At 44.6% G+C, this 72,089-nt stretch overlaps 1 protein-coding gene and 2 long non-coding RNA genes across 5 annotated transcripts in view; all 3 read right to left on the minus strand.

Moving 5' to 3' along the window:
• Positions 1-2,947: 2,947 nt before the first annotated feature.
• Positions 2,948-14,111, minus strand: LOC149428646 (uncharacterized). The gene is made up of 3 exons (XR_016310700.1): positions 13,969-14,111; positions 9,176-9,298; positions 2,948-3,212 (listed from the first exon to the last, which is right to left on the minus strand). It is a non-coding gene; the product is annotated as an uncharacterized LOC149428646 (long non-coding RNA).
• A 6,772-nt stretch (positions 14,112-20,883) lies between these two features.
• On the minus strand, positions 20,884-58,976 carry LOC149428647 (uncharacterized). 3 transcript variants are annotated; one of them, XR_016310702.1, is made up of 3 exons: positions 58,819-58,909; positions 23,651-23,773; positions 20,884-21,148 (listed from the first exon to the last, which is right to left on the minus strand). It is a non-coding gene; the product is annotated as an uncharacterized LOC149428647 (long non-coding RNA). The 3 variants fall into 3 exon arrangements; XR_016310703.1 differs by lacking the exon at positions 58,819-58,909 and adding an exon at positions 27,654-27,774; XR_016310701.1 differs by lacking the exons at positions 20,884-21,148; positions 23,651-23,773 and adding exons at positions 49,561-49,825; positions 53,888-54,010 and having other exon boundaries at positions 58,819-58,976.
• A 7,804-nt stretch (positions 58,977-66,780) lies between these two features.
• Positions 66,781-72,089, minus strand: part of LOC149428648 (retinal cone rhodopsin-sensitive cGMP 3',5'-cyclic phosphodiesterase subunit gamma) — a 7,307-nt gene continuing 1,998 nt past the window's right edge. The window contains exons 2-3 of the mRNA XM_089667158.1: positions 71,826-71,866; positions 66,781-66,913 (exon numbers count right to left, since the gene is read on the minus strand). Of these exons, the coding sequence (XP_089523284.1) occupies positions 66,837-66,913; positions 71,826-71,866 (118 nt within the window). The 3' untranslated portion in view covers positions 66,781-66,836. The remainder of the gene's footprint in view (positions 66,914-71,825; positions 71,867-72,089) is intronic.

Here is a 72,089-nt window from a genome sequence, read left to right on the forward strand (position 1 = left end):
ACCTGGGTACCCAGGCATCCTGGGGTGCCTTAAGGTTTCTTCAGGGGTGCCTTGGCAAAATGTCCAAAAATTGCCCAAAACTTGTATACAAGCCGACAGGTGGAACAAGCCTGTCTTTTAAATACACAAAGCCCCAGTTTTTCATTGTACACCATTATAACCTTCTAGCCGCCGGCGTCCTGACAACCAATGACATCATCAGTTGATAAGGAGGATGTCAGCTGCCTGCACAGCATCCTTGTTTGCCCCTCCTCTGCCCCTCTCTGTCAGTGCTGGGGTCACATTAGCTCAGTGATGGAGAAAAACTGATGGAGGAGAGAAACATGGGAATACTAGTCAGTACCAGTGTGCAAAAGTGTATTTGTTTTGGAAGAATAAATCCCCTGTAATGTTGGGTGTCCTACATGTGTGGATGTTGCTGTGTATATACAACTATTGGAATCGTTTTCCACATTCTAGAATGGGGACCTCAGGACTGTCCATCATTTTAAAGGGTGCCTTGACTAAAAAAGGTTGAGAAACACAGAACTACAGTATATCTCCCCTAGTCAGGGCGGCCCAGGACCGTCTCTGAAGGGGTTGTGCTTTATGGTAACGATTGTTTCTGCAGCATATTACTTATTTATTGCCGTGTATTTCTCTTGTTGTTCACTTGTGGAAACAAATCTTCACAAAGTCCGTTTACAAACTTCTAGATAGTTCAGAACAACACAAGTAAGCTAGAAACAATGTGGAAATAATGATATTTTAAATTTTTTACCCAAAATTTTATATTTTTTTCTATGTGTGTGTTCAAATCTGTGTATTTTTTTAAATCACAGTCTCATTTTCATGACCTTCTTCCATCTGAAGTTCCTGGTTGATGCTGCCAGTCGGCTTTCTTCCTTGTTCTAAACTGACCACACAAAGTACAGAAGCTGATCTGTGTTAGGTGGTCAGTTTTCATCCTTTGGCTGCCATTCAGATGTACAGGACACCGTGCAGACAGATAGCATGCCTGGATTGGGAGTTTGTTCTGCCATCACACCCTGTCCAATCAAAGCCTGCCTCCGGCACACACACTCACTCAATCACAGCCTGTCATTGGTACACACCCCCTCTCAATCACTTCCTACCTTTGGCACACACACCCTCCTAATCACAGCCTACCTCTGGTACACACCCCCTCCTAATCAAAGCCTCTCTCTGGTACACACCCCCTACCAATCATGGCCTGCCTCTGGTACACACCCCCTCCCAATCACGGCCTGCCTCTGGCACACACCCCCTTCCAATCACAGTCTGCCCCTGGTACACACCCCCTTCCAATCACAGCCTGCCTCTGGCACACACACCCTTCCAATTACAGGCTGCCTCTGATACACACCCCCTCCCAATCACAGCATTCCTCTGGCACACACACCCTTCCAATCACAGCCTGCCTCCAGTACAACCCACCTTCCAATCACAGCCTGCCTACGGCACACACCCCCTTCCAATTTCAGCCTGCCTCTGGCACACACACCCTTCCAATCACAGCCTGCCTTTGATACACACCCCCTCCCAATCACAGCATTCCTCTGGCACACACACCCTTCCAATCACAGCCTGCCTCCGGTACACACCCCTCCCAATCACAGCCTGCCTCAAGTACACACCCCCTTCCAATCACAGCCTGCCTCCCGCACACACCCCCTTCCAATAACAGCCTGTCTTTAGTACACACCTCCTACCAATCATGGCCTGCCTATGGCACACTCCCCCTTATATTCACGGCCTGCTTCTAGCACACACCTCCTCCCAATCACAGCCTGCCTCCGGAACACACCCTCCCAATCACAGCCTGCCTCCGGCACACACCCCTCCCAATCACAGCCTGCCTCTGGCACACACCCCCTCCCAATCACAGCCATGCCTCTGACAGACACCCTCTCCCAATCATAGCCTTCCTCTGGCACGCACCCCCTCCCAATCACAGCCTGACACTGGCACACCTTCTTCCAGTCACAGTCTGCCTCTGGCACACACCTTCCAATCACAGCCTGCCTCCGGCACACACCCCCTCCCAATCACAGCTTGCCTCTGGCACACACCCCCTCCCAATCACAGTCTGCCTATTGCACATACCCCTCCCAATCACAGCCTACCTCTGACAAACACCCCCTTCTAGTCACAGCCTTACTCTGGCACACAACCCCTCCCAATCACAGCCTGACACTGGCACACCTTCTTCCAATCACAGTCTGCCTCTGGAACACACCCCTCCCAATCACAGCTTGCCTCTGGAACACACCCCTCCCAATCACAGCCTGACTCTAGCACACACACCCTCCTAATCATAGCCTGCCTTCGGCACACACCCCCTCCCAATCACAGCCTGACTCTAGCACACACACCCTCCCAATCACAGCCTTCCTCCGGCACACACCCCCTTCCAATCACAGCCTTCCTCCGGCACACACCCCCTTCCAATCACATCCTTCCTCCGGCACACACCCCCTTCCAATCACAGCCTTCCTCCGGCACACACCCCCTCCCAATCACAGCCTTCCTCCGGCACACACCCCCTCCCAATCACAGCCTGCCTCCGGCACACACCCCCTTCCAATCACAGCCTTCCTCCGGCACACACCCCCTCCCAATCACAACCTTCCTCCGGCACACACTCCTTCCCAATCACAGCCTGCCCCAAGCACACACCCCCTCCCAATCACAGCATGCCTCTGGCACACACCCCTTCCCAATCACAGCCTGCCTCTGGCACACACCCCCTTCCAATCACAGCCTGCCTCCAGCACACACCCCCTCCCAATCACGGCCTGCCTTTGGCACACACATTTTTTTATTTTCATTTATAATGGACTTTATGCAGATTTTATGTAAACAATTAGAAGATCATTCGCGGTTTACAAGATTGCAGATATCTGATAACATTATTGATTAGGACTACAACAGTCAGACTCTGACATATCACTGCGCAGGATTTGTATTGTGAAGGTGCTGAGCAGATCATAGAACATTGATGGAGATAGGAAGAGATTTATATATCAGGCAAGAAATGGAATGAATGAACACAGCATTGGCCCGGTGAGCTCCGCCTCCATCCCATCACTCTTCTTCTGGATCTCCGGCTCAGGCGTTACAGAGGTCCTCCGAGCAGCACAGCATGGTGGGATTGACTTTCTGCATAATCTGACAGCTGCTCTTTGTAGTGCACCCCCAGCCATTCTTAACTGAAACACAAGAGTTTCATATAAAGAATATTAGACTCTAATAAAAGGAAATGATTCAAGATCAGCGACAGAATGATTTGGTGAGTCAGGATTCAAAGTGGTTCTAAAGGCTCCAGGTGTGTTACCTTCATCCATTCTATGCAGGTAGGTAAAAAAACCTTCTGTGTGCTGCAGCCCCCCCCCCTAAACACTTATCTGAACCCCCTTTTGATCCAGCGCTGCCAGTGAGCCAATCAGCCAAGCCTCGGCTCTGTGTATGAATGGAATGTGAATGGACGTGTGCCTGCCCGAGGGCCACCATAGCAAGCTGTTTGCTATGGGGGCACCAGACAGGAGGGAGTGGCCAGGAGCGCTGTAGGAGGGACCTGAGAAGAGGAGCGTAATGGACCCTGGTCTCCCGCGACTGGGTATCTCCATCAAGAAGCTGCTTCTCAGGCTCTGGAACACGAGACCAGTGAATCTGGCTGTTGTTACCCAAAGTTCCAGATGACATATTTGAAGTAATCCAGAAGGTAGAGTAGTTTATTTGAACACAGATACAAGATATATACACTCATGGGACAGTCCCCCTCCCTACATAATAACACAGGGTGGGGCCATCTACATTTATTAACAAGAGACACACAGGTATTCAAACTTCACACCAACAGACAGTCCCATCAGGAGGGAGGGCTGCTGGAGACACCCCCCACCAAGCCAATACACATAAATACATACATCCCATAATAGTTTGCTCCCAAGCCAGACAAACAATAGAACAATGGGATGCAGCCCCATAACACCAAACAATCCACAACCCCCCACCCCACCTATCTCCTAGACATGTCTACACAATATTAGGACAAATCACCCTGTACCCCTAACAGGCACAGGGTGACTTACACATAGGAGGGATATGGGGAGCTGAGACAGGGGTCTCCCCACCTCTCTAAAGTGAGCTGGGTTCCATGGGCCCCCACCCAAAGTGACTCCCATCACAAGGAGGATCCGGGCTGCTCTGTGCAGAATCATTACACAGAGATGGTATCTATGAACAAGACGTTAGTATCACTTTAGCGTACTATTTATCCCCTTGTCTTCCAAGGTATGTTTATAAACATCCTGGTATTCAAGGGGTTAAAGCGGTGGCTGTCAACTTGAAATTGTAGAGAGTCTCAAGTGTGGCCCCCAACACTTCCAAAGGGGAGGCACAATAGCAGTGTTTTCACACATCAACACCCAAAATTTGGGTCCTGCTGCACCCCCACCCCCAGCGATGGTGCAACAAAAACCCCTAACAATGGTGTCAGTGAACACAATATTAGCCTCCACTGGTGTCAGTACTAATAACCTGCTCACAATGGTGGTCACTGATCAAGAAATGTAACCCCCCTCCCCCCTGCATTGGTGCTCAAAGGTACCCCCCCATGCAACTAATGAGCTGGGAAGCTGAATCTATCAAGTCACTTCCAGGTTCACAGTTACTCCCCGGCTACTGCAGCCTATGAAGCAGTTAATCAGAGTGGCGATATGTAACATGTAGCGCAATCAATGTTTTTTTGCGTGTGCTCCCCATACATGTGCATTTATGTTCTAAATGTGTGTATGTGGGGGTTGGGGGGTTTCAAACATTTTTTGGGGGGTAGGATTTTAAGTGCTTTTTGTAGCTTTAATTGGTTACATTTTTTTTAAATCACATACGGGAAAAAAGTCCCCTATGTGATGACATTTTGTTGACGTGCTCTCTGTGACGAGACATCAGGGGGTCTAAAAGGCCCCGGATGTCTCATCTGCCCTCCTGTGAAGCTAATAGAGTGCAGATTGTGTTCCTTTAGCATCAACCCCGACCACACTGGCTGAGGAAAGTGACACCAAGACCTGGAGGTGACATTATTACACGTTGCTTCTGGGTCATTAGCAGGAAGAGGAGATCAGCGAAGGATGTTCTCTGATCTCCCTCCCCTCTACCTTTAGGAGCCCATCATGCTGGTTCTGGGTGCACAGATGGGTGCATGGAGCCTAGAAAACATGTCAGGGGCAGGAGTGGGGAAAGAACCAGCAGTTACAGGGGTGAGTGGAAGCAATCCAGCACCTGCAAAGCCACTGGGTCATTTCCATATGACTTCTGACAGTTGGCTTGTCAGATTTACACACAGCTGCAACTGCCAGGAGTGCGTGTAACCCCCCCCCCCCCGAACCCCATCGCCACCAATTTACTACATACAGTATGTCAGTGACAGAAAAAAGAGATTAAGTAAAACCTGTTTTAATGACATACCTTATGTTAGACCTGGTGATGTCATCACTGGGTCTCTGTATTTCATTATGCAATGAAGGGAGATTATGACCAGAGGGAGGGACCAGCAGGGTGCTGTATATAGCTTCCTGAAAACATCACAGCCCCCTGCCTCAGTACTCCTCCCAGGAGCCCTCAGTCCTGATATAAGCAGTGGGAGGATGTGACGGGAGTGACTTTTGGGGGTGGGGGGACCGCTTGGTCAGCTCATGTCCCCCTCATTATGTTTAACCCACCCTGTGCCTGTTAAGGGGTACAGGGTGTGAATGTGAATGTCCCAGTATTGTGTATAGTGTGTGTTCCTTTGTCCCTGCCATGTGCTCCCCCCATGGTGCTGTGTCTTCCTGTCCAGCCAACTATTATGGGATGTACTGTTTGTGTATTGGTATGGGGGTTGGTCAATGTCCTTTGCCACATGGTTGCATCCCATTGTTCTGTGTCTGGTTGGATGGGGAGGGGTGATGAGGTGTTTCCTGCCTATACTGTAGCCCTTCCCACTGAGAGGGTGGGCTGATGATGTATTTCCTGTTCCTGGTTGTGTTTCCCCGCCCTCTGTATAAAACATGTTGTTTGTGTAAAATAAAGAGTTGTTGGCTTCCTGTTTTAGTAAGAGCTGGGTGTTGTCTTTTTCCTGAGGGATTTTAAGGGTGTGGTCCGTGGATGGTGTTTGGACAGGGGAAGTTGTGTTATAATGGAAAAACTCAGTGCGGTCTGGGTTCCGGTTCCGTTACATTGGTGGCAAGCGGTGGGATTGTGCTTCCAGCTGTAAACACATCCAAACCACCACCGGGATTCAAGAGCAGGAAAAGACGTCAGTCACCCCAGTCACCCCAGGAGATATGGACCTGGCATCCGAGTTCCCAGGGCTACTACAGACTGTTCTTGCAACATACCCCAGGACTGTGTCTACGGATCAGTACCTGGAGCTCAGGCAGCGGATTTGGGAGGTGCTTTGGAGAGCAGCGGTCCAGGCTGCTGGTTTGGACAAAGGCAAGTGCTACCCAACACCAGGGGAACGGGCCAGGGACCATCGGAAGTCACGGATGCCATTCCTGGGAGAGCAACCCCAGGAGCAATGGTTGGCCGAGTTGGACAGGCTGGTCCAGCAGGAGATACAACTGGACAATAGATATCGGGCTCTGCAGTGGTACGCAGAGCAGGAATATTTAGGGGTGTCCACAGAGTGCTCTCCTGAGGGACTTGACTTTGGTGGGCCTGGATTGCTGTGGGAGAGCCTTACAGACCTTTTTGTGTTTGGCGATAGAGGAGAACCTACTCTGGAGGAGTTGCGGGAAGGCAGAGAGGCTATGTTCTGTCTCAGAGGGGTCTCAGAGCTTGAGCCAGATCTGCAATACCTGCTGATGAAAGAACTGCACCTGGAAAGGGCATACAGGCAGCTGCTAGGACATGTTCGGCAGCATGCCCAAGAGTCATCAGTGGAAATTCCAGAGACTGGGGATCTGATAGACCTCTCAGCTGAGGAGGAACCAGCAGTAAACCTGGCAACAGGGCCAAACAGTACTGAACTCTGCCCAGCACTGGTAATGTCTCCTGAGTTCCACGGACAGGAGATGGTGAGCCCCGATCCCCAAACCCCAGTTCCAGAGGCTGGGGATTTGATTGATTTTTTTTCTGAGGAGGAACCAGCCGGGGAGCCACCAGCTGCAGCGCTGACAACCGGACAGAGGGTCCAGGACCTCTGCCCCATGCCTGTGGTAGTTTCAGAGGCCCAGGGTGAGAAGGGAGAGGTGACTGTTGTCCTCTCTACCCCACAGTCAGCCAGAGTGGAGGAAACTGTTTTCCCTCCCAAGCCAGGATCTGTGCACCAGGGGGACCGTGACAGAGGAATGCCATCCCAGCAGCAGATCCACAGTCTGGGAGTGGAGGAAGGCAGCCTCCCTTCCCTACGGTTAGCCGGAGCAGATGTGGGGTCCCCAGCAGAAGTGCTGGCAACAGGGCAGAGCGCCGCTGGCCTCTGCCTAGCAACTACAGCCACCACCTGGATACCCCAGGGATGCTGGGTAGTCGGCCCAGATCCCCCACAGAAGGATGAAGGCGGCCCAGCCACCCTGTCTTCTCTCCAGCGGCTGAGAGGATTTCCGGGAGAAGGACCAGTCCGTACTTCTCCCCAGCGGCGGGTATGTTCTACGGGAGAGGCAGAGATTGGCTGGGTGAGTAACGCTTGGTGTGGGACAATTTGCATGGGGTACTGTGCGGGTGCTGGCATTGAGGGACTGGAGGTGCAGAGTAACTTCAGAGTACATCCGTCTGGGATCTACTCCTGTGTTACTCTCCTGCCGAAAGGGGAGATATGTGACGGGAGTGACTTTTGGGGGTGGGGGGACCGCTTGGTCAGCTCATGTCCCCCTCATTATGTTTAACCCACCCTGTGCCTGTTAAGGGGTACAGGGTGTGAATGTGAATGTCCCAGTATTGTGTATAGTGTGTGTTCCTTTGTCCCTGCCATGTGCTCCCCCCATGGTGCTGTGTCTTCCTGTCCAGCCAACTATTATGGGATGTACTGTTTGTGTATTGGTGTGGGGGTTGGTCAATGTCCTTTGCCACATGGTTGCATCCCATTGTTCTGTGTCTGGTTGGATGGGGAGGGGTGATGAGGTGTTTCCTGCCTATACTGTAGCCCTTCCCACTGAGAGGGTGGGCTGATGATGTATTTCCTGTTCCTGGTTGTGTTTCCCCGCCCTCTGTATAAAACATGTTGTTTGTGTAAAATAAAGAGTTGTTGGCTTCCTGTTTTAGTAAGAGCTGGGTGTTGTCTTTTTCCTGAGGGATTTTAAGGGTGTGGTCCGTGGATGGTGTTCGGACAGGGGAAGTTGTGTTATAACGGAAAAACTCAGTGCGGTCTGGGTTCCGGTTCCGTTACAGAGGAGTTATGCAAAAACCAAATTGCTTTAAAGTGCGGGTGTCAGTCTTTGGAGTGGGCATTCCTAGTCAGGCTGTATTTGCATAGTTAATGCCTCTATGTGATACTGAGCATCTATGATTGAAAGAACTCAAATCCAATGAACAAAAAGGGCGTGGTCATAAACAGTCAGGCTGGGGAGGAAAGTGCTAGATGATGCTGGATGTCTTCCAGCCAGGAAATGAGGCGAGTTCTGTCTGGCTTGCTGCAGCTTCTAATGCACATTGTGACAAGCTAGCAGTGTGCAGTGACATCAGAGGAAGCTGTTTCAGTCCAGGGGAGGAGCCGATACACCTGTACAAGACTGAAGGGGAGGAGCCGGTACACCTGTGCAAGACTGAAGGGGAGGAGCAGGTACACCTGTACAAGACTGAAGGGGAGGAGCTGGTACACCTGTACAAGACTGAAGCGGAGGAGCTGCTACACCTGTGCAAGACTGAAGGGGAGGAGCCTGAACACCTGTGCAAGACTAAAGGGGAGGATCCCGGAAACCTGTACAAGACTGAAGGGGAGGAGCCGGTACACCTGTGCAAGACTAAAGGGGAGGAGCCAGTACACCTGTGCAAGACTGAAGGGGAGGAGCCGGTAAACCTGTGCAAGACTAAAGGGGAGGAGCCAGTACACCTGTGCAAGACTGAAGGGGAGGAGCCGGTACACCTGTACAAGACTGGAGGGGAAGCCAGGGGTCACATTTAAAAATATTAGCTGCAGTGAGACTTTTAAATTCAAAGTAATAAGCTCAGGCCTAAAAATGTAGAAGACACTTACACATGAGAAAGCCTCCCGGTCCCGATCTGAAGCATTCGTCATCGTCTTTTGCACAGCTTCTCTCTAAAGATTCACATCCCCCTATTAAAGTACAGGAACTCTGCCAGCACTTCAGAGCCTCACCTAGAAGAATATAGAGAGAGATCAGCAGGACACACACAGGGAGCCTCCAACCTCTTCTACTTGGCTGACAACACGCTGCCTCTGATCCACTGAAATCCCAAGCCGTGTTGTCAGCCCTGCCTAGACTATAGAACACCTCCACCTAAAGTTATAGGGAGGAGTAAACTAGGAGGAGTTCTGAAGCCCAGAGGGAGAGAACTTGACAGAAGTGACAACACTGTTTTGGGTTTCAGCTCACAGGAAGTTCAAAGCTCAGTGGATTTCTGGCAGGACCAACAAGTGTATTTCTGTACTTTTGGCATTTTTAAAGAAACACGGGGGCTATATCTAGAAAATGTATGCTGAACTAATGTGACCCCCATCCACACAGCTCCACTGAGACTGCAGCTCACAGTGGGAGGACTTTCAGTAACAGACGTGTCAATCTAGAAAGCAGAGGGCGGGACTATGTGTTGCCAGGTGATGATTGACAAGCTACAGGCTCATGAGTCAGCAGTGACAATTCTGATAATTACACCCCCTGCAAAATCTTCTCCTCCCTCTGTAGTTCAAGAAAGCACAGCCTATGGTAGAGTGACAACTCTGCTCTGAGGTGGGAAAAACATTTGTGTTCTAGTGATCTCCAATATCACTAGAGGGGTCACCGGCAGGAGGAAGGGGGTCCCGATTCCTCTATATAGATCTTTATATCACTAGAGAGGTCACCGGCAGGAGGAAGGGGGTCCCGATTCCTCTATATAGATCTTTATATCACTAGAGGGGTCACCAGCAGGAGGAAGGAGGTCCTGATTCCTCTATATAGATCCTTATATCACTAGAGGGGTCACCGGCAGGAGGAAGGAGGTCCTGATTCCTCTATATAGATCCTTATATCACTAGAGGGGTCACTGGCAGGAGGAAGGAGGTCCTGATTCCTCTATATAGATCCTATCACTAGAGGGGTCACCGGCAGGAGGAAGGAGGTCCTGATTCCTCTATATAGATCCTTATATCACTAGAGGGGTCACCGGCAGGAGGAAGGGGGTCCCGATTCCTCTATATAGATCTTTATATCACTAGAGAGGTCACCGGCAGGAGGAAGGAGGTCCTGATTCCTCTATATAGATCCTATCACTAGAGGGGTCACCGGCAGGAGGAAGGAGGTCCTGATTCCTCTATATAGATCCTTATATCACTAGAGGGGTCACCGGCAGGAGGAAGGAGGTCCCAATTCCTCTATATAGATCCTATCACTAGAGAGGTCACCAGCAGGAGGAAGGAGGTCCTGATTCCTCTATATAGATCCTATCACTAGAGGGGTCACCGGCAGGAGGAAGGAGGTCCTGATTCCTCTATATAGATCCTATCACTAGAGGGGTCACCGGCAGGAGGAAGGAGGTCCTGATTCCTCTATATAGATCTTTATATCACTAGAGGGGTCACCGGCAGGAGGAAGGAGGTCCGATTCCTCTATATAGATCCTATCACTAGAGGTGTCACCGGCGGGAGGAAGGAGGTCCCGATTCCTCTATATAGATCCTATCACTAGAGGGGTCACCGGCGGGAGGAAGGAGGTCCTGATTCCTCTATATAGATCCTATCACTAGAGGGGTCACCAGCAGGAGGAAGGAGGTCCTGATTCCTCTATATAGATCCTATCACTAGAGGGGTCACCGGCAGGAGGAAGGAGGTCCTGATTCCTCTATATAGATCCTATCACTAGAGGGGTCACCGGCAGGAGGAAGGAGGTCCTGATTCCTCTATATAGATCTTTATATCACTAGAGGGGTCACCGGCAGGAGGAAGGAGGTCCGATTCCTCTATATAGATCCTATCACTAGAGGTGTCACCGGCAGGAGGAAGGAGGTCCTGATTCCTCTATATAGATCTTCAGTTGGACCTCATTTAGAAAACTGTGTCCAGTTCTGGAGATCTCACTACCATAAAGATATTGATGAGATAGAACGAGTCCAGAGACGGGGAACACAAATGGTGAAAGGTCTGAGGGATCAAACATATCAGGAGAGACTGCAGGAACTTCATATGTACAGTCTGGAGGAAAGAAGGAAAAGGATGGACATGACCAAAACCTTTCAATACATCAAGAGGGGGAATAAGGTTCTGGAGGGCAGGATGTTCAGTATGAAGCCAAGATGAAGAACACGGGACATGACCTCCAACTTACTGGAGGAAAGTTCCCAACTCATCTTAGAAAGTCATATTTTCCTGAAAGGGTAGTTGATGGTTGGAATAGACCTCCAGCAGAGGTAGTGAGTCAGTCAGCAGTAAGTGGCTTCAGACATGCTTGGGGCAAACATGGATCTAAATCCAGAATTGTGTTACAAAGTGATTTTTTTTTTTTGTTAAAGGATCAGGGCAGTTTAAAACAAAGTGCATTTATCCTTTTTGCCCAGTTCCTCTGTCCCAACCTACCCCCCTCCACAGATGAAAACTTACCTCTGCTGACAGCAGCAATTACTGATCGATGATAGGAAGCCGGCTCCTTAACAACAAAAGACACATCTCTGCTGGCTGACAGCAAGGAGGAGTTGCAGCTCGCATTAAGAATGTATCCAAATTGCATCGACTGACACCAAAGCTGCACTACATGGCACTGCATTGCTGCACTGCATTGAAAATCGCTCGGTACTATTGTGAACTCCAGCTTAGAGGAATATTCCAATAATCAAATGGGTGACACGTGAATGATCTGATTTTGGATGACTTTTTGTCAACAACCTATAATGATATGTGATATATTTTATTAAGTGGATTATAATTTATCATCCGGGATTATCATGTCTATATATACAGTTATTGGTGACATATATGGGGGTGATGATTATAGCGGGCTCAGGGGGTCTTACTATGTGGGAGAATTTGGTAATGAGACAAAGCCCGGCTTTACGACCTGCACTAAGTTTGTAGAGATTTTTGTATAGAAATCTTGTATCTTATAAAATGAAGTAGCAAAGATGAAATATTTGTAGCTGTTTGTTGTTCATTCAATGATTGCACACCAGCAATGTATCCTTCTCTGTTCTTACTTTATACATTGTTTCTTTAAAACTGCAGCATCATTTTTTAAATTGAAGTCAGAATCATTGAAACATTTTCATTTTTACCAAACAGATGTTTCAATACAAAGTAACAAATATTCAGGAGAACAAACTTTAATGATGCAGAAGGTGACTCTGTTATTAGTATACATACATACAGTGCCAAAAGTATTGGACTGCCGTCCTTTCCTCGAACATGACCTTTAATGGCCCCCCAGTCTCAGTCCGTAGGGATCAATATTGAATTGGCCCCGCCCTTTGCAGCTTCAACTCTTCTGGGAAGGCCGTCCACAAGGTTTAGGAGGGTGTCTATGGGAAGGTTGGACCATTCTTCCAGAAGCACATTTGTCAGGTCAGGCACTGATGTCGGGGGAGGAGGCCTGGCTCGCAGTCTCCGCTCTAATTCATCCCAAAGGTGTTCTATGGGGTTGAGGTTAGGACTCTGTGCAGGACAGTCAAGTTCCTCCACCCCAAACTGGTTCCTCCATGTCTTTATGGACCTTGCTTTGAGCCCTGGGGGGGAGTCATGTTGGAACAGGAAGGGGACATCCCCAAACTCTTCCCACAAAGATGGGAGCATGAAATTGTCCAATATGTCACCTTAAGAGTTCCCTTCACTGGAACTAGGAGGCCAAGCCCACCTGTGAAAAACAACCCAACACCATAATCTCCCCTCTGCCAAACTTTACTCTTGGCACAATGCAGTCAGGCAATTAACGTTCTACTGGCAACCACCAAAATCCAGACACGTCCATCGGATTGCTAGACAGGGAAGCGTGATTGGAGACGTGTTCTCTGGAGTGACAAATCACACTCTAGAGTCCAGTGGCAGTGTGCTTTACACCACGGCATCCGACGCTTTGCATGGCACTTGGTGATGGAAGGCTTGGATGCAGCTGCTCAGCCATGGAAACCCATTCCATGAAGCTCTCTACGCACTGTTGTTGGGCTCATCTGAAGGCCACACCAAGTTTAGAGGTCTTTAGCTATTGACTCTGCAGACAGTTGGTGACTTCTGCGCACTGTGTGCTTCAGCATGCACTGACCCCGCCCTGTCATGTGATGTGGCCTACCACTTGGTGGCTGATTGGCTGTTGTTCCCAATGGCTTCCACTTTGTTATAATCCCACTAACAGTTGAGTGTGGAATATTTAGTAGCCAGGAAATGTCACGGATGGACCTATTGCCCAGGTGGCCACCTATCACGGGACCACGCTTGGAGTCACTGAGCTCCTGAGAGCGACCCATTCTTTTACCAATGTTTGTAGAAGCCGTCTGCATGCCTAGGGGCTTGATTGTATACACCTGTGTCCATGGGGGGGATTGGAACACCTGAATCACATGATATGGAGGGGATTGGAACACCTGAATCACATGATATGGAGGGGATTGGAGCACCTGAATCACATGATATGGAGGGGATTGGAACACCTGAATCACATGATATGGAGGATATTGGAACACCTGAATCACATGATATGGAGGGGATTGGAACACCTGAATCACATGACGTGGAGGTCTGGCCCAATATTTTTGGCAATCTTGTGTATTACTCCATGGACAATACATTGTTATAAAATGGGCTCCCGGCTAGAAAGACAAACAGTATAAGAAGGAAATGTTTTTACTTACCGGAGATGAAGATGACCCCCAAGATGAGGATAGTAATCGCTGATTTCATTATGATGTTCTGCAGGATTTTCTGTGAACTGTGTAGGGGCCCCCGGGGCCCAATACTTTATATGACAGGGAAAGGAGCTACGTCACTGCTGGTCACATGTCAGATCTCATCTCCCACATGACTCCGGCTGCCAATATTTGATCAGTATTGCTAAACAGGATCTGTCCCCATCCTGAGACAGAACAATGATCCCTCAGTAATCAGGGAAGATGGAGAGAGGTACCGGGCTGTATACCAGGAGAAACATTCCGTATTCTGGAACATTGCCGTGTATTATATATACAATATAAAGTCTGCATGTTCCAAAATGATCGATTGCAATGTACAACAGAGGGGTGGAAAGGGTATGACAGTGATCGGTATGTACAACAGAGGGGAGGAAAGGGTATGACAGTGATCAGTATGTACAGGAGAGGAGTGTGGGGGGTATGACAGTGATCGGTATGTACAGGAGAGGAGTGTGGAGGTATGACAGTGATCGGTATGTACAGGAGAGGAGTGTGGGGGGTATGACAGTGATCAGTATGAACAGGAGAGGAGTGTGGGGGGTATGACAGTGATCGGTATGTACAGGAGAGGAGTGTGGAGGTATGACAGTGATCGGTATGTACAGGAGAGGAGTGTGGGGGGTATGACAGTGATCAGTATGTACAGGAGAGGAGTTTGGGGGGTATGACAGTGATCAGTATGTACAGGAGAGGAGTGTGGAGGTATGACAGTGATCGGTATGTACAGGAGAGGAGTGTGGGGGGTATGACAGTGATCAGTATGAACAGGAGAGGAGTGTGGAGGTATGACAGTGATCGGTATGTACAGGAGAGGAGTGTGGAGGGTATGATAGTGATCGGTATGTACAGGAGAGGAGTGTGGAGGTATGACAGTGATCGGTATGTACAGGAGAGGAGTGTGGAGGTGTGACAGTGATCGGTATGTACAGGAGAGGAGTGTGGGGGGTATGACAGTGATCGGTATGTACAGGAGAGGAGTGTGGGGGGTATGATAGTGATCGGTATGTACAGGAGAGGAGTGTGGAGGTATGACAGTGATCGGTATGTGCAGGAGAGGAGTGTGGAGGTATGACAGTGATCGGTATGTACAGGAGAGGAGTGTGGAGGTGTGACAGTGATCGGTATGTACAGGAGAGGAGTGTGGGGGGTATGACAGTGATCGGTATGTACAGGAGAGGAGTGTGGGGGGTATGACAGTGATCGGTATGAACAGGAGAGGAGTGTGGGGGGTATGACAGTGATCGGTATGTACAGGAGAGGAGTGTGGAGGGTATGACAGTGATCGGTATGAACAGGAGAGGAGTGTGGAGGTATGACAGTGATCAGTATGTACAGGAGAGGAGTGTGGGGGGTATGACAGTGATCGGTATGTACAGGAGAGGAGTGTGGAGGTATGACAGTGATCGGTATGTACAGGAGAGGAGTGTGGAGGTGTGACAGTGATCGGTATGTACAGGAGAGGAGTGTGGGGGGTATGACAGTGATCGGTATGTACAGGAGAGGAGTGTGGGGGTTATGACAGTGATCAGTATGTACAGGAGAGGAGTGTGGGGGGTATGACAGTGATCGGTATGTACAGGAGAGGAGTGTGGAGGGTATGACAGTGATCGGTATGAACAGGAGAGGAGTGTGGAGGTATGACAGTGATCAGTATGTACAGGAGAGGAGTGTGGGGGGTATGACAGTGATCGGTATGTACAGGAGAGGAGTGTGGAGGTATGACAGTGATCGGTATGTACAGGAGAGGAGTGTGGGGGGTATGACAGTGATCGGTATGTACAGGAGAGGAGTGTGGGGGGTATGACAGTGATCGGTATGTACAGGAGAGGAGTGTGGAGGTATGACAGTGATCGGTATGTACAGGAGAGGAGTGTGGGGGGTATGACAGTGATCGGTATGTACAGGAGAGGAGTGTGGAGGTATGACAGTGATCAGTATGTACAGGAGAGGAGTGTGGAGGTATGACAGTGGGTGGTATGTAAAGGAGGGGAAATGATAAGGGGGATATGATCTCCATGTATAATACATAAGGGGGGATATGATCTCCATGTATAATACATAAGGGGGGGATATGATCTCCATGTATAATACATAAGGAGGGATATGATCTCCATGTATAATACATAAGGGGGGATTTGATCACCATGTATAATACATAAGGGGGGATATGATCTCCATGTATAATACATAAGGGGGGATATGATCTCCATGTATAATACATAAGGGGGGATATGATCTCCATTTATATTACATAAGGGGGGATATGATCTCCATGTATAATACATAAGGGGGGGATATGATCACCACGTATAATACATAAGGGGGGATATGATCTCCATGTATAATACATAAGGGGGGGATATGATCTCCATGTATAATACATAAGGGGGGGATGATATGATCTCCATGTATAATACATAAGGGGGATATGATCTCCATGGATAATACATAAGGGAGGATATGATCTCCATGTATAATACATAATGGGGGGGATGATCTCCATGTATAATACATAAGAGGGGATTATGATCTTCATGTATAATAAATAAGGGGGGATATGATCTCCATGTATAATACATAAGGGGGGATTATGATCTCCATGTATAATACATAAGGGGGGATATGATCTCCATGTATAATACATAAGGGGGGATATGATCTCCATGTATAATACATAAGGGGGTATATGATCTCCATGTATAATACATAAGGGGGGATATGATCTCCATGTATAATACATAAGGGGGTATATGATCTCCATGTATAATACATAAGGGGGTATATGATTTCCATGTATAATACATAAGGGGGGATATGATCTCCATGTATAACACATAAGGGGGGGATATGATCTCCATGTATAATACATAAGGGGGGATATGATCTCCATGTATAATACATAAGGGGGGATATGATCTCCATGTATAATACATAAGGGGGTATATGATCTCCATGTATAATACATAAGGGGGGGATATGATCTCCATGTATAATAAATAAGGAGGGATATGATCTCCATGTATAATACATAAGGGGGGATATGATCTCCATGTATAATACATAAGGGGGGGATATGATCTCCATGTATAATAAATAAGGAGGGATATGATCTCCATGTATAATACATAAGGGGGGATTTGATCACCATGTATAATACATAAGGGGGGATATGATCTCCATGTATAATACATAAGGGGGGATTTGATCACCATGTATAATACATAAGGGGGGATATGATCTCCATGTATAATACATAAGGGGGATATGATCTCCATGTATAATACATAAGGGGGGGATATGATCTCCATGTATAATAAATAAGGAGGGATATGATCTCCATGTATAATACATAAGGGGGGATTTGATCACCATGTATAATACATAAGGGGGGATATGATCTCCATGTATAATACATAAGGGGGGATATGATCTCCATGTATAATACATAAGGGGGATATGATCTCCATTTATATTACATAAGGGGGGATATGATCTCCATGTATAATACATAAGGGGGGGATATGATCTCCATGTATAATACATAAGGGGGGGTATGATCTCCATGTATAATACATAAGGGGGGGATATGATCACCACGTATATTACATAAGGGGGGATATGATCTCCATGTATAATACATAAGGGGGGGATATGATCTCCATGTATAATACATAAGGGGGATATGATCTCCATGGATAATACATAAGGGGGGATATGATCTCCATGTATAATACATAATGGGGGGGATGATCTCCATGTATAATACATAAGAGGGGATTATGATCTTCATGTATAATAAATAAGGGGGGATATGATCTCCATGTATAATACATAAGGGGGGGTATGATCTCCATGTATAATACATAAGGGGGTATATGATCTCCATGTATAATACATAAGGGGGTATATGATTTCCATGTATAATACATAAGGGGGGATATGATCTCCATGTATAATACATAAGGGGGGATATGATCTCCATGTATAATACATAAGGGGGGATATGATCTCCATGTATAATACATAAGGGGGGATATGATCTCCATGTATAATACATAAGGGGGGGATATGATCTCCATGTATAATACATAAGGGGGGATATGATCTCCATGTATAATACATAAGGGGGGGATATGATCACCATGTATAATACATAAGGGGGGGGATATGATCTCCATGTATAATACACAAGGGGGCATATGATCTCCATGTATAATACATAAGGGGGGGATATGATCTCCATGTATAATACATAAGGGGGGGGGATATGATCTCCATGTATAATACATAAGGGGGGGGATATGATCTCCATGTATAATACATAAGGGGGGGTATATGATCTCCATGTATAATACATAAGGGGGGGGGGGATATGATCTCCATGTATAATACATGTAGGTGGTCCATATAGTGAACTCGGTGTGGAGTTATTCTCTTTAAGACCATCATAAAGGAGAAGGACGCACTTTTATTTCTGATTAATATTTTTAGGTGATCCCCCCGGGGGGGTGGGGGGGGGTTGATTCATGGAATATCTATTTGCCACCTGGGGAATCAAGCTAGAATATTTTCCCTCTTTGGAGAAAATTGGTTTGTATTTTAATGGGAACTTTTATCTTTCTCTGGATCAGCTGTGTATATAGGACTCTGTATATGGAGGTTTTTAAAGTTTTTTCTTTTGGGTGAACTAGATGGACTAGTGGGGTGTTTTTCTCAACCTGACTAACTATGTAACTACAGAAGCCTTTCTCAACCTGGGTACCCAGGCATCCTGGGGTGCTTTAAGGTTTCTTCAGGGGTGCCTTGGCACAATATCCAAAAATTGCCCCAAACTTGTATACAAGCCAGCGGGTGGAATGAGTCTTCCTTTTAGATACACAAAGCCCCAGGTTTTCATTGTGCACCATTACAACCTTCTAGCCACCGGCGTCCTGACAACCAATGACATCATCAGTTGATAAGGAAGATGTCAGCTGCCTGCACAGCATCCTAGTTTGCCCCTCCTCTGCCCCTCTCTGTCAGTGCTGGGGTCACATTAGCTCAGTGATGGAGAAAAACTGATGGAGGAGAGAAACATTGGAATACTAGTCAGTACGAGTGTGCAAAAGTGTATTTGCTTTGGAAGAATAAATCCCCTCTAATGTTGGGTGTCCTCCATGTGTGGATGTTGCTGTGTATATACAACTATTGGAATCGTTTTCCACTTTCTAGAATGGGGGGCCTCAGGACTGTCCATCATTTTAAAGGGTGTCTTGACTGAAAAAAGATTGAGAAACACAGAACTACAGTATATCTCCCCTAGTCAGGGCGGCCCAGGACCGTCTCTGAAGGGGTTGTGCTTTATGGTAATTCTTGTTTCTGCAGCATATTACTTATTTATTGCCGTCTATTTCTCTTGTTGTTCACTTGCGGCAACAAATCTTCACAAAGTCCGTTTAAAAACTTCAAGATAATTCAGAACAACACAAGTAAGCTAGAAATAATTGGAAAACAATGTGGAAATTAGGATATCATCTTACATTTTTCTACGCCAAATTTGATATTGTTTTCTGTGTGTGTGTTCTGATCTGTGTTAGGTGGTCAGTTTTCATCAGTTGGCTGCCATTCAGATGTACAGGACTCTGTGCAGACAGATAGCATGCCTGGATTGGGAAGTTTGTTCAGCCATCACACTCCAATCACAGTCTGCCTCCAGCATACACACCCTCGCAATCACAGCCTGTTTCTGGTACACCCCCCCTCTCAATCACTTCCTGCCTTTGGCACACACACCCTCCCAATCACAGCCTGTTTCTGGTACACCCCCCCTCTCAATCACTTCCTGCTTTTGGCACACACACCCTCCCAATCACAGCCTGTCTCTGGTACACACCCCCTCCCAATCACAGCCTGCCTCTGGCACACACCCTCTTCCAATCACAGCCTGCCTCCGGCACAAATCCTCTTCCAATCACAGACTGCTTCTGGCACACACCCCCTTCCAATCACAGCCTGCCTCCGGCACACACCCCCTTCCAATCACAGCCTGCCTCTGGCACACACCCCTCCCAATCACAGCCTGCCTCTGGTACACACCCTCTCCCAATCACAGCCTGCCTCTTGCACACACGCCCTCCCAATCACAGCCTGTCTCCGGCACACACCCCCTCCCAATCACAGCCTGCCTCTGGCACACACCTTTTCCAATTCACAGCCTTACTCTGGCACACACCCCCTTCCAATCACATCCTGCCTCTGGCACACACCTCCTCCAAATCACAGCCTGTCTCCGGCACACACACCTTCCCAATCACAACCTGCCTTTTGGCACACACACCCTCCCAATCACATCCTGCCTCTGGCACACACCCCCTCCCAATCACAACCTGCCTCCGGCACACCCCCCCTCCCAATCACAACCTGCCTTTGGCACACACCCCTCCCAATCACAACCTGCCTCCGGCACACCCCCCCTCCCAATCACAACCTGCCTTTGGCACACACCCCCTCCCAATCACAGCCTGTCTCCGGCAAACACCCCCTTCCAATCACAACCTGCCTTTGGCACACACCCCCTCCCAATCACAACCTGCCTCTGGCACACACCCCCTCCCAATCACAACCTGCCTTTGGCACACACCCCCTCCCAATCACAACCTGCCTCTGGCACACACCCCCTCCCAATCACAACCTGCCTTTTGGCACACACCCCTCCCAATCACAGCCTGCCTCCGGCACACACCCCTCCCAATTACATCCTGCCCCTGGCACACCCCCTCCTGATCACAGCCTGCATTTGGCACACAAATTTTTTTATTTTCATTTATAATGGACTTTATGCAGATTTTATACAAACAATTAGAAAGTCGGACTCTGACATATCGCTGCACAGGATTTGTATTGTGAAGGTGCTGAGCAGATCATAGAACATTGATGGAGATAGGATGAGATTTATATATCAGGCAGGAGATGGAATGAATGAACACAGCATTGGCCTGGTGAGCTCCACCTCCATCCCATCACTCTTCTTCTGGATCTCCAGCTCAGGCGTTACAGAGGTCCTCTGAGCAGCACAGCGTGGCGGGATTGACTTTCTGCATTAGCTGACAGTTGTTCTTCCTAGTGCACCCCCAGCCGTCCCTAACTGAAACACAACAGAATGTCATATAAAGAATATTAGACTCTAATAAAAGGAAATGATTCAATATCAGCGACAGAACAATTTGGTGAGTCAGGATTCAAAGTGGTTCTAAAGGCTCCAGGTGTATTACCTTCATCCATTCTATGCAGGTAGGTAAAAAAACCTTCTGTGTGCAGCAACCCCCCCTTAAACACTTACCTGAACCCCCTTTTGATCCAACGCTGTCCACAACAGCTTCAGATCTCCAGCTCATGCTGATGCCAATCGCAGCCGGTGAGCCAATCAGCCAAGCCTTCGGCTCTGTGCGTGAATAGAATGTGAATGGATGTGCGCCTGCCCGAGGGCCCCCATAGCAAGCTGTTTGCTATGGGGGCACCAGACAGGAGGGAGTGGCCAGGAGCGCTGCAGGGATGACCCGAGAAGAGGAGCGTAATGGACCCCGGTCTCCTACGACTGGGTATCTCCGTCAAGAAGCTGCTTCTCAGGCTCTGGAACATGAGACCAGTGAATCTGGCTATTGTTACCCCAAGATCCAGACAACAGATTTGAAGTAAACCAGAAGGTAGACTAGTTTATTTCAACACAGATACAAGATATATACAAGATATATACAAGCGATGGTGCAAAAAAAACCCCTATCAATGGTGTCAGTGAACACAATATTAGCCTCCACTGGTGTCAGTACTATTATCCTGCTCACACTGGTGGTCACTGATCATGAAATGTAACCCCCCTCCCCCCCAGCATTGGTGCTCAAATGTAACCCCCCCCATGCAACTAATGAACTGGGAAGCTGCATCTATCAAGTCACTTCCAGGTTCACAGTTACTCCCCGGCTACTGCAGCCTATGAAGCAGTTAATCAGCGCAGTGATATGTAACGTGTAGCGCAATCAATTTTTTTTGCGTGTGCTCCCCAGACATGTGCATTTATGTTCTAAATGTGTGTATGTGGGGGTGGGGGGTTTCAAACATTTTTTGGGGGTAGAATTTTAAGTTCTTTTTGTAGCTTTAATTGGTTACATTTTTTTTTTCATCACATACGGGAAAAAAGTCCCCTATGTGATGACATTTTGTTGACGTGCTCTCTGTGACGAGACATCAGGGGGTCTAAAAGGCCCCGGATGTCTCATCTGCCCTCCTGTGAAGCTAGTAGAGTGCAGATTGTGTTCCTTTAGCATCAACCCCGACCAAACTGGCTGAGGAAAGTGACACCGAGACCTGGAGGTGACATTGTACAAGTTGCTTCTGGGTCATTAGCAGGAAGAGGAGATCAGCGAAGGATGTTCTCTGATCTCCCTCCCCTCTACCTTTAGGAGCCCATCATGCTGGTTCTGGGTGCACAGATGGGTGCATGGAGCCTAGAGAACATGTCAGGGGCAGGAGTGGGGGAGGAACCAGCAGTTACAGGGGTGCATGGAAGCAATCCAGCAGCTGCACATCCACTGGGTCATTTCCATATGACTTCTGACAGTTGGCTTGTCAGATTTACACACAGCTGCAACTGCCAGGAGTGCGTGTAACCCCCCCCCCCCGAACCCCATCGCCACCAATTTACTACATACAGTATGTCAGTGACAGAAAAAAGAGATTAAGTAAAACCTGTTTTAATGATGTACCTTATGTTAGACCTGGTGATGTCATCACTGGGTCTCTGTACTTCATTATGCAATGCAGGCAGATTAGGACTAGTGGGAGGGACCAGCAGGATGCTGTATATAGCTTCCTGAAAACATCACAGCCCCCTGCCTCAGTACTCCTCCCAGGAGCCTTCAGTCCTGATACAAACAGTGGGAGGAGTTATGCAAAAACCAAATTGCTTTAATGGGCGGGTGTCAGTCTTTGGAGTGGCCATTCCTAGTCAGGCTGTATTTGCATAGTTAATGCCTCTATGTGATACTGAGCATCTATGATTGAAAGAACTCAAATCCAATGAACAAAAGGGGCGTGGTCATAAACAGTCAGGCTGGGGAGGAAAGTGCTAGATGATGCTGGATGTCCTCCAGCCAGGAAATGAGGCAGGTTCTGTCTGGCTTGCTGAAGCTTCTAATGCACATTGTGAGATGCTAGCAGTGTGCAGTGACATCAGAGGAAGCTGTTTCAGTCCAGGGGAGGAGCCGGTACACCTGTGCAAGACTGAAGGGGAGGAGCCGGTACACCTGTGCAAGACTGAAGGGGATGAGCCGGTACACCTGTGCAAGACTGAAGGGGAGGAGCCAGGACAACTGTGCAAGACTGAAGGGGAGGAGCTGGGACACCTGTGCAAGACTGAAGGGGAGGAGCTGGTACACCTGTACAAGACTGAAGGGGAGGGGCCAGTACACCTGAGCAAGACTGAAGGGGAGGAGCCGGGACACCTGTGCAAGACTGAAGGGGAGGGATGGTACACCTGTGCAAGACTGAAGGGGAAGCCAGGGGTCACATTTAAAAATAAAAATATTAGCTGGAGTGAGACTTTTAGATTCAAAGTAATAAGCTGAGGTATAAAAATGTAGAATATACTTACACATGAGAAAGCCTCCCGGTCCCCATCTGAAGCATTCGTCTTTGTCTTTTGCACAGCTTTTCTCGAAAGATTCACATTCTCCGTTTAAAGAACAGGAACTCTGCCAGCACTTCAGAGCCTCACCTAGAAGAATATAGAAAGAGATGAGCAGGACACACACAGGGAGCCTCCAACCCAGGGGCGGACTGACAACTCATGGGGCCCCCGGGCAATAGGGGATCATGGGGCCCCTGTGTCCTTGCCCAAATTCTAAAAAGGTACCAGGGGCATCTCATGGGGCCCCCTACTGACCCCAGACCCTCGGGCAGTGCCCGAGTTTCCAAATGGTCAGCCCGCCTGCTTCAACCTCTTCTACTGGGCTGACAACACGATGCCTCCTATCCACTGAAATCCCAAGCCGTGTTGTCAGCCCTGCCCAGGACTATAGAACACCTCCTCCTACAGTTATAGGGAGGAGTAAAAGTAAAATAGGAGGAGTTCTGTAGCCCAGAGGGAGAGAACTTGACAGATGTGACAACACTGTTTTGGGTTTCGGCTCACAGGAAGTTTGAAGCTCAGTGGATTTCTGGCAGGACCAACAAGTGTATTTCTGTACTTTTGGCATTTTTAAAAAAACACGGGGGCTATATCTAGAAAATGTATGCTGAACTAATGTGACCCCCATCCACACAGCTCCACTGAGACTGCAGCTCACAGTGGGAGGACTTTCAGTAACAGACGTGTCAATCTAGAAAGCAGAGGGCGGGACTATGTGTTGCCAGGTGATGATTGACAAGCTACAGGCTCATGAGTCAGCAGTGACAATTCTGATAATTACACCCCCTGCAAAATCTTCTCCTCCCCCTGTAGTTCAAGAAAGCACAGCCTATGGTAGAGTGACAACTCTGCTCTGAGGTGGGAAAAACATTTGTGTTCTAGTGATCTCCAATATCACTAGAGGGGTCACCGGCAGGAGGAAGGGGGTCCCGATTCCTCTATATAGATCTTTATATCACTAGAGAGGTCACCGGCAGGAGGAAGGGGGTCCCGATTCCTCTATATAGATCTTTATATCACTAGAGGGGTCACCAGCAGGAGGAAGGAGGTCCTGATTCCTCTATATAGATCTTTATATCACTAGAGGGGTCACCGGCAGGAGGAAGGAGGTCCTGATTCCTCTACATGGATCTTTAGTTGGACCTCATTTAGAATACTGTGTCCAGTTCTGGAGATCTCCCTTCCATAAAGATATTGATGAGATAGAACGAGTCCAGAGACGGGGAACACAAATGGTGAAAGGTCTGAGGGATCAAACATATCAGGAGAGACTGCAGGAACTTCATATGTACAGTCTGGAGGAAAGAAGGGAAAGGATGGACATGACCAAAACCTTTCAGTACATCAAGAGGGGGAATAAGGTTCTGGAGGGCAGGATGTTCAGTATGAAGCCAAGATGAAGAACACGGGACATGACCTCCAACTGACTGGAGGAAAGTTCCCAACTCATCTTAGAAAGTCATATTTTCCTGAAAGGGTAGTTGATGGTTGGAATAGACCTCCAGCAGAGGTAGTGAGTCAGTCAGCAGTAAGTGGCTTCAGACATGCTTGGGGCAAACATGGATCTAAATCCAGAATTGTGTTACAAAGTGAGGTTTTTTTTTGTTAAAGGATCAGGGCAGTTTAAAACAAAGTGCATTTATCCTTCTTGCCCAGTTCCTCTGTCCCAACCTACCCCCCTCCACAGATGAAAACTTACCTCTGCTGAAAGCAGCAATTACTGATCGATGATAGGAAGCCGGCTCCTTAACAACAAAAGACACATCTCTGCTGGCTGACAGCAAGGAGGAGTTGCAGCTCGCATTAAGAATGCATCCAAATTGCATCGACTGACACCAAAGCTGCACTACATTGCTGCACTGCATTGAAAATCGCTCGGCACTATTGTGAACTCCGGCTTAGAGGACATATTCCAATAATCAAATGGGTGACACGTGAATGATCTGATTTTGGATGACTTTTTGTCAACAACCTATAATGATATGTGATATATTTTATTAAGTGGATTATAATTTATCATGCGGGATTATCATGTCTATATATACAGTTATTGGTGACATATATGGTGGGGATGATTATAGCGGGCTCAGGGGGTCTTACTATGTGGGAGAATTTGGTAATGAGACAAAGCCCGGCTTTACGACCTGCACTGTGTTTGTAGAGATTTTTGTATAGAAATCTTGTATCTTATAAAATGAAGTAGCAAAGATGAAATATTTGTAGCTGTTTGTTGTTCATTCAATGATTGCACACCAGCAATGTATCCTTCTCTGTTCTTACTTTATACATTGTTTCTTTAAAACTGCAACATCATTTTTTAAATTGAAGTCAGAATCATTGAAACATTTTCATTTATTCCTGACAGATGTTTTAATGCAAAGTAACAAATATTCAGGAGAACAAAATCTAATGATACAGAAGGTGACTCTGTTATTAGAATACATAAATATATTGCTAAAAGTATTGGACTGCCAGCCTTTCCTCGCCCATGACCTTTAATGGCCCCCCCAGTCTGTAGGGTTCAATATTGAGTTGGCCCCGCCCTTTCCACACACATGACCTTTAATGGCCCCTCCCAGACTTAGCCCATAGGGTTCAATATTGAGTTGGCCCCGCCCTCTGCAGCTATAACAGCTTCAACTCTTCTGGGAAGGCCGTCCACAAGGTTTAGGAGGGTGTCTATGGGAAGGTTGGACCATTCTTCCAGAAGCACATTTGTCAGGTCAGGCACTGATGTCGGGGGAGGAGGCCTGGCTCGCAGTCTCCGCTCTAATTAATCCCAAAGGTGTTCTATGGGGTTGAGGTCAGGACTCTGTGCAGGACAGTCAAGTTCCTCCACCCCAAACTGGCTCCTCCATGTCTTTATGGACCTTGCTTTGTACACTGGTGGGGAGTCATGTTGGAACAGGAAGGGACCATCCCAAAACTTTTCCCACAAAGTTGGGAACATCAAATTGTCCAATATGTCACCTTAAGAGATCCCTTCACTGGAACTAGGAGGCCAAGCCCAACCCCTGAAAGACAACCCCACACCATAATCCCCTCTCTACCAAACTTTACACTTGGCACAATGCAGTCAGGCAATTAACGTTCTACTGGCAACCAACAAAACCCAGACACGTCCATCGGATTGCTAGACAGAGAAGCGTGATTGGTCACCCCAGAGAACACGTCTCCCCTACTCTAGAGTCCAGTGGCGGCGTGCTTTACACCACGGCATCCGACGCTTTGCATTGCACTTGGTGATGGAAGGCTTGGATGCAGCTGCTCGGCCATGGAAACCCATTCCATGAAGCTCTCTACGCACTGTTGTTGGGCTCATCTGAAGGCCAAACCAAGTTTGGAGGTCTTTAGCTATTGACTCTGCAGACAGTTGTCGACTTCAGCGCACTGTGAGCTTCAGCATGCGCTGACCCCGCCCTGTCATGTGACGTGGCCTACCACTTGGTGGCTGAGTGGCTGTTTTTCCCAGTTGCTTCCACTTTGTTATAACCCCACTAACAGTTGAGCGTGGAATATTTAGTAGCCAGGAAATGTCACGGATGGAGTTATTGCCCAGGTGGCCACCTATCACGGGACCACGCTTGGAGTCACTGAGCTCCTGAGAGCGACCCATTCTTTCACCAATGTTTGTAGAAGCCGTCTGCATGCCTAGGGGCTGGATTGTATACACCTGTGTCCATGGAGGGGATTGGAACACCTGAATCACATGATATGGAGGGGATTGGAACACCTGAATCACATGATATGGAGGGGATTGGAACACCTGAATCACATGATATGGAGGGGATTGGAACACCTGAACCACATGATATGGAGGGGATTGGAACACCTGAATCACACGACGTGGAGGGCAGGGACAATTTTTTTGGCAATCTTGTGTATTTCTCCATGGACAATACATTGTTATAAAATGGGCTCCCGGCTAGAAAGACAAACAGTATAAGAAGGAAATGTTTTTACTTACCGGAGATGAAGATGACCCCCAAGATGAGGATAGTAATTGCTGATTTCATTATGATGTTCTGCAGGATTTTCTGTGAACTGTGTAGGGGCCCCGGGGCCCAATACTTTATAAGACAGGGAAAGGAGCTACGTCACTGCTGGTCACATGTCAGATCTCATCTCCCACATGACTCCGGCTGCCAATATTTGATCAGTATTGCTAAGCAGGATCTGTCCCCATCCTGAAACAGAACAATGATCCCTCAGTAATCAGGGAAGATGGAGAGAGGTACCGGGCTGTATACCAGGAGAAACATTCCGTATTCTGGAACATTGCCGTGTATTATATATACAAGATAAAGTCTGAATGTTCCAGAATGATCAATTGCAATGTACAACAGAGGGGAGGAAAGGGTATGACAGTGATCAGTATGTACAGGAGAGGAGTGTGGGTGGTGTGACAGTGATTGGTAGGTACAGGAGAGGAGTGTGGGGGGTATGACAGCGATCGGTATGTACAGGAGAGGAGTGTGGGGGGGTGTGACAGTGATCGGTATGTACAGGAGAGGAGTGTGGGGGGTATGACAGTGATCGGTATGTACAGGAGAGGAGTGTGGAGGGTATGACAGTGATCGGTATGTACAGGAGAGGAGTGTGGGGGGTATGACAGTGATCGGTATGTACAGGAGAAGAGTGTGGGGGTATGACAGTGATCGGTATGTACAGGAGAGGAGTGTGGGGGTATGACAGTGATCGGTATGTACAGGAGAGGAGTGTGGGGGTATGACAGTGATCGGTATGTACAGGAGAAGAGTGTGGGGGTATGACAGTGATCGGTATGAACAGGAGAGGAGTGTGGGGGGGTGTGACAGTGATCGGTATGTACAGGAGAGGAGTGTGGTGTGTATGACAGTGATCGGTATCTACAGGAGAGGAGTGTGGAGGGTATGACAGTGATCGGTATGTACAGGAGAGGAGTGTGGAGGTATGACAGTGATCGGTATGTACAGGAGAGGAGTACGGAGGTATGACGGTGATCGGTATGTACAGGAGAGAAGTGTGGAGGTGTGACAGTGATCGGTATGTACAGGAGAGGAGTACGGAGGTATGACAGTGATGGGTATGTACAGGAGAGGAGTGTGGAGGGTATGACAGTGATCGGTATGTACAGGAGAGGAGTGTGGGGGTTTGACAGTGATCAGTATGTACAGGAGAGGAGTGTGGGGGTATGACAGTGATCAGTATGTACAGGAGAGGAGTGTGGTGGGTATGAGAGTGATCGGTATGTACAGGAGAGGAGTGTGGAGGGTATGACAGTGATCAGTATGTACAGGAGAGGAGTGTTGAGGTATGACAGTGATGGGTATGTACAGGAGAGGAGTACGGAGGTATGACAGTGATCGGAATGTACAGGAGAGGAGTGTGGAGGGTATGACAGTGATCGGTATGTACAGGAGAGGAGTGTGGGGGGTATGACAGTGATCGGTATGTACAGGAGAGGCGTGTGGGGGGTATGATGGTGATCGGTATGTACAGGAGAGAAGTGTGGGGGTATGACAATGATCAGTATGTAGAGGAGAGGAGTGTGGGGGGTATGACAGTGATCGGTATGTACAGGAGAGGAGTGTGGGGGGTATGACAGTAATCGGTATGTACAGGAGAGGAGTGTGGAGGTATGACAGCAGGATACAATTACCATGCATATTTATATAAAGTGGTACAATACATAGGGGGGGGATATGATCTCCATGTATAATACATAAGGGGGGATATGATCTCCATGTATAATACATAAGGGGGGATATGATCTCCATGTATAATACATAAGGGGGGATATGATCTCCATGTATAATACATAAGGGGGGATATGATCTCCATGTATAATACATAAGGGGGGATATGATCACCATGTATAATACATAAGGGGGGATATGATCTCCATGTATAATACATAAGGGGGGATATGATCACCATGTATAATACATAAGGGGGGCATGATCTCCATGTATAATACATAAGGGGGGATATGATCTTCTTGTATAATACATAAGGGGGGATAAGATCACCATGTATAATACATAAGGGGGGATATAATTTCCATGTATAATACATAAGGGGGGTATGATGTCCATGTATAATATATAAGGGGATATGATCTCCAAGTATATTACATAAGGGGGGATATGATCTCCATATATAAAACATAAGGGGGGATATGATCTCCATTTATAATACATAAGGGGGGATATGATCTCCATGTATAATACATAAGGGGGGGATATGATCACCATGTATAATACATAAGTGGGATATGATCTCCATGTATAATACATAAGGGGGGATATGATCTCCATGTATAATACATAAGGGGGGGATATGATCTCCATGTATAATACATAAGGGGGGATATGATCTCCATGTATAATACATAAGGGGGGGATATGATCTCCATGTATAATACATAAGTGGGGATATGATCACCATGTATAATACATAAGGGGGGATATGATATCCAAGTATAATACATAAGGGGGGATATGATCTCCATGTATAATACATAAGGGGGGATATGATCTCCATATATAATACATAAGGGGGGATATGATCTCCATGTATAATACATAAGGGGGGATATGATCACCATGTATAATACATAAGGAGGGATATGATCTCCATTTATAATACATAAGGGGGATATAATCTCCATGTATAATACATAAGGGGGGATATGATCACCATGTATAATACATAAGGGGGGATATGATCTCCATATATAATACATAAGGGGGGATATGATCTCCATATATAATACATAAGGGGGGATATGATCTCCATATATAATACATAAGGGGGATATGATCTCCATGTATAATATATAAGGGGGATATGATCTCCATGTATAATACATAAGGGGGGGATATGATCTCCATGTATAATACATAAGGGGGGATATGATCTCCATGTATAATACATAAGGGGGGATATGATCTCCATGTATAATACATGAGGGGGATATAATCTCCATGTATAATACATAAGGGGGGATATGATCTCCATGTATAATACATAAAGGGGATGAGATCTCCATGTATAATGCATAAGGGGGGGATATGATCTCCATGTATTATACATAAGGGGGGATATGATCTCCATGTATAATACATAAGGGGGGGGGATATGATCTCCATGTATAATACATAAGGGGGGATATGATCTCCATGTATAATACATAAGGGGGATATGATCTCCATGTATAATACATAAGGGGGGGACATGATCTCCATGTATAATACATAAGGGGGGATATGATCACCATGTATAATACATAAGGGGGGATATGATCTCCATGTATAATACATAAGGGGAGATATGATCTCCATGTATAATACATAAGGGGGATACGATCTCCATGTATAATACATAAGGGGGATATGATCTCCATGTATAATACATAAGGGGGATATGATCTCCATGTATAATACATAAGGGGGGATATGATCTCCATGTATAATACATAAGGGGGATATGATCTCCATGTATAATACATAAGGGGGGATATGATCTCCATGTATAATACATAAGGGGGGATATGATCTCCACGTATAATACATAAGGAGGGATATGATCTCCATGTATAATACATAAGGGGGGATATGATCCCCATGTATAATACATAAGGGGGGGATATGATCTCCATGTATAATACATAAGGGGGGATATGATCTCCATGTATAATACATAAGGGGGGGATATGATCTCCATGTATAATACATAAGTGGGGATATGATCACCATGTATAATACATAAGGGGGGATATGATATCCAAGTATAATACATAAGGGGGGATATGATCTCCATGTATAATACATAAGGGGGGATATGATCTCCATATATAATACATAAGGGGGGATATGATCTCCATGTATAATACATAAGGGGGGATATGATCACCATGTATAATACATAAGGAGGGATATGATCTCCATTTATAATACATAAGGGGGATATAATCTCCATGTATAATACATAAGGGGGGATATGATCACCATGTATAATACATAAGGGGGGATATGATCTCCATATATAATACATAAGGGGGGATATGATCTCCATATATAATACATAAGGGGGGATATGATCTCCATATATAATACATAAGGGGGATATGATCTCCATGTATAATATATAAGGAGGATATGATCTCCATGTATAATACATAAGGGGGGGATATGATCTCCATGTATAATACATAAGGGGGGATATGATCTCCATGTATAATACATAAGGGGGGATATGATCTCCATGTATAATACATAAGGGGGATATAATCTCCATGTATAATACATAAGGGGGGATATGATCTCCATGTATAATACATAAAGGGGATGAGATCTCCATGTATAATGCATAAGGGGGGATATGATCTCCATGTATTATACATAAGGGGGGATATGATCTCCATGTATTATACATAAGGGGGGATATGATCTCCATGTATAATACATAAGGGGGGGGGGATATGATCTCCATGTATAATACATAAGGGGGGATATGATCTCCATGTATAATACATAAGGGGGATATGATCTCCATGTATAATACATAAGGGGGGGACATGATCTCCATGTATAATACATAAGGGGGGATATGATCACCATGTATAATACATAAGGGGGGATATGATCTCCATGTATAATACATAAGGGGAGATATGATCTCCATGTATAATACATAAGGGGGATACGATCTCCATGTATAATACATAAAGGGGGATATGATCTCCATGTATAATACATAAGGGGGGATATGATCTCCATGTATAATACATAAGGGGGGATATGATCTCCACGTATAATACATAAGGAGGGATATGATCTCCATGTATAATACATAAGGGGGGATATGATCACCATGTATAATACATAAGGGGGATATGATCCCCATGTATAATACATAAGGGGGGATATGATCTCTATGTATAATACATAAGGGGGATATGATCTCCATGTATAATACATAAGGGGGGATATGATCTCTATGTATAATACATAAGGGGTGATATGATCTCCATGTATAATACATAAGGGGGGATATGATCTCCATGTATAATACATAAGGGGGGGATATGATCTCCATGTATAATACATAAGGGGAATATGATCTCCATGTATAATACATAAGGGGGATATGATCTCCATGTATAATACATAAGGGGGATATGATCTCCATGTATTATACATAAGGGGGGATATGATCTCCATGTATAATACATAAGGGGGATATGATCACCATGTATAATACATAAGGGGGGATATGATCTCCATGTATTATACATAAGGGGGATATGATCTCCATGTATAATACATAAGGGGAATATGATCTCCATGTATAATACATAAGGGGGGATATGATCTCCATGTATTATACATAAGGGGGGATATGATCTCCATGTATAATACATAAGGGGGATATGATCTCCATGTATAATACATAAGGGGGATATGATCACCATGTATAATACATAAGGGGTGATATGATCTCCATGTATAATACATAAGGGGGGATATGATCTCCATGTATAATACATAAGGGGTGATATGATCTCCATGTATAATACATAAGGGGGGATATGATCTCCATGTATAATACATAAGGGGGATATGATCTCCATGTATAATACATAAGGGGGATATGATCACCATGTATAATACATAAGGGGTGATATGATCTCCATGTATAATACATAAGGGGGGATATGATCTCCATGTATAATACATAAGGGGTGATATGATCTCCATGTATAATACATAAGGGGGGATATGATCTCCATGTATAATACATAAGGGGGGATATGATCTCCATGTATAATACATAAGGGGGGATATGATCTCCATGTATAATACATAAGGGGGGAATATGATCTCCATGTATAATACATAAGGGGGATATGATCTCCATGTATTATACATAAGGGGGGATATGATCTCCATGTATAATACATAAGGGGGATATGATCACCATGTATAATACATAAGGGGGGATATGATCTCCATGTATTATACATAAGGGGGGATATGATCACCATGTATAATACATAAGGAGGGATATGATCTCCATGTATAATACATAAGGGGAATATGATCTCCATGTATAATACATAAGGGGGGATATGATCTCCATGTATTATACATAAGGGGGGATATGATCTCCATGTATAATACATAAGGGGGGATATGATCTCCATATATAATACATAAGGGGGGATATGATCTCCATATATAATACATAAGGGGGATATGATCTCCATGTATAATATATAAGGGGGATATGATCTCCATGTATAATACATAAGGGGGGGATATGATCTCCATGTATAATACATAAGGGGGATATGATCTCCATGTATAATACATAAGGGGGATATAATCTCCATGTATAATACATAAGGGGGGATATGATCTCCATGTATAATACATAAAGGGGATGAGATCTCCATGTATAATGCATAAGGGGGGATATGATCTCCATGTATTATACATAAGGGGGGATATGATCTCCATGTATTATACATAAGGGGGGATATGATCTCCATGTATAATACATAAGGGGGGGGGATATGATCTCCATGTATAATACATAAGGGGGGATATGATCTCCATGTATAATACATAAGGGGGATATGATCTCCATGTATAATACATAAGGGGGGGACATGATCTCCATGTATAATACATAAGGGGGGATATGATCACCATGTATAATACATAAGGGGGGATATGATCTCCATGTATAATACATAAGGGGAGATATGATCTCCATGTATAATACATAAGGGGGATACGATCTCCATGTATAATACATAAGGGGGATATGATCTCCATGTATAATACATAAGGGGGATATGATCTCCATGTATAATACATAAGGGGGGATATGATCTCCATGTATAATACATAAGGGGGGATATGATCTCCACGTATAATACATAAGGAGGAATATGATCTCCATGTATAATACATAAGGGGGGATATGATCACCATGTATAATACATAAGGGGGATATGATCCCCATGTATAATACATAAGGGGGGGATATGATCTCCATGTATAATACATAAGGGGGGATATGATCTCCATGTATAATACATAAGGGGGGGATATGATCTCCATGTATAATACATAAGTGGGGATATGATCACCATGTATAATACATAAGGGGGGATATGATATCCAAGTATAATACATAAGGGGGGATATGATCTCCATGTATAATACATAAGGGGGGATATGATCTCCATGTATAATACATAAGGGGGGATATGATCACCATGTATAATACATAAGGAGGGATATGATCTCCATTTATAATACATAAGGGGGATATAATCTCCATGTATAATACATAAGGGGGGATATGATCACCATGTATAATACATAAGGGGGGATATGATCTCTATATATAATACATAAGGGGGGATATGATCTCCATATATAATACATAAGGGGGGATATGATCTCCATATATAATACATAAGGGGGATATGATCTCCATGTATAATATATAAGGGGGATATGATCTCCATGTATAATACATAAGGGGGGGATATGATCTCCATGTATAATACATAAGGGGGGATATGATCTCCATGTATAATACATAAGGGGGGATATGATCTCCATGTATAATACATAAGGGGGATATAATCTCCATGTATAATACATAAGGGGGGATATGATCTCCATGTATAATACATAAAGGGGATGAGATCTCCATGTATAATGCATAAGGGGGGATATGATCTCCATGTATTATACATAAGGGGGGATATGATCTCCATGTATTATACATAAGGGGGGATATGATCTCCATGTATAATACATAAGGGGGGGGGATATGATCTCCATGTATAATACATAAGGGGGGATATGATCTCCATGTATAATACATAAGGGGGATATGATCTCCATGTATAATACATAAGGGGGGGACATGATCTCCATGTATAATACATAAGGGGGGATATGATCACCATGTATAATACATAAGGGGGGATATGATCTCCATGTATAATACATAAGGGGAGATATGATCTCCATGTATAATACATAAGGGGGATACGATCTCCATGTATAATACATAAGGGGGGATATGATCTCCATGTATAATACATAAGGGGGGATATGATCTCCATGTATAATACATAAGGAGGGATATGATCTCCATGTATAATACATAAGGGGGGATATGATCACCATGTATAATACATAAGGGGGATATGATCCCCATGTATAATACATAAGGGGGGATATGATCTCTATGTATAATACATAAGGGGGATATGATCTCCATGTATAATACATAAGGGGGGATATGATCTCTATGTATAATACATAAGGGGTGATATGATCTCCATGTATAATACATAAGGGGGGATATGATCTCCATGTATAATACATAAGGGGGGGATATGATCTCCATGTATAATACATAAGGGGAATATGATCTCCATGTATAATACATAAGGGGGATATGATCTCCATGTATAATACATAAGGGGGATATGATCTCCATGTATTATACATAAGGGGGGATATGATCTCCATGTATAATACATAAGGGGGATATGATCACCATGTATAATACATAAGGGGGGATATGATCTCCATGTATTATACATAAGGGGGATATGATCTCCATGTATAATACATAAGGGGAATATGATCTCCATGTATAATACATAAGGGGGATATGATCACCATGTATAATACATAAGGGGGATATGATCACCATGTATAATACATAAGGGGGGATATGATCTCCATGTATTATACATAAGGGGGATATGATCTCCATGTATAATACATAAGGGGGATATGATCTCCATGTATAATACATAAGGGGGATATGATCACCATGTATAATACATAAGGGGTGATATGATCTCCATGTATAATACATAAGGGGGGATATGATCTCCATGTATAATACATAAGGGGTGATATGATCTCCATGTATAATACATAAGGGGGGATATGATCTCCATGTATTATACATAAGGGGGATATGATCTCCATGTATAATACATAAGGGGAATATGATCTCCATGTATAATACATAAGGGGGATATGATCACCATGTATAATACATAAGGGGGATATGATCACCATGTATAATACATAAGGGGGGATATGATCTCCATGTATTATACATAAGGGGGATATGATCTCCATATATAATACATAAGGGGGATATGATCTCCATGTATAATATATAAGGGGGATATGATCTCCATGTATAATACATAAGGGGGGGATATGATCTCCATGTATAATACATAAGGGGGGATATGATCTCCATGTATAATACATAAGGGGGGATATGATCTCCATGTATAATACATAAGGGGGATATAATCTCCATGTATAATACATAAGGGGGGATATGATCTCCATGTATAATACATAAAGGGGATGAGATCTCCATGTATAATGCATAAGGGGGGATATGATCTCCATGTATTATACATAAGGGGGGATATGATCTCCATGTATTATACATAAGGGGGGATATGATCTCCATGTATAATACATAAGGGGGGGGGATATGATCTCCATGTATAATACATAAGGGGGGATATGATCTCCATGTATAATACATAAGGGGGATATGATCTCCATGTATAATACATAAGGGGGGGACATGATCTCCATGTATAATACATAAGGGGGGATATGATCACCATGTATAATACATAAGGGGGGATATGATCTCCATGTATAATACATAAGGGGAGATATGATCTCCATGTATAATACATAAGGGGGATACGATCTCCATGTATAATACATAAGGGGGGATATGATCTCCATGTATAATACATAAGGGGGGATATGATCTCCATGTATAATACATAAGGAGGGATATGATCTCCATGTATAATACATAAGGGGGGATATGATCACCATGTATAATACATAAGGGGGATATGATCCCCATGTATAATACATAAGGGGGTATATGATCTCTATGTATAATACATAAGGGGGATATGATCTCCATGTATAATACATAAGGGGGGATATGATCTCTATGTATAATACATAAGGGGTGATATGATCTCCATGTATAATACATAAGGGGGGATATGATCTCCATGTATAATACATAAGGGGGGGATATGATCTCCATGTATAATACATAAGGGGAATATGATCTCCATGTATAATACATAAGGGGGATATGATCTCCATGTATAATACATAAGGGGGATATGATCTCCATGTATTATACATAAGGGGGGATATGATCTCCATGTATAATACATAAGGGGGATATGATCACCATGTATAATACATAAGGGGGGATATGATCTCCATGTATTATACATAAGGGGGATATGATCTCCATGTATAATACATAAGGGGAATATGATCTCCATGTATAATACATAAGGGGGATATGATCACCATGTATAATACATAAGGGGGATATGATCACCATGTATAATACATAAGGGGGGATATGATCTCCATGTATTATACATAAGGGGGATATGATCTCCATGTATAATACATAAGGGGGATATGATCTCCATGTATAATACATAAGGGGGATATGATCACCATGTATAATACATAAGGGGTGATATGATCTCCATGTATAATACATAAGGGGGGATATGATCTCCATGTATAATACATAAGGGGTGATATGATCTCCATGTATAATACATAAGGGGGGATATGATCTCCATGTATAATACATAAGGGGGGATATGATCTCCATGTATAATACATAAGGGGGGATATGATCTCCATGTATAATACATAAGGGGGATATGATCTCCATGTATAATACATAAGGGAGGATATGATCTCCATGTATAATACATAAGGGGGGATATGATCTCCATGTATAATACATAAGGGGGGAATATAATCTCCATGTATAATACATAAGGGGGATATGATCTCCATGTATTATACATAAGGGGGGATATGATCTCCATGTATAATACATAAGGGGGATATGATCACCATGTATAATACATAAGGGGGGATATGATCTCCATGTATAATACATAAGGGGGGATATGATCACCATGTATAATACATAAGGAGGGATATGATCTCCATTTATAATACATAAGGGGGATATAATCTCCATGTATAATACATAAGGGGGGATATGATCACCATGTATAATACATAAGGGGGGATATGATCTCCATATATAATACATAAGGGGGGATATGATCTCCATATATAATACATAAGGGGGGATATGATCTCCATGTATAATACATAAGGGGGATATGATCTCCATGTATAATACATAAGGGGGGGACATGATCTCCATGTATAATACATAAGGGGGGATATGATCACCATGTATAATACATAAGGGGGGATATGATCTCCATGTATAATACATAAGGGGAGATATGATCTCCATGTATAATACATAAGGGGGATACGATCTCCATGTATAATACATAAAGGGGGATATGATCTCCATGTATAATACATAAGGGGGGATATGATCTCCATGTATAATACATAAGGGGGGATATGATCTCCACGTATAATACATAAGGAGGGATATGATCTCCATGTATAATACATAAGGGGGGATATGATCACCATGTATAATACATAAGGGGGATATGATCCCCATGTATAATACATAAGGGGGGATATGATCTCTATGTATAATACATAAGGGGGATATGATCTCCATGTATAATACATAAGGGGGGATATGATCTCTATGTATAATACATAAGGGGTGATATGATCTCCATGTATAATACATAAGGGGGGATATGATCTCCATGTATAATACATAAGGGGGGGATATGATCTCCATGTATAATACATAAGGGGAATATGATCTCCATGTATAATACATAAGGGGGATATGATCTCCATGTATAATACATAAGGGGGATATGATCTCCATGTATTATACATAAGGGGGGATATGATCTCCATGTATAATACATAAGGGGGATATGATCACCATGTATAATACATAAGGGGGGATATGATCTCCATGTATTATACATAAGGGGGATATGATCTCCATGTATAATACATAAGGGGAATATGATCTCCATGTATAATACATAAGGGGGGATATGATCTCCATGTATTATACATAAGGGGGGATATGATCTCCATGTATAATACATAAGGGGGATATGATCTCCATGTATAATACATAAGGGGGATATGATCACCATGTATAATACATAAGGGGTGATATGATCTCCATGTATAATACATAAGGGGGGATATGATCTCCATGTATAATACATAAGGGGTGATATGATCTCCATGTATAATACATAAGGGGGGATATGATCTCCATGTATAATACATAAGGGGGATATGATCTCCATGTATAATACATAAGGGGGATATGATCACCATGTATAATACATAAGGGGTGATATGATCTCCATGTATAATACATAAGGGGGGATATGATCTCCATGTATAATACATAAGGGGTGATATGATCTCCATGTATAATACATAAGGGGGGATATGATCTCCATGTATAATACATAAGGGGGGATATGATCTCCATGTATAATACATAAGGGGGGATATGATCTCCATGTATAATACATAAGGGGGGAATATGATCTCCATGTATAATACATAAGGGGGATATGATCTCCATGTATTATACATAAGGGGGGATATGATCTCCATGTATAATACATAAGGGGGATATGATCACCATGTATAATACATAAGGGGGGATATGATCTCCATGTATTATACATAAGGGGGGATATGATCACCATGTATAATACATAAGGAGGGATATGATCTCCATGTATAATACATAAGGGGAATATGATCTCCATGTATAATACATAAGGGGGGATATGATCTCCATGTATTATACATAAGGGGGGATATGATCTCCATGTATAATACATAAGGGGGGATATGATCTCCATATATAATACATAAGGGGGGATATGATCTCCATATATAATACATAAGGGGGATATGATCTCCATGTATAATATATAAGGGGGATATGATCTCCATGTATAATACATAAGGGGGGGATATGATCTCCATGTATAATACATAAGGGGGATATGATCTCCATGTATAATACATAAGGGGGATATAATCTCCATGTATAATACATAAGGGGGGATATGATCTCCATGTATAATACATAAAGGGGATGAGATCTCCATGTATAATGCATAAGGGGGGATATGATCTCCATGTATTATACATAAGGGGGGATATGATCTCCATGTATTATACATAAGGGGGGATATGATCTCCATGTATAATACATAAGGGGGGGGGATATGATCTCCATGTATAATACATAAGGGGGGATATGATCTCCATGTATAATACATAAGGGGGATATGATCTCCATGTATAATACATAAGGGGGGGACATGATCTCCATGTATAATACATAAGGGGGGATATGATCACCATGTATAATACATAAGGGGGGATATGATCTCCATGTATAATACATAAGGGGAGATATGATCTCCATGTATAATACATAAGGGGGATACGATCTCCATGTATAATACATAAGGGGGATATGATCTCCATGTATAATACATAAGGGGGATATGATCTCCATGTATAATACATAAGGGGGGATATGATCTCCATGTATAATACATAAGGGGGGATATGATCTCCACGTATAATACATAAGGAGGAATATGATCTCCATGTATAATACATAAGGGGGGATATGATCACCATGTATAATACATAAGGGGGATATGATCCCCATGTATAATACATAAGGGGGGGATATGATCTCCATGTATAATACATAAGGGGGGATATGATCTCCATGTATAATACATAAGGGGGGGATATGATCTCCATGTATAATACATAAGTGGGGATATGATCACCATGTATAATACATAAGGGGGGATATGATATCCAAGTATAATACATAAGGGGGGATATGATCTCCATGTATAATACATAAGGGGGGATATGATCTCCATATATAATACATAAGGGGGGATATGATCTCCATGTATAATACATAAGGGGGGATATGATCACCATGTATAATACATAAGGAGGGATATGATCTCCATTTATAATACATAAGGGGGATATAATCTCCATGTATAATACATAAGGGGGGATATGATCACCATGTATAATACATAAGGGGGGATATGATCTCTATATATAATACATAAGGGGGGATATGATCTCCATATATAATACATAAGGGGGGATATGATCTCCATATATAATACATAAGGGGGATATGATCTCCATGTATAATATATAAGGGGGATATGATCTCCATGTATAATACATAAGGGGGGGATATGATCTCCATGTATAATACATAAGGGGGGATATGATCTCCATGTATAATACATAAGGGGGGATATGATCTCCATGTATAATACATAAGGGGGATATAATCTCCATGTATAATACATAAGGGGGGATATGATCTCCATGTATAATACATAAAGGGGATGAGATCTCCATGTATAATGCATAAGGGGGGATATGATCTCCATGTATTATACATAAGGGGGGATATGATCTCCATGTATTATACATAAGGGGGGATATGATCTCCATGTATAATACATAAGGGGGGGGGATATGATCTCCATGTATAATACATAAGGGGGGATATGATCTCCATGTATAATACATAAGGGGGATATGATCTCCATGTATAATACATAAGGGGGGGACATGATCTCCATGTATAATACATAAGGGGGGATATGATCACCATGTATAATACATAAGGGGGGATATGATCTCCATGTATAATACATAAGGGGAGATATGATCTCCATGTATAATACATAAGGGGGATACGATCTCCATGTATAATACATAAGGGGGGATATGATCTCCATGTATAATACATAAGGGGGGATATGATCTCCATGTATAATACATAAGGAGGGATATGATCTCCATGTATAATACATAAGGGGGGATATGATCACCATGTATAATACATAAGGGGGATATGATCCCCATGTATAATACATAAGGGGGGATATGATCTCTATGTATAATACATAAGGGGGATATGATCTCCATGTATAATACATAAGGGGGGATATGATCTCTATGTATAATACATAAGGGGTGATATGATCTCCATGTATAATACATAAGGGGGGATATGATCTCCATGTATAATACATAAGGGGGGGTTATGATCTCCATGTATAATACATAAGGGGAATATGATCTCCATGTATAATACATAAGGGGGATATGATCTCCATGTATAATACATAAGGGGGATATGATCTCCATGTATTATACATAAGGGGGGATATGATCTCCATGTATAATACATAAGGGGGATATGATCACCATGTATAATACATAAGGGGGGATATGATCTCCATGTATTATACATAAGGGGGATATGATCTCCATGTATAATACATAAGGGGAATATGATCTCCATGTATAATACATAAGGGGGATATGATCACCATGTATAATACATAAGGGGGATATGATCACCATGTATAATACATAAGGGGGGATATGATCTCCATGTATTATACATAAGGGGGATATGATCTCCATGTATAATACATAAGGGGGATATGATCTCCATGTATAATACATAAGGGGGATATGATCACCATGTATAATACATAAGGGGTGATATGATCTCCATGTATAATACATAAGGGGGGATATGATCTCCATGTATAATACATAAGGGGTGATATGATCTCCATGTATAATACATAAGGGGGGATATGATCTCCATGTATTATACATAAGGGGGATATGATCTCCATGTATAATACATAAGGGGAATATGATCTCCATGTATAATACATAAGGGGGATATGATCACCATGTATAATACATAAGGGGGATATGATCACCATGTATAATACATAAGGGGGGATATGATCTCCATGTATTATACATAAGGGGGATATGATCTCCATATATAATACATAAGGGGGATATGATCTCCATGTATAATATATAAGGGGGATATGATCTCCATGTATAATACATAAGGGGGGGATATGATCTCCATGTATAATACATAAGGGGGGATATGATCTCCATGTATAATACATAAGGGGGGATATGATCTCCATGTATAATACATAAGGGGGATATAATCTCCATGTATAATACATAAGGGGGGATATGATCTCCATGTATAATACATAAAGGGGATGAGATCTCCATGTATAATGCATAAGGGGGGATATGATCTCCATGTATTATACATAAGGGGGGATATGATCTCCATGTATTATACATAAGGGGGGATATGATCTCCATGTATAATACATAAGGGGGGGGGATATGATCTCCATGTATAATACATAAGGGGGGATATGATCTCCATGTATAATACATAAGGGGGATATGATCTCCATGTATAATACATAAGGGGGGGACATGATCTCCATGTATAATACATAAGGGGGGATATGATCACCATGTATAATACATAAGGGGGGATATGATCTCCATGTATAATACATAAGGGGAGATATGATCTCCATGTATAATACATAAGGGGGATACGATCTCCATGTATAATACATAAGGGGGGATATGATCTCCATGTATAATACATAAGGGGGGATATGATCTCCATGTATAATACATAAGGAGGGATATGATCTCCATGTATAATACATAAGGGGGGATATGATCACCATGTATAATACATAAGGGGGATATGATCCCCATGTATAATACATAAGGGGGGATATGATCTCTATGTATAATACATAAGGGGGATATGATCTCCATGTATAATACATAAGGGGGGATATGATCTCTATGTATAATACATAAGGGGTGATATGATCTCCATGTATAATACATAAGGGGGGATATGATCTCCATGTATAATACATAAGGGGGGGATATGATCTCCATGTATAATACATAAGGGGAATATGATCTCCATGTATAATACATAAGGGGGATATGATCTCCATGTATAATACATAAGGGGGATATGATCTCCATGTATTATACATAAGGGGGGATATGATCTCCATGTATAATACATAAGGGGGATATGATCACCATGTATAATACATAAGGGGGGATATGATCTCCATGTATTATACATAAGGGGGATATGATCTCCATGTATAATACATAAGGGGAATATGATCTCCATGTATAATACATAAGGGGGATATGATCACCATGTATAATACATAAGGGGGATATGATCACCATGTATAATACATAAGGGGGGATATGATCTCCATGTATTATACATAAGGGGGATATGATCTCCATGTATAATACATAAGGGGGATATGATCTCCATGTATAATACATAAGGGGGATATGATCACCATGTATAATACATAAGGGGTGATATGATCTCCATGTATAATACATAAGGGGGGATATGATCTCCATGTATAATACATAAGGGGTGATATGATCTCCATGTATAATACATAAGGGGGGATATGATCTCCATGTATAATACATAAGGGGGGATATGATCTCCATGTATAATACATAAGGGGGGATATGATCTCCATGTATAATACATAAGGGGGATATGATCTCCATGTATAATACATAAGGGAGGATATGATCTCCATGTATAATACATAAGGGGGGATATGATCTCCATGTATAATACATAAGGGGGAATATAATCTCCATGTATAATACATAAGGGGGATATGATCTCCATGTATTATACATAAGGGGGGATATGATCTCCATGTATAATACATAAGGGGGATATGATCACCATGTATAATACATAAGGGGGGATATGATCTCCATGTATTATACATAAGGGGGGATATGATCACCATGTATAATACATAAGGAGGGATATGATCTCCATGTATAATACATAAGGGGGATATGATCACCATGTATAATACATAAGGGGGAATATGATCTCCATGTATAATACATAAGGGGGGATATGATCTCCATGTATTATACATAAGGGGGGATATGATCTCCATGTATAATACATAAGGGGGGATATGATCTCCATGTATTATACATAAGGGGGGATATGATCTCCATGTATAATACATAAGGGGGATATGATCACCATGTATAATACATAAGGGGGAATATGATCTCCATGTATAATACATAAGGGGGGATATGATCTCCATGTATTATACATAAGGGGGGATATGATCTCCATGTATAATACATAAGGGGGGATATGATCTCCATGTATTATACATAAGGGGGGATATGATCTCCATGTATAATACATAAGGGGGATATGATCACCATGTATAATACATAAGGGGGATATGATCTCCATGTATTATACATAAGGGGGGATATGATCTCCATGTATAATACATAAGGGGGATATGATCACCATGTATAATACATAAGGGGGAATATGATCTCCATGTATAATACATAAGGGGGGATATGATCTCCATGTATTATACATAAGGGGGGATATGATCTCCATGTATAATACATAAGGGGGGATATGATCTCCATGTATAATACATAAGGGGGAGATGATCTCCATGTATAATACATAAGGGGGGATATGATCTCCATGTATAATACATAAGGGGGGATATGATCTCCATGTATAATACATAAGGGGGGATATGATCTCTATGCATAATACATAAGGGGGGCAATGATCTCCATGTATAATACATAAGGGGGGATATGATCTCTATGTATAATTTATAAGGGGGGGGGTATGATCTCTATGTATAATACATAAGGGGGGATATGATCTCTATGTATAATACATAAGGGGGGATATGATCTCCATTTATAATACATAAGGGGGATATGATCTCCATGTATAATACATAAGGGGGCAATGATCTCCATGTATAATACATAAGGGGGGATGTGATCTCCATGTATAATACATAAGGGGGGATATGATCTCTATGTATAATACATAAGGGGGGATATGATCTCTATGTATAATACATAAGGGGGGGGTATGATCTCCATGTATAATACATAAGGGGGGATATGATCTCCATGTATAATACATAAGGGGGCAATGATCTCCATGTATAATACATAAGGGGGGATGTGATCTCCATGTATAATACATAAGGGGGGATATGATCTCCATATATAATACATAAGGGGGGGATATTATCTCCATGTATAATACATAAGGGGGATATGATCTCCATGTATAATACGTAAGGGGGATATGATCACCATGTATAATACATAAGGGGGATATGATCTCCATGTATAATACATAAGGGAGGATATGATCTCCATGTATAATACATAAGGGGGGATATAATCACCATGTATAATACATAAGGGGGATATGATCTCCATGTATAATACATAAGGGGGGGATATGATCTCCATGTATAATACATAAGGGGGATATGATCACCATGTATAATACATAAGGGGGATATGATCTCCATGTATAATACATAAGGGAGGATATGATCTTCATGTATAATACATAAGGGGGATATAATCACCATGTATAATACATAAGGGGGATATGATCTCCATGTATAATACATGTAGGTGGTCCATATAGTGAACTTGTTTTTCTCTTTAAGACCATCATAAAGGAGAAGGACGCACTTTTATTTCTGATTAATATTTTTAGTTGACCCCCTCGGGGGCAGGGGGGTTTTGGGAAGTTGATTCATGGAACATCTTTTTGCCACCTCGGGAATCAAGCTAGAATATTTTCCCCCTTTGGAGAAAATTGGTTTTTGTTTTAATGGGAACTTTATCTTCCTCTGGATCAACTGTGTATATAGGACTCTGTATATGGAGGTTTTTAAAGTTTTTTTGGGGGGGGTGAACTAGATGGACTAGTGGGGTGGTTTTCTCAATCTGAAAAACTATGTAACTACAGAAGCCTTTCTCAACCTGGGTACCCAGACATCCTGGGGTGCCTTAAGGTTTCTTCAGGGGTGCCTTGGCAAAATGTCCAAAAATTGCCCAAAACTTATATACAAGCCGACAGGTGGAACAAGCCTGTCTTTTAGATACACAAAGCCCCAGGTTTTCATTGTGCACCATTACAACCTTCTAGCCGCCGGCGTCCTGACAACCAATGACATCATCAGTTGATAAGGAGGATGTCAGCTGCCTGCACAGCATCCTAGTTTGCCCCTCCTCTGCCCCTCTCTGTCAGTGCTGGGGTTACATTAGCTCAGTGATGGAGAAAAACTGATGGAGGAGAGAAACATTGGAATACTAGTCAGTACCAGTGTGCAAAAGTGTATTTGTTTTGGATTAATAAATCCCCTCTAATGTTGGGTGTCCTCCATGTGTGGATGTTGCTGCGTTATATACAACTATTGGAATCGTTTTCCACATTCTAGAATGGGCGCCTCAGGACTGTCCATCATTTTAAAGGGTGTCTTGACTAAAAAAAAGATTGAGAAACACTGAACTACAGTATATCTCCCCTAGTCAGGGCGGCCCAGGACCGGTCTCTGAAGGGGTTGTGCTTTATGGTAACGATTGTTTCTGCAGCATATTACTTATTTATTGCCGTGTATTTCTCTTGTTGTTCACTTACGGCAACAAATCTTCACAAAGTCCGTTTACAAACTTCTAGATAGTTCAGAACAACACAAGTAAGCTAGAAATAATTGGAAACAATGATACAATTTTACATATTTCTACCCCAAATTTTATATTTTTTTCTATGCGTGTGTTCTAATCTGTGTTTTTTTTAAAATCACAGTCTCATTTTCATGACGTTCTTCCATCTGAAGTTCCTGGTTGATGCTGCCAGTCGGCTTTCTTCCTTGTTCTAAACTGACCACACGAAGTACAGAAGCTGATCTGTGTTAGGTGGTCAGTTTGCATCTTTGGCTGCCATTCAGAAGTACAAGACTCTGTGCAGACAGATAGCATGCCTGGATTGGGGAGTTTGTTCAGCCATCACACCCTCCCAATCACAGCCTGCCTCTGGCACACACACCCCTTCCAATCACAGCGTGCCTCCGGCACACACTCACTTCCAATCACAGCCTGCCTCCGGCACACACCCACTTCCAATCACAGCCTGCCTCCGGCACAAACCCCCTTCCAATCACAGCCTGCCTCCGGCACACACCCACTTCCAATCACAGCCTGCCTCCGGCACAAACCCCCTTCCAATCACAGCCTGCTTCTGGCACACACCCCCTTCCAATCACAGCCTGCCTCCGGCACAAACCCCCTTCCAATCACAGCCTGCCTCCGGCACACACCCTCTTCCAATCACAGCCTGCCTCTGGCACACACACCCTACCAATCACAGCCTGTCTCCGGCACACACCCCCTTCCAATCACAGCCTGCCTCTGGCACACATCTCCTTCCAATCACAGCCTGTCTCTGGTACACACCCCCTCCTAATCACAGCCTGCCTCTGGAACACACCCCCTTCCAATCACAGCCTGCTTCTGGTACACACCCCCTTCCAATCACATCCTGCCTCCAGCACACACACCCTCCTAATCACAGCCTGTCTCTGGCCCACATCCCCTTCCAATCACATCGTGCCTCCAGCACACACACCCTCCTAATCACAGCCTGTCTCTGGCCCACACCCCCTTCCAATCACATCGTGCCTCTGGCACACACCCCCTTCCAATCACATCGTGCCTCCGGCACACACCCACTTCCAATCACAGCCTGCCTCCGGCACAAACCCCCTTCCAATCACAGCCTGCCTCCGGCACACCCCCTCTCCCAATCACAGCCTGACTCTGGCACACCTTCTCCCAATCACAGCCTGCCTTTGGCACACACATTTTTTTCTTCTCATTTATAATGGACTTTATGCAGATTTTATGTAAACAATTAGAAGATCATTCGTGATTTACAAGATTGCAGATATCTGATAACATTATTGATTAGGACTCAACAGTCGGACTCTGACATATCACTGCACAGGATTTGTATTGTGAAGGTGCTGAGCAGATCATAGAACATTGATGGATATAGGATGAGATTTATATATCAGGCAGGAGATGGAATGAATGAACACAGCATTGGCCCGATGATCTCCTCCTCCATCCCATCACTCTTCTTCTGGATCTCCGGCTCAGGCATTACAGAGGTCCTCCAAGCAGCACAGCGTGGCGGGATTGACTTTCTGCATTAGCTGACAGTTGTTCTTCCTAGTGCACCCCCAGCCGTCCCTAACTGAAACACAACAGAATGTCATATAAAGAATCTTAGAGTCTAATAAAAGGAAATGATTCAATATCAGCGACAGAACGATTTGGTGAGTCAGGATTCAAAGTGGTTCTAAAGGCTCCAGATGTATTACCTTCATCCATTCTATGCAGGTAGGTAGAAAAACCTTCTGTGTGCTGCAGCCCCCCCCTTAAACACTTACCTGAACCCCCTTTTGATCCAGCGCTGTCCACAACAGCTTCAGATCTCCGTTTCATGCTGATGCCAATCGCAGCCGGTGAGCCAATCAGCCAAGCCTCGACTCTGTGTGTGAATGGAATGTGAATAGACGTGCGCTTGCCCGGGGCCCCCATAGCAAGCTTTTTGCCATGGGGGCACCAGACAGGAGGGAGTGGCCAGCAGCACTGCAGGGCGGACCTGAGAAGAGGAGCGTAATGGACCCTGGTCTCCTGCGACTGGGTATCTCTGTCAAGAAGCTGCTTCTCAGGCTCTGGAACATTAGACCAGTGATTCTGGCTGTTGTTACCCCAAGATCCAGACGACAGATTTGAAGTAAGCAGAAGGTAGAGTAGTTTATTTGAACACAGATACAAGATATATACACTCAGGGGACAGTCCCCCCTCCCTGCATAATGACACAGGGCAGGGCAATCCCGAGCAGGGCAATCCCCCCTCCCTGCAGGGAAATCTACATTTAGTAACAAGAGACACACAGGTATTCAGACTTCACACCAACAAACAGTCCCATCAGGAGGGAGGGCTGCTGGAGACACCCCCCACCAAGCCAATACACATAAACAGATACATCCCATAATAGTTTGCTCCCAAGCAAGATACACAATAGAACAATGGGATACAGCCCCATAACACCAAACAATCCACAACCCCACCTATCTCTTAGACATGTCTACACAATATTAGGACAGATCACCCTGTACCCCTAACAGGCACAGGGTGACTGACACATAGGAGGGATATGGGGAGCTGAGACAGGGGTCCCCCCACCTCTCCAAAGTGAGCTGGGTTCCATGGCTCCCCACCCAAAGTGACTCCCGTCACAAGGAGGATCCGGGCTGCTCTGTGCACAACCATTACACAGAGATGGTAACTATGAACAAGACATTAGTATCACTTTAGCGTACTATTTATCCCCTTGTCTTCCAAGGTATGTTTATAAACATCCTGGTATTCAAGGGGTTAAAGCGGTGGCTGTCAACTTGAAATTATAGAGGGTCTCAACTGTGCCCCCCAACACTTCCAGGGGGAGGAACAATAGCAGTGTTTTCACACATCAACACCCAAAATTTGGGACCTGCTGCATTTTTTGTATCACTCCCAGCAATGGTACAACAAAAACTTCTAACGATGGTGTCAGTGAACACAATATTAGCCTCCACTGGTGTCAGTACTATTATCCTGCTCACACTGGTGGTCACTGATCATAAAATGTAAACCCCTCCCCCCCAGTATTAGTGGTCAAAGGTAAACCCCCCCCCCCATGCAACTAATGAACTGTGCAGCTGCATCTATCAAGTCACTTCCAGGTTCACAGTTAATCAGCGCAGTGATATGTAACGTGTAGTGCAATCAATGTTTTTTTGCGTGTGCTCCTCAGGCATGTGCATTTATGTTCTAAATGTGTGTATGTGGGGGTTGGGGGGTTTCAAACATTTTTGGGGGTAGGATTTTAAGTGCTTTTTGTAGCTTTAATTGTTTACATTTTTTTTTCATCACATACAGGACAAAATGTCTCATCTGCCCTCCTGTGAAGCTAATAGAGTGCAGATTGTGTTCCTTTAGCATCAACCCCGACCAAACTGGCTGAGGAAAGTGACTCCAAGACCTGGAAGGAGGGGAGGACTGACCATTTGGAAACTCGGGCACTGTCCAAGGGCCCGGGGTCAGTAGGGGGCCCCATGAGATGTCCCTGGTACCTTTTTCATAGGCTTTTTTGAGTTTGGACAAGGACGCAGGGGCCCCATGATCCCCTATTGCCTGGGGGCCCCATGAGTTGTCAGTCCGCCCCTGGTAGAGGGCCCCATGAGATGCCCCTGATACCTTTTTCATAGGCTTTTTTGAGTTTGGGCAAGGACACAGGGGCCCCATGATCTCCTATTGCCCGGGGGCCCCATGAGTTGTCAGTCCACCCCTGCCTGGAGGTAACATTGTACACGTTGCTTCTGGGTCATTAGTAGGAAGAGGAGATAAGTGAAGGATGTTCTCTGATCTCCCTCCTCTCTACCTTTAGGAGCCCATCATGCTGGTTCTGGGTCCACAGATGGGTGCATGGAGCCTAGAAAACATCTCAGGGGCAGGAGTGGGGGAGGAACCGGCAGTCACAGGGGTGCGTGGAAGCAATCCAGCAGCTGCACAGCCACTGGGTCATTTCCATATGACTTCTGACAGTTGGCTTGTCAGATTTACACACAGCTGCAACTGCCAGGAGTGCGTGTAACCCCCCCCCCATCCCCCATCGCCACCAATTTACTACATACAGTATGTCAGTGACAGAAAAAAGAGATTAAGTAAAACCTGTTTTAATGACATACCTTATGTTAGACCTGGTGATGTCATCACTGGGTCTCTGTGCTTCTTTATGCAAATTGCTTTAATGGGCGGGTGTCAGTCTTTGAAGTGGGCATTCCTAGGCAGGCTGTATTTGCATAGTTAATTCCCCTAAGTGATACTGAGCATCTATGATAGAAAGAACTCAAATCCAATGAACAAGAGGGGCGTGGTCAGAGACAGTCAGGCTGGGGAAGAAAGCAGTAGATGATGTTGGACATCCTCCAGCCAAGAAATGAGGCGGGTTTTATGTGACTGGCTGCAGCTTCTAATGCACATTGTGAGAAGCTCCCAGTGTGCAGTGATATCAGAATAACCAGGGGAGGAGCCAGTACACCTGTGCAAGGCTGAAGGGGAGGAGCCAGTACACCTGTGCAAGACTGAAGGGGAGGAGCCAGTACACCTGTGCAAGACTGAAGGGGAGGAGCCAGTACACCTGTGCAAGACTGAAGGGGAGGAGCCGGTACACCTGTGCAAGACTGAAGGGGAGGAGCCAGTACACCTGTGCAAGACTGAAGGGGAGGAGCCTGAACAACTGTGCAAGACTGAAGGGGAGGAGCCGGTACACCTGTGCAAGACGGAAGGGGAGGAGCCGGTACACCTGTGCAAGACTGAAGGGGAGGAGCCTGAACAACTATGCAATACTGCAGGGGAGGAGCCAGTGCACCTGTGCAAGACTGAAGGGGAGGGGCCATACACCTGTGCAAGACTGAAGGGGAGGAGCCGATACACCTGTGCAAGACTGAAGGGGAGGAGCCAGTACACCTGTGCAAGACTTAAAGGGAGGAGCCGGTACACCTGTGCAAGACTGAAGGGGAGGAGCCAGTACACCTGTGCAAGACTGAAGGGGAGGAGCCTGAACAACTGTGCAAGACTGAAGGGGAGGAGCCGGTACACCTGTGCAAGACGGAAGGGGAGGAGCCGGTACACCTGTGCAAGACTGAAGGGGAGGAGCCTGAACAACTATGCAATAGTGCAGGGGAGGAGCCAGTGCACCTGTGCAAGACTGAAGGGGAGGGGCCATACACCTGTGCAAGACTGAAGAGGAAGAGCCTGAACAACTGTGCAAGACTGAAGGGGAGGAGCCGGTACACCTGTGCAAGACTGAAGGGGAGGAGCCAGTACACCTGTGCAAGACTTAAAGGGAGGAGCCGGTACACCTGTGCAAGACTGAAGGGGAGGGGCCCGTTCACCTGTGCAAGACTGAAGGGGAGGAGCCAGTACATCTGTGCAAGACTGAAGGGGTCACCTTTAAAAATAAAAATATTAGCTGGAGCAGGGGCGGACTGACCATTTGGAAACTCGGGCACTGCCCGAGGGCCCGGGGTCAGTAGGGGGCCCCATGAGATGCCCCTGGTACCTTTTTCATAGGCTTTTTTGAGTTTGGGCAAGGACACAGGGGCCCCATGATCCCCTATTGCCCGGGGGCCCCATGAGTTGTCAGTCCGCCCCTGGGCTGGAGTGAGACATAAGCACAGGTCTAAAAATGTAGAATATACTTACACACGAGAAAGCCTCCCGGTCCCCATCTGAAGCATTCGTCATCGTCTTTTGCACAGGGTCTCGCTAAAGATTCACATCCTCCTTTTATAGAACAGGTTCTCCACCAGCACTTCCGAGCCTCACCTAGAAGAACATAGAGATCAGCAGGACACAGACAGGGAGCCTCCAACCTCTTCTACTGGGCTGACAACACGCTGCCTCCCACCCACTGAAATCCCAAGCCGTGTTGTCAGCCCTGCCCAGGACTATAGAACACCTCCACCTAAAGTTATAGGGAGGAGTAAAGTAGGAGGAGTTCTGCAGCCTAGAGGGAGAGAACTTGACAGGTGTGACAACACTGTTTCTGGTTTTGGCTCACAGGAAGTTCGAAGCTCAGTGGATTTCTGGCAGGACCAACAAGTGTATTTCTGTACTTTTGGCATTGTTAAAGAAACACGGGGGCTATATCTAGAAAATGTATGCTGAACTAATGTGACCCCCATCCACACAGCTCCACTGAGACTTTTCGTATTTTGTGTTGTATAATTATCACGTATGATCACAAGCGCCATTTAGTGCCCAAAATTCTCTATTTTTCCCCGGATTAAGGTATTTAAGAACAAATACCACAATATGGCCACTAGTTGGTGCTTAAAATCATACAAGATAATTATAATTTATTTCAGGTACTTATATAGCGCCATCAATTTACACAGCGCTTTACATATATAGTGTACATTCACATTAGTCCCCGCCCCCGAGGAGCGTACAATCTAAGGTCCCTAACTCACATTCATACATACACATACTAGGGACAATTTACACAGGAGCTAATTAACCATGTCTTTGGAGTGTGGAAGGAAACTGAAATACCCGGAGGAAACACACGCAGGCACAAGGAGAACATGCAAACTCCAAGCAGGTGGCTCCGTAGTTGGGAATTGAACCACTGACACCCTAGTATTGCCAGGTGGAAGTGCTAACCATTTTGACACTGTGCTGCCCATTTTATAACACAGAATATATCAAGTTTCATTGCAGCGGTGAGGGTGTGTGTTAAAATGCATTGGAGTCCCATTGCATGGGAAAGGCCCCCCACAGTAATCTCTTTTCCCCCACTGACTGACTGAACCAAATCCTCCTCCGTTGGGGTCTCACACGCTCCCCCTCTAAGACACTGCAGCTTGCAGTGGGAGGCCATTCAGTAACAGACGTGTCAATCTAGAAAGCGGAGGGCGGGACTATGTGTTGCCAGGTGATGATTGACAAGCTACAGGCTCATGAGTCAGCAGTGACAATTCTGATAATCGCACCCCCTGCAAAATCTTCTCCTCCCCCTGTAGTTCAAGAAAGCACAGCCTATGGAAGAGTGACAACTCTGCTCTGAGGTGGAAACAAAATTTGTGTTCTTTGTGGGGAAGGAGGTCCCGATTCGTCTATATAGATCTTTATATCACTAGAGGAGTCACCGGCAGGAGGAAGGAGGTCCTGATTCCTCTATATAGATCCTATCACTAGAGGGGTCACCGGCAGGAGGAAGGAGGTCCTGATTCCTCTATATAGATCCTATCACTAGAGGGGTCACCGGCTGGAGGAAGGGGGTCCCGATTCGTCTATATAGATCTTTATATCACTAGAGGAGTCACCGGCAGGAGGAAGGAGGTCCTGATTCCTCTATATAGATCCTATCACTAGAGGGGTCACCGGCAGGAGGAAGGAGGTCCTGATTCCTCTATATAGATCCTATCACTAGAGGGGTCACCGGCAGGAGGAAGGAGGTCCTGATTCCTCTATATAGATCCTATCACTAGAGGGGTCACCGGCAGGAGGAAGGAGGTCCCGATTCCTCTATATAGATCCTATCACTAGAGGGGTCACCGGCAGGAGGAAGGAGGTCCTGATTCCTCTATATAGATCTATCACTAGAGGGGTCACCGGCAGGAGGAAGGAGGTCCTGATTCCTCTATATAGATCTCTATATCACTAGAGGGGTCACCGGCAGGAGGAAGGAGGTCCTGATTCCTCTATATAGATCCTATCACTAGAAGGGTCACCGGCAGGAGGAAGGAGGTCCTGATTCCTCTATATAGATCCTATCACTAGAGGGGTCACCGGCAGGAGGAAGGAGGTCCTGATTCCTCTATATAGATCTGTATATCACTATAGGAGTCACCGGCAGGAGGAAGGAGGTCCTGATTCCTCTATATAGATCCTATAACTAGAGGGGTCACCAGCAGGAGGAAGGAGGTCCCGATTCGTCTATATAGATCTATCACCAGAGGGGTCACCGGCAGGAGGAAGGAGGTCCTGATTCCTCTATATAGATCTCTATATCACTAGAGGGGTCACCGGCAGGAGGAAGGAGGTCCTGATTCCTCTATATAGATCCTATCACTAGAGGGGTCACCGGCAGGAGGAAGGAGGTCCTGATTCCTCTATATAGATCCTATCACTAGATGGGTCACCGGCAGGAGGAAGGAGGTCCTGATTCCTCTATATAGATCTGTATATCACTAGAGGGGTCACCGGCAGGAGGAAGGAGGTCCCGATTCCTCTATATAGATCCTATCACTAGAGAGGTCACCAGCAGGAGGAAAGAGGTCCCGATTCATCTATATAGATCTATCACTAGAGGGGTCACCGGCAGGAGGAAGGAGGTCCTGATTCCTCTATATAGATCCTATCACTAGAGGGGTCACCAGCAGGAGGAAGGAGGTCCTGATTCCTCTATATAGATCTTTATATCACTAGAGGGGTCACCAGATTATAATTTATCATGCGGGATTATCATGTCTATATATACAGTTATTGGTGACATATATGGGGGTGATGATTATAGCGGGCTCAGGGGGTCTTACTATGTGGGAGAATTTGGTAATGAGACAAAGCCCGGCTTCATGACCTGCACTGTGTTTGATTTTTTCTTGTATAGAAATCTTGTATCTTATAAAATGAAGTAGCAAAGATTATATATTTGTAGCTGTTTGTTGTTCATTCAATGATTGCACACCAGCAATATATCCTTCTCTGTTCTTACTTTATACATTGTTTCTTTAAAACTGCAACATCATTTTTTAAATTGAAGTCAGAATCATTGAAACATTTTCATTTATTCCCGACAGATGTTTCAATACAAAGTAACAAATATTCAGAACAAAATCTAAGGATGCAGAAGGTGACTCTCTATAAGAATACATACATATATTGCCAAAAGTATTGGCCCCGGCCTTTCCACACACATGACCTTTAATGGCCCCCCAGTCTTAGTCCGTAGGGTTCAATATTGAGTTGGCCCCGCCCTTGCCACACACATGACCTTAAATGGTCTCCCAGTCTTAGTCCGTAGGGTTCAATATTGAGTTGGCCCCGCCCTTTCCACACACATGACCTTTAATGGTCTCCCAGTCTTAGTCCGTAGGGTTCAATATTGAGTTGGCCCCGACCTTTCCACACACATGACCTTTCATGGGCCCCCCAGTCTTAGTCCGTAGGGTTCAATATTGAGTTGGCCCCACCCTTTGCAGCTATAACAGCTTCAACTCTTCTGGGAAGGCCGTCCACAAGGTTTAGGAGGGTGTCTATGGGAAGGTTGGACCATTCTTCCAGAAGCACATTTGTCAGGTCAGGCACTGATGTCGGGGGAGGAGGCCTGGCTCGCAGTCTCCGCTCTAATTCATCCCAAAGGTGTTCTATGGGGTTGAGGTCAGGACTCTGTGCAGGACAGTCAAGTTCCTCCACCCCAAACTGGCTCCTCCATGTCTTTATGGACCTTGCTTTGTGCACTGGTGGGGAGTCACATTGGAACAGGAAGGGGACATCCCCAAACTCTTCCCACAAAGTTGGGAGCATGAAATTGTCCAATATGTCACCTTAAGAGCTCCCTTCACTGGAACTAGGAGGCCAAGCCCACCACTAAAAAAACAACCCCACACCATAATCTCCCTTCTATCAAACTTTACACTTGGCACAATCAGGGGAGTAACTGACAACTCATGGGGCCCCCGGGCAATAGGGGATCATGGGGCCCCAGTGTCCTTGCCCAAACTCAAGAAATCCTTTGACGCCGTACCCTCAGGCAGTACCCGAGTTTCCAAATGGTCAGTCCGCCCCTGGGCACAATGCAGTCAGGCAATTAACGTTCTACTGGCAACCACCAAAACCCAGACACGTCCATCGGATTGCCAGACAGGGAAGCGTGATTGGAGACGTGTTCTCTGGAGTGACCAATCACGCTCTAGAGTCCAGTGGCGGCGTGCTTTACACCACGGCATCCGACGCTTTGCATTGCACTTGGTGATGGAAGGCTTGGATGCAGCTGCTCGGCCTTGGAAACCCCTTCCATGGAGCTCTCTACGCACTGTTGTTGGGCTCATCTGAAGGCCACACCAAGTTTGGAGGTCTTTAGCTATTGACTCTGCAGACAGTTGGTGACTTCTGCGCACTGTGTGCTTCAGCATGCGCTGACCCCGCCCTGTCATGTGACGTGGCCTACCACTTGATGGCTGAGTGGCTGTTGTTCCCAGTTGCTTCCACTTTGTTATAATCCCACTAACAGTTCAGCGTAGAATATTTAGTAGCCAGGAAATGTCACGGATGGACTTATTGCCCAGGTGGCCACCTATCACGGGACCACGCTTGGAGTCACTGAGCTCCTGAGAGCGACCCATTCTTTCACCAATGTTTGTAAAAGCCGTCTGCATGCCTAGGGGCTTGATTGTATACACCTGTGTCCATGGAGGGGATTGGAACACCTGAATCACATGATATGGAGGGGATTGGAACACCTGAATCACATGATATGGAGGGGATTGGAACACCTGAATCAGATGACGTGGAGGTCTGGCCCAATATTTTTGGCAATCTTATGTATTTCTCCATAGACAATACATTGTTATAAAATGGGCTCCCGGCTAGAAAGACAAACAGTATAAGAAGGAAATGTTTTTACTTACCGGAGATGAAGATGACCCCCAAGATGAGGATAGTAATCGCTGATTTCATTATGATGTTCTGCAGGATTTTCTATGAACTGTGTAGGGGCCCCGGGGCCCAATACTTTATAAGACAGGGAAAGGAGCTACGTCACTGCTGGTCACATGTCAGATCTCATCTCCCACATGACTCCGGCTGCCAATATTTGATCAGTATTGCTAAACAGGATCTGTCCCCATCCTGAGACAGAACAATGATCCCTCAGTAATCAGGGAAGATGGAGAGAGGTACCGGGCTGTATACCAGGAGAAACATTCCGTATTCTGGAACATTGCCGTGTATTATATATACAAGATAAACAAACTTTTATATATGCGGAATAAAGTCTGAATGTTCCAGAATGATCAATTGCAATGTACAACAGAGGGGTGGAAAGGGTATGACAGTGATCGGTATGTACAGGAGAGGAGTGTGGGGGGGTGTGACAGTGATCGGTATGTACAGGAGAGGAGTGTGGGGGGTATGACAGTGATCGGTATGTACAGGAGAGGAGTGTGGGGGGGTGTGACAGTGATCGGTATGTACAGGAGAGGAGCGTGGAGGTATGACAGTGATCGGTATGTACAGGAGAGAAGTGTGGAGGTATGACAGTGATCGGTATGTACAGGAGAGGAGTGTGGAGGTGTGACAGTGATCGGTATGTACAGGAGAGGAGTGTGGAGGTATGACTGTGATCGGTATGTACAGGAGAGGAGCGTGGAGGTATGACAGTGATTGGTATGTACAGGAGAGGAGTGTGGGGGGTGTGACAGTGATCGGTATGTACAGGAGAGGAGTGTGGGGGGTGTGACAGTGATTGGTATGTACAGGAGAGGAGTGTGGGGGGTGTGACAGTGATCGGTATTTACAGGAGAGGAGTGTGGAGGTATGACAGTGATCGGTATTTACAGGAGAGGAGTGTGGAGGTTTGACAGTGATCGGTATGTACAGGAGAGGAGTGTGGAGGGTATGATAGTGATCGGTATGTACAGGAGAGGAGTGTGTTGAGGGGGTCTGTTCTGGGGGTGTAGGTGTGTGTTGAGGGGGTCTGTTCTGGGGGAGTCGGTGTGTGTTGAGGGGGTCTGTTCTGGGGCAGTTGGTCTGCATTGAAGGGGTCCATTCTGGGGGAGTCGGTGTGTGTTGAGGGGGTCTGTTCTGGGGCAGTTGGTCTGCATTGAAGGGGTCTGTTCTGTGGGATTTGGTGTGTGTTGAGGGGGTCTGTTCTGGGGGAGTGGGTGTGTGTTGAGGGGTCTGTTCTGGGGGAGTGGGTGTGTGTTGAGGGGGTCTGTTCTGGGGCAGTTGCTCTGCATTGAAGGGGTCTATTCTGGGGGAGTCGGTGTGTGTTGAGTGGGTCTGTTCTGTGGGAGTCGGTGTGTGTTGAGGGGGTCTGTTCTGGGGGAGTTGGTGTGTGTTGAGGGGGTCTATTCTGTGGGAGTCAGTATGTGTTGAGGGGTTCTGTTCTGGGGGAGTCGGTGTATGTTGAGGGGTTCTGTTCTGTGGGAGTCACTGTGTTTTGAGGGGGTCTGTTCTGGGGCAGTTGGTCTGCATTGAAGGGGTCTGTTCTGGGGGAGTCGGTGTGTGTTGAGGGGGTCTGTTCTGTGGGAGTCGGTGTGTGTTGAGGGGTCTGTTCTGTGGGAGTCGGTGTGTGTTGAGGGGGTCTGTTCTGTGGGAGTCAGTGTGTGTTGAGGGGGTCTGTTCTGAGGGAGTCGGTGTGTGTTGAAGAGGTCTGTTCTGTGGGAGTCGGTGTGTGTTGAGGGGGTCTGTTCTGTGGGAGTCGGTGTGTGTTGAGGGGTTCTGTTCTGGGGGAGTCGGTGTGTGTTGAGGGGTTCTGTTCTGAGGGAGTCGGTGTGTGTTGAAGAGGTCTGTTCTGTGGGAGTCGGTGTGTGTTGAGGGGGTCTGTTCTGTTGGAGTCGGTATGTGTTGAGGGGTTCTGTTCTGGGGGAGTCGGTGTGTGTTGAGGGGGTCTGTTCTGGGGGAGTCGGTGTGTGTTGAGGGGGTCTGTTCTGTTAGAGTTGGAGTGTGTTGAGGGGGTCTGTTCTGGGGGAGTTGGTGTGTGTTGAGGGGGTCTGTTCTGGGGGAGTTGGTGTGTGTTCAGGGGGTCTGTTCTGGGGCAGTTGGTCTGCATTGAAGGGGTCTGTTCTGTGGGAGTGGGTGTGTGTTGAGGGGGTCTGTTCTGTGGGAGTCGGTGTATGTTCGGGGGGTCTGTTTTGTGGGAGTCGGTGTGTGTTGAGGGGGTCTGTTCTGGGGGAGTCAGTGTGTGTTGAAGGGGTCTGTTCTGGGGGAGTCGGTGTGTTTTGAGGGGGTCTGTTCTGGGGCAGTTGCTCTGCATTGAAGGGGTCTGTTCTGTGGGATTCAGTGTGTATTGAGGGGGTCTGTTCTGGGGGAGTCAGTGTGTGTTGAGGGGGTCTGTTCTGGGGGAGTCAGTGTCTGTTGAGGGGGTCTGTTCTGGGGGAGTCTGTGTCTGTTGAGGGGGTCTGTTCTGGGGGAGTCGGAGTGTGTTGAGGGGGTCTGTTCTGGGGGAGTCTGTGTGTGTTGAGGGGGTCTGTTACTCCTGAAGTCCTTCTCTAAGGTAGGCTATGTGTAGAAGAGGTAAAGGAAAGATACAATTTGATTGCCCTGAGTGTGCGGAGGTTTGTGTGTGTCTGTCAAGCTTGTAGTGCAATCAGAAAAGCTCATATTATGAGTAAAAGGACCACGGCTCAGGTATGTATGGTCCTGACGAAGCTGAGTGAGATACGCCCATCGGCGAAACGCGTTGACGTCATACGTCAGATACGTCACTTCCGGTCATGTGCACTAGGTGGAACGCACACTGACCCATAAGGAGGAAGCCATCTTTACAAGCCATGAGGCAAGCCTAAGCGGCACAAGCGCCGAGAAGGGGCTGGAACCCGCGGTATATCGGCGGATGTCAGCGGTGGTTCCTTGGCCGCCTTGGCCCTGTATGGCAGTACCTATGTAGGATTTCTCTTTCATTCCCGTTATCCATAGCACAGGTGGTGAGTGGATTGTTGCAGGACATTAGATATATGGTCCTCTGTGATCTATATGACCTATATATCTTCTATAGAGTGTGAGCTCTGTCAGTGACTTCCCACATATTGTTTGTTTCACTACAGGATGGGGACATCATGGTGCTTTGTATAGGAAACAAGATATACCATATATATTTCAACAGGCAGAAGAGTCTTTGGGATGTGTCTTGTTTTTTCCTACAAAAAGTGGTGTATAGTCCACATGTAGTGGTGAAGAAACCATTTCAAGCAGAGTGCTGCTTTGTGCATCTTTTCTTCCATCCTGGAAATAAATGGGGCATATTCCCATCCAAGAGCTCTAGGAAACAGCTATCTATATTACAGATGAATGGGCCCCAACCACTTGTGCCGGCACAGGAATGTATTGTACAATATATTTGACATTTATGTCTTCCTTCATACAGGCCTGAGGCCTGCTACTCTCCTTTTTGACGCATATTGTGCTTGCTCCATTGCATACATGTGAGATATATATTTACAGCATAATTTTTTGGATTTTTTGATAGGGATTTGCCATTATGGTTACTGCTTAATCCCTTATATCCTCTATTATGGTATGCCCATGGCATAATTTTTGGATACACCTCCCTAGGGAAGTGTTCACCTGTGTGTTTGTGTTGCAGGGACACTAGACTCATGTAGCCATTTTCCCTGCTACACATACATTTAGACCGGTTTTTGTGTCATTTTAAATGGTTTTAGGTCTGTGTGTATTGTCTCATACTGAGGTGACGGTAAACCAGGGCAAATGCCCATATGTCATATTCATTTGTGTGTAATAAAGCATAATTTTTGGAAATTATTCCCTTAGTGTCACGTTCTGTTCATTATGTAGCCGCTTTTCTGTGAATCTCTTTTCACAACCCTCCTTTTTTGTATGCCTCTTTTGGCTACTGAATGGAGACCATACATTGGGTGACACGTTAATGTATTTAATAACCTCTTTAATAACTTTTTTAGTATGTATAGGGGGAGTAGGCTCAGGTTTAACTTTACTAAATCCCCTTAAGCCCCTCCCACTGTTAGCCCAACTTGACCGCACTCACGATTCATTGAGGCATGCTGTGCTCCGCTTTGTTTCTTCACTCCTTTTTTTGGGGGGAGGAGTAAAAAAATGATCAGTCCGGGTGCCAGATGTGCTAGGTACACCACTGACTTTCTAGAACATTAAATTCACTGATTATTAGGTGTGACCCTTTGGTGGTGTCAGGGGCCACAGTTGAGGCCCCCAGCATCAAGTTGGCCTGTGCTGAGCAGATGTTAAAAATCACAAACTGTTTCAAAACTCTCCACCAGAATCAAATGAAACAAAGGAAACGGGATGAACATCTTTATTTCCAGGAAGAATACATTGTTGTATAAGACACGGATCAACCGTTTTATAAAATGCACTTCGAGTGGATCTAGGATTTTCCGGCCGTCTCCTCCAGGCACATTCATTCTGCTACTAATGAGTAATCAGCGGTGGAAAAATGTTGGTTTCAGCAACTTTTGTTGAGTCTATGACTCTATAACACACTCCTGCTGAAAAGTTCTCTTTTTCTAGGTGCTGCCCATATATATATTTATATATATGTAGTGCCCCTCTAGTTAGCCAGGGGGAGCTAGCTAGGATTTTAGTTAGGGGCTGGATAGAAGCCTGGGATGAGTCAGCCAGATATTATTATTATTATTACATCGAGTTATCTTTAGGTCAGGGCTGGAGGCTCCGCAAGTCAGTTCCCGGATACTTCACCCTGTTCTAGAAGCTTGAAAAGTTTCTAGAAGGCAGTGGGTGGGGGTCAGGAGGGGCTGATCTGCATACTTAGGGGATCCTAACCAATCCCCAAACAGGAGGCTTGGGGTCAGGACAACCCTTAAATATGAGAGAGCCAAAAATCATTGGGAATGTATGGCCTGCATAAGGGAGGACTGTCCCCAGACCATCTGGGAGAAATTGGCTTGTATGCTCCAAATCAAGTTGTAAAATTCCGGTAAAGATCGTTCTAACTAAGGAAGACTAGAGAAGATGGAGGAGAATGAGAGAGAAGGAGAATAGGAAGGAAAGGAGTCTGGTTGTGCTGTTCCTCTCCAGGCCGATCTGCGAGGGCTAGGCAAAAAAACCTGGGTGTTGCATGGCGGGGTCAGCTTAGGGTTCAAGCAACGATTGATCAAAGTTCGGAAGTAGGTAACTATCTGCCCTGGGTTGCCAGATTTGTAGGCCTCTATCTTGCTGTGGGTCATGGCTTGCGTCACCCGCTGTTGAACCTCAAGAATGGTAAGACTGGGTTCCTTCCAGACTTCTGTAATTGTTTGTTTAGAGGATGTGGTGACCTAGAGAAGGAGTTTGATCTGAACTCTGGATAAGTCTGGAGGACATCAGTTCAACAGACCCAACGCGGGATCTAGGGAAATTCATTTGGAAAGCATCTCAAGTACCTCAACCCAAAGCTGAGTAACTATGGGGCAGGAGTGCCAAATGTGGCAGTGAGTACCTATGTCTGGGCAGCCTCTAAAACAATGACGGGATAGGATGAGCAAAATTTTGTAACCCTTGGTGGTACGTAAGATCGTTCTAACTAAGGAAGACTAGAGAAGATGGAGGAGAATGAGAAAGAAGCAGAATAGGAAGGAAAGGAGTTTGGCTGGTGTTGTTCCTCTCCAGGCCTATCTGCGAGGGCTAGGCAAAAAACCTGAGTGTTGCATGGTCGGGTCAGCTCAGGGTTCAAGCAAGGATTGATCAAAGTTGGGAGGTAGGTAACTATCTGCCCTGGGTTGCCAAATTTATATACCACTATCTTGCTGTGGGTCATGGCTTGATTTTCTTAATCATTGATGGCGCCATCGGATTACCGAGCAAACAACGTTCTCGATTTCTGGATGAAAAATTCTTCGGAATTCGAACCATGTATGGCCTGCATAAGGGTGTACCTCTCTAATACCTGGATAGCATGAAAAAAAAAGAAAACCCAACAAAAGTTCTAACCCTCCCCCACTCCATCCATGAAAAAATTTTGGCGGGAAATAAAAGCTACATTTAATAATAGAATCATCTACAGGACATCAGATCATCGAACACAACATTTAAGAAGCGACTTTTACATCTCTGAAAATAGAAATGACAAATGTAAATTCTTCTTCCTTATGCAGGCCATAGACGGTTCGTTTATCGGCTGAATTTTATCTGAAAGAACAATCGGACGATATTCACACCGTTAGTGGGGCAATGTCATCGGCCGATTTTTACAGTTCCTCCTCATTTTTTTTAATCGGCCATGCTGGAAAATTTACGAAAAAATGCAGATTTTTGTAATCATTGGTGGCAACAGAACGACCGATGTTTCGTTTTTAGGCCGAAAATTTGGTCGATAAACAAACCGTCTATGTCCTGCATTAGTTGAGATGTTGCTTATCAAAGCATGAAGAGGTAGAAGAGGCGACACATTCACTTACAGAGCAAATGTATACATTGTATCTATACAGACAAATCATTCACACGCACAGCAAATGTATACATTGTATCTATACAGACAAATCATTCACACGCACAGCAAATGTATACATTGTATCTATACAGACAAATCATTAACACACAGAGCAAATGTATACATTGTATCTATACAGACAAATCATTCACATACACAGCAAATGTATACATTGTATCTATACAGACAAATCATTAACACACAGAGCAAATGTATACATTGTATCTATACAGACAAAGCATTCACACGCACAGCAAATGTATACATTGTATCTATACAGACAAATCATTCACACGCACAGCAAATGTATACATTGTATCTATACAGAGAAATCATTCACATGCACAGCAAATGTATACATTGTATCTATACAGACAAATCATTCACATACACAGCAAATGTATACATTGTATCTATACAGACAAATCATTCACATACACAGCAAATGTATACATTGTATCTATACAGACAAATCATTCACACGCACAGCAAATATATACATTGTATCTATACAGACAAATCATTCACACGCACAGCAAATGTATACATTGTCTCTATACAGACAAATCATTCACATACACAGCAAATGTATACATTGTATCTATACAGACATCATTCACATGCACAGAAAATGTATACATTGTATCTATGCAGACAAATCATTCACATGCACAGCAAATGTATACATTGTATCTATACAGACAAATCATTCACACGCACAGCAAATGTATACATTGTATCTATACAGACAAATCATTCACACGCACAGCAAATGTATACATTGTATCTATACAGACAAATCATTCACATACACAGCAAATGTATACATTGTATCTATACAGACAAATCATTAACACACAGAGCAAATGTATACATTGTATCTATACAGACAAATCATTCACACGCACAGCAAATGTATACATTGTATCTCTACAGACAAATCATTCACATACACAGCAAATGTATACATTGTATCTATACAGACATCATTCACATGCACAGCAAATGTATACATTGTATCTATACAGACAAATCATTCACACGCACAGCAAATGTATACATTGTATCTATACAGACAAATCATTCACACGCACAGCAAATGTATACATTGTATCTATACAGACAAATCATTCACATACACAGCAAATGTATACATTGTATCTATACAGACAAAACGCAAACTATTCGACGTCTAACAGGAAGCAGCAGCGCCGCCTGCTCTGGCCTACGCAGCACGGAACGCACATACTACATCCTCAGAGAAAGTTCTAGAAATGTTCCATGGAGACTTCATCAAAGTCTACACCAGCTGAGGCCACCAAACACGGAGCCCTGGAGGTTGTAGAAAAGCGTCAGCTGGAAGCGGTCGGTTTGCTAACATTTCACACGAAAAAAAAAAAATATATATATATATAGAATCTTGTCAATGAATGGCATTAAAAAGTTGTTTTTATTTTTTTTATTTTTTTGAAAGTTGAAAAAAAATCCTCCGAAGATCTTTCAGATGATGCCGAACTGCGCCAACTCGTGTAGCTCTAAGTGGCTGAACGCCTCCCAAGGACAGATGACGGTAATATCTGCGAAAGAGAAAACAATCTTTTGAGAATTTTGTTACAATTTTTCATGCTTTTTTTTGTACAGTTTTTTTCTGGGTAAAAGGAAAAAAAACTGCCGACAAGAGCATGTAAAGAAAATAAAGAGATCGACTCGGATCACAGGGAGAGGGTGACATTTCCGGGACATGGATAGTTATTGAACTTTCAAATCTCACCAATAATGTACAACCACTACCAGGGCAGCTGTTAGAAACCACGGGGCCCCATACAGCCAACTTGACAGAGCCCTCCAAACCACAGGGCCCCATACAGCCAACTTGACAGAGCCCCCCACCCCAAGAAAAACAGTTCACCAGGCTTTATTATGAATGAACATGGCGAGCGAGCGATACCAATCAATTATTGTGTTCATTCAGGAAAGGAAGGGGCTGCTAAATGGGACTTATTTAGAGGACCCTTCCTCCACTCTCCATCCTGAAGGACCCTTTTGTGTGCTGCCACTGGTGGGAAGGAGAGGAGGGAAGTCAGCAGCTCTGCGGGGATTGGGGAACGCAGGGGAAACTGGCAGGGCGTGACGTATGGTGCACAGGTAAGGTGATGGGTGTGGCTGGTGGGGCAGTTACTGGAACCAATCCCCTGTATGGCTCTCTCTGCAGCAGCTGGAAGCCGGTGGGAGGGAGAGGAGAAGCCGGTTGGAAGGAGAGGAGAAGAATCCGGCTGGAGGGAGAGGAGAAGAAGCCGGCTGGAGGGAGAGGAGAAGAAGCCGGCTGGAGGGAGAGGAGAAGAAGCTGGCTGGAGGGAGAGGAGAAGAAGCCAGAAGGAGGAAGAGGAGAAGAAGCCGGCGAGAGGGAGAGGAGAAGAAGCTGGCTGGAGGGAGAGGAGAAGAAGCTGGCTGGAGGGAGAGGAGAAGAAGCTGGCTGGAGGGAGAGGAGAATAAGCTGGTGGGAGGGAGAGGAGAAAAAGCCGGCTGGAGGGAGAGGAGAAGAAGCCGGAGGGAGGGAGAGGAGAAGAAGCCTGCGGGAGGGAGAGGAGAAGAAGCCAGCTGGAGGGAGAGGAAAAGAAGCCGGATAGAGAGAGAGGAGAAGAAGCCGGCGGGAGGGAGAGGAGAAGAATCTGGCTAGAGGGAGAGGAGAAGAAGCCAGCGGGAGGGAGAGGAGAAGAAACCGGCTGGAGGGAGAGGAGAAGAAGTCGGCTGGAGGGAGAGGAGAAGAAGCCGGCGGGAGGGACAAGAGAAGAAGCCATCGGGAGGGAGAGGAGAAGAAGCTGGCGGGAGGGAGAAGAGAAGAAGCTGGCGGGAGGGAGAGGAGAAGGAGCCAGCTGGAGGGAGAGGAGAAGAAGCCGGCTGGAGGGACAGGAGAAGAAGCCGGCGGGAGGGAGAGGAGAAGAAGCTGGCGGGAGGGAGAAGAGAAGAAGCCGGCGTGAGGGAGAGGATAAGAAGCTGGCGGGAGGGAGAAGAGAAGAAGCCGGCGTGAGGGAGAGGATAAGAAGCCAGCAGGAGGGAGAGGAGAAGAAGTTGGCTGGAGGGAGTGGAGAAGAAGCCAGCAGGAGGGAGAGGAGAAGAAGTTGGCTGGAGGGAGAGGAGAAGAAGCCGGCTTTCAGCTGCTGCAGAGAGAGCCATACAGGGGATCGGTTCCAATAATTGCCCCCCTGCTGTGCTGATCCCCCTACCTGTGCACCATACATTTCACCCTGCCAGTTTCCCCTGTGTACCCCCACCCCCCGCATTGCTGTTGACTTCCCTCCTCTCTTTCCCACCCAGCTTCCTGGGCCCCCCTGCTGGCCTGGGCCCCGTACAAGAGGACTGGTGGTCCCCCTTTATCCACGGCTCAGACCACTACATTCAGGGAGGATAGTGATGGGCTGAACACCCCCCTGTTCGGTTTGTGGTTGAACATCCAAAACCTACAGACTGATCGACTGCAAACTTCGAACCAAACAATTTCCTGAACGGCACCTTCCTGCCTCTGAGTACGTGCTGAGATCCCGCTCAGTTACTAAAACATCCATTCATGTTCCCGCTGTCAGTGGAGGTTCCCCGCTGGCAGCTGAATGTCAAAAGAATTGTCATCAGTGCCTGACAATTAAAACATTTTTTAAAAAACAATGTGGGGTCCCCCCTCCCATCCATACCAAGTCCTTTGAGTCTGGTATGGATTTTTAGGGGAACCCCCGAAGCCAAATTTTTATTAAAAATGGCATGGGGGTTCCCTTCAAAATCCATACCAGACCCTTATCCAAGCATGCAGCCCGGCAGATCAGGAAAGGAGGGGGGGAGATGAGCGAGCGACCCCCCCATGAACCATAGCAGCTACATGCCCTCAACATGGACGGGTGATTTGGGGCCCCCAAAGCACCTTGTCCCCATGTTAATGGGGCATGGGCCTCTGCCTCACAATCCTGGGCTGTGGTTGTGGGCGGGGGGCTTTAACAAGGGATCCCGCCCCCCCCATGTGAATGAGTATGGGGTACATGGTGCCGCTACCCATTCACAAAAAAAAGTGTAGTGTAAAATAGACAGAAGACAGTCTTTTCCAAATCCTTTATAAAAAACAAAAGTATAAAAAATGTCCCCCGAAGTAGATCCAACGTCATTCATGATGCCCGAAAAAAGAAAAAAAGAAAAGAAAAAAAATGCTCCGCTTGCAACACTGACTCCCAGCCGTGTCCCGATGACAGTTCTTAAATACTATCATGACATCACAAGGCATTATATTATTATTATTATTTTTAATTATTATTATTTTTATTATTATTTAAATTTTTATTATTTTTATTATTATTATATCAAATAAAAAATTAATAAATCAGAGAAAATGTAAAATGAAATAAAAAATATATATATCATGAAATAAAAAATGAAATTTACAATATATTAAAATAAAATGGTGATGTACCTCCTTTATGATTGCTCATTAAAAGACTATAATTAAAAAATATATATAAAACTTACATTAATTTACCATGAACATTTTTTGTATTTGTTATATTTGGTGTGCCTACACACATGCCGTGTTCTGTTTCTGTCTGCTTCCACCATCGTGGAAGATGTCTCACATGCAATAAAGGCTTTTTCAGCATAAACATGGTCCACTCCAATATGGCGGACACAGGCATGCTACAGAATACTGCGTTTATATCTAAGGTAAGTGTATATAATGTGCAAGGATGACCTGCCGATATCACCATAATTCTTCTGATTTTATAATGTTTTCCGCATATTTACTATCTGCAGAATATTTTTTTTTTGCCTTTGAATCAGCCAGAATTAGGGGGATGCATGTCAATATCATTATTTCAATATTCATTTTATTTATTACAGTATATATTTAATATTTATATATTCAATAGTTAGAAAAGAAGAGGAACAGAGAGGAGACAAAAGTAACTGAAAGGAAAGAAAAGGGTATAAAAAGAAGTCCTAAAATCAAAGTATCCAAATAGTTCTTTTCCAGGAAAGATCCCGGGGATCATTGGAGAAAGAAACGACACTCGTAAGTCTATCATATTAAAATAAATAAATTATCATGAAATTTTAAATATTTAAGGTACAGAAGGAGGCGGAATGTTACCATTTCCAAATCACCAGATTACAACGGAGCTCCACCGTCATTCAAATTACACTGTTCAACAGGTAAAAAGTTTTGGGCATAAAATTAGCTAATCTTACATAATTTTGGGGTGCTGAAAACGAAAATGACCCTAAAAAATGTTGATTGGCTCTAGTTTCCATGATATATTCACCCATCTAATGACGTAAGCCATTCAAAATGATGATGCAACTTCAGCTGCATATTGCGCAATTGATACTGGTGACCAATAGAAAATGTCATGTATACTGAGATGATGCAATATTAGCCTTTAATTGCATCACTTCACTGCATAAAAGCTGCAGTATCTGTAGCTGATTGGAGTTCGTCTTTACATTTCGTTTTCTGCTTATATAGGCTACTCAGTAATGCCTCGAACTTGTGTGAATAAAGCAGATAATTTCTGCTATATCTGCGGTGAAATAACTTTTATCTCACAAAAAAGGAGGATAACAGGAATGATTAAGAAAGCCTACAACTTGTATTTTGGCTGCAAGATAGGAGACCAGGACAAGAGCTGGGCACCACATATATGCTGCAATTCTTGTGGGACGGCACTGGAGCAATGGTTGAATGGAAAAAAGGCATCTATGCCTTTCGCTGTGCCAATGATTTGGAGAGAGCCAACAGATCATGTTAGTAATTGTTACTTTTGTATGGTGCCTCCAATTGTAAAAGGGCTAAATAAGAAGAAAAAGTTATCTGTGCGCTATCCAAATATTCCATCGGCAATACTTCCAGTTCCTCATGGAGAGGGGCTACCAATTCCTAAAGCACCAGAATCCTTCGTGGTTGAGTCAAGTGAGGAAGAACCTGAAGCGTGTAGTCACGTGCAGTTGTAAGAGATAGCCCTTTCCTCGAATACAAGAGAAAAGCCAAGAGAAGCAAAACCGACACAAACTGAAGACAAAACTAGTGAGAATCCTAAGTATTAAAATGATTCAACTTGGCTTATGGCTATAATTTTTCTTGGTAATCCTATGCAATATATTCTGCCATTTAGGCTTTGTTATGTAGTCAATATCACTTGCTTTATATTTGTGGAAAGACATCTATCTATATAATTATTGTGCATTATGTAGTCATTACGCCTATAGTAGAAAACTTTCCGTTTACAGAAAAACTAGAGCCAATTGACAAATTTCATTGTTATATTTGAACTCAGAATGTGAAATTCATTAAGAAATGGATCCTTTTGTTTCCAAAAAATAAAAATTTGTTGAACAGTGTTATCGGTTTACTGATGTGCTTATCTTTAATGGAAACCCTCCTCCTTCATATTCATTTATTTTAAGGATTTTGATAAAATTAAATTCAAAAGGGATATGATCACGTCCATGGCTTACCTGTTCCAAGACCCTCCATTCCAGGTATATCGTCACCAAATCTAAAAAAAAATAAAGGCATATAAATGTTTAATTATTATTATTTTGTATTATATTATTTTTATTTGATTGTACTTTTTATTTAAATTTTTTTAAATAACCCCTGATGGGGGTGTTAGTTCCTGAAATTAAAAAAAAATCATGTTCGAAATTGATGGCCTGAGTCTTATCAATGAATCCTTTTGTTAGACCGCTAATATAAAAGTATTCATTACTGAAGAAGGA

Source organism: Staurois parvus, unplaced genomic scaffold (assembly GCF_062004578.1).
Source record: "Staurois parvus isolate SC_StPar_1 unplaced genomic scaffold, SC_StPar_1.0 ptg003064l, whole genome shotgun sequence".
Classification (NCBI taxonomy): Eukaryota; Metazoa; Chordata; class Amphibia; order Anura; family Ranidae; genus Staurois; species Staurois parvus.